General features: G+C 49.7%; 3 protein-coding genes and 1 pseudogene across 4 annotated transcripts in view; 2 read left to right on the plus strand and 2 right to left on the minus strand.

Annotated features, from left to right (window-relative positions):
• The window catches only part of Mospd3 (motile sperm domain containing 3), a 3,588-nt gene extending 391 nt beyond the window's left edge, over nt 1-3,197 (plus strand). The window contains exons 1-5 of the mRNA XM_032887085.1: nt 1-465; nt 684-759; nt 927-1,156; nt 2,716-2,877; nt 2,973-3,197. The exon at nt 1-465 is cut by the window's left edge and continues 391 nt beyond it. Coding sequence (XP_032742976.1) covers nt 261-465; nt 684-759; nt 927-1,156; nt 2,716-2,877; nt 2,973-3,106 — 807 coding nt within the window. The 5' untranslated portion in view covers nt 1-260 and the 3' untranslated portion in view covers nt 3,107-3,197. The remainder of the gene's footprint in view (nt 466-683; nt 760-926; nt 1,157-2,715; nt 2,878-2,972) is intronic.
• An 8,161-nt stretch (nt 3,198-11,358) lies between these two features.
• Nucleotides 11,359-27,711, minus strand: Tfr2 (transferrin receptor 2). Its single transcript, XM_032886832.1, has 18 exons — nt 27,193-27,711; nt 26,686-26,932; nt 26,418-26,595; nt 23,542-23,682; nt 23,350-23,461; nt 23,133-23,255; nt 21,566-21,682; nt 21,322-21,461; nt 20,235-20,398; nt 18,924-19,043; nt 16,694-16,776; nt 16,542-16,605; nt 16,376-16,443; nt 16,213-16,289; nt 16,049-16,133; nt 15,732-15,959; nt 15,278-15,418; nt 11,359-11,993 (listed from the first exon to the last, which is right to left on the minus strand). The coding sequence occupies exons 1-18, from the start codon at nt 27,343-27,345 to the stop codon at nt 11,718-11,720; spliced, it is 2,517 nt and encodes an 838-aa protein (XP_032742723.1). The 5' UTR covers nt 27,346-27,711; the 3' UTR covers nt 11,359-11,717.
• An 899-nt stretch (nt 27,712-28,610) lies between these two features.
• Actl6b (actin like 6B) lies at nt 28,611-44,802 on the minus strand. Of its 2 annotated transcripts, none has more exons than XM_032886831.1 (14): nt 44,691-44,802; nt 44,210-44,286; nt 43,665-43,830; nt 43,246-43,346; nt 35,271-35,368; nt 33,620-33,714; nt 33,447-33,553; nt 32,797-32,886; nt 32,554-32,615; nt 31,855-31,969; nt 31,628-31,708; nt 31,434-31,529; nt 31,158-31,244; nt 28,611-28,898 (listed from the first exon to the last, which is right to left on the minus strand). In XM_032886831.1, the coding sequence occupies exons 1-14, from the start codon at nt 44,713-44,715 to the stop codon at nt 28,818-28,820; spliced, it is 1,281 nt and encodes a 426-aa protein (XP_032742722.1). In that variant the 5' UTR covers nt 44,716-44,802; the 3' UTR covers nt 28,611-28,817. The 2 variants fall into 2 exon arrangements, with proteins under 2 accessions (XP_032742722.1, XP_032742721.1); XM_032886830.1 differs by having other exon boundaries at nt 44,156-44,286.
• Nucleotides 44,803-51,026: 6,224 nt separating this feature from the next.
• On the plus strand, nt 51,027-51,388 carry LOC116885156 (annotated as a pseudogene).
• Nucleotides 51,389-58,026: the final 6,638 nt, after the last annotated feature.

The following is a 58,026-nucleotide window of genomic DNA, read 5'->3' on the forward strand; positions in this document are numbered from 1 at the left end:
CGTGGCCACTGCGGTGCGGTTTGGGGGCGGGACCTATAGGAACCTGGGGCCCAGCTGGCAGGGGAAAGGTTTGGGAACCGGGGCCTGGGGCTGCAGGATCCACATCTAGCGGGGTTCCAAGGCAGCGGTGACATCAGGCCTCGTTCTGCTCATGATCTCACCCTGCCCTTTTTTCGTCCCTCGCGCCACTAGCCCTAAACTCTAAGACCCTCTTGTCCTCCTGAGCTCTGCCCTCGGATGTCCGACCGTCCAGAGCCTGCATGCGCCGTGGGGCGCCCCAGGACCAGGAGCTGGTGGGTCCGGGGGCCCCTGGGCGGGGGTCCCGGGGCTCCCCTCCTTCCTCGGGACCCGTTGTCCCGGTGTTGGTCTTTCCCCCGGATCTAGTATTCAGGGCGGACCAAAGAAGTGGACCCCGGCAGCTGCTGACCCTTTACAACCCCACGGGAACTGCACTTCGCTTCCGAGGTGAAGAGATGGGCGCTTAGAGCTAGGGCTCTGGGGGTTGGTAGCAGGATATAGGAAGATTGTGTGGGCTGGAGGGATTAGTCAAGTAAGAGGCAAGATGCCCAGCTTTGGGTCTGAAAAAAAATCATGGCCATCTCTGGGGTGGCTGACAGAAGTCCCGGGTGAAGCACTATGAGTAAAACTTGCCTAAGATCTCTTCGTGTATCTTTATCCGACAGTTCTGTGTACAGCACCTGCCAAATATACGGTATTCGATGCAGAAGGATATGTGAAGCCTCAGTCCTGCATTGACATGTGAGTGGGGAGGTTGGGGAAGCTGCCAGGCATCACGACTACCTGTTGCCTTTGGCCTGAGAATCTTTTCATCTGCTGACTGCAGTCACTCTGGCAAAAGTTTCTGGGGAGGAGATCTGGATGCACTTGGTTGGTTGCCTCTCACTTCCTTCCTCCCAATGGGTCAGTGTGATACGGCACGTGGCCCCCATCCCCAGCCACTATGATGTCCAGGACCGATTCCGCATTGAGCTATCTGAGGAGGGGGCCGAGGGACGAGTGGTTGGAAGAAAAGACGTCACCTCTGTTCTTCGGGCCCCAGCGTACCCCCTGGAGCTTCAGGGACATTCTGAGCCAACCCCCAACCCAGGGCCTCCTGCGTGGACAGGACCAACTCCAGCCAGACATCTTCAGGAGAGTGAGTTGAACAGATTCTTTGTGTGTCTTTGTGGTGTTGTATATGTGTATTATATGAGTATATATGCATATGAGTATATATGCATGTGAGTTCATGTTTGTAGAGGCTAGAGGCTGATTTCCCTCAGTCTTTCCTCACCATTATCTTTTGAGACAGGCTCTCTCACTGAACCTAATATACATTTTTTTTGGCTAGGCTGGATGCCCGGCGCAAAGTCCACCTGTCTTCACCACCCAAAGACAGGGATTATAGGCACACGCTTCCATGCCAGGTTTTAAGTATGTTCTGGAGATCTGAACTCAGGTCTCCATGCATGCATGGTCAGCCCTTCACTGAGTCATCTCTCCAAAGGTCTTGTTTTTCTGCAGGGCTAAGCGTTGGTCTTTTACCTAAGGCCTACCAAGCAAGCACTGTACCGCCAAGCAAGAACCCCAGTCCTGCAGTAGTGGGGACCCCTGAATTCTGTAGGGAGAGAAGAAGCAGTAGGATTACTGTAGAAACAAATTGTGTGTGTGTGTGTGTGTGTGTGTGTGTTGTGTCTGTGTCTGTGTTTGTGTCTGTGTGTGTCTATCTGTGTGTGTGTGTTTGTGTGTCTGTTTGTGTGTGTCTGTGTGTGTAGATGATCCTGGTTGAGGTTTTCTGTCAGGTGAGAGGAAGAAGACTTTGCAGATGTCCTGCTTTCTAGCTTCTAATCAGAGGGACAAGCTCTTCTCCAGCTCCAACTACAGTGGCTCTTATCAGGTGCCAGCTACGTTCAGTTCAATAAAAAAGCTGGACTGAGCAGTCAGCTCTTGTGAGCTGGGTGGGAGAGATACAGAGGTCCCTGCCTGTCAGCCCAGGACACTGAGAACACAGTATGGAAGGCGGGAAGGAGTGGGGACCAGAGGACAGGGTTTCTTGTGGCTTCAGGACAGAGGTGCCAAGGAGAAGAGGACACAATAGAGTGTAAACACAAAGACACAATGGCACGGACCTGGGTACTACCATGTGGGGGGTTACAAGCAAGGAAGGAGGATTGCAGGTTGGAAGCCAGCCTGGGCTACATAGCAACACTTAGAAAAACAGCCTGGTAAGAGTGTTGAGATAGCCCAGTTGGTAAAGTATTCGCTACATAAGAACACAGACCCAAGTTCAATCCCTCCGGCCCTCATGACATAGCAGCAATGTGTTTGTAATCCCAGCTCTAAGAATGCAGAGACGGGCAGATCCTTGGTGTTGGCTAACCAGTCAGCCATTCTAACAGAGGAGACAAGCCACTGAGAGACCCTGTTCCTCGAACACAAGTTAGCTGGCACCCAAGGTGGATTTCTGGCCTCTGTACATAGCACACACTTGTACATGTACTCCCCACCCCACTCATCCACTCAAAAAAGATAACCAAAGCCGGATATGGCGTTGCACATCTGTAATCCCAGCCCTGGGGGCGGGGGTGGGGGAGGCAGGAGGGTCAGACGTTCGAGACCCATTCTTGGATACGTAATGAGTTTGCGGCCATCCTAGACTGCATGCATGTGAATCTTCCCGAGAGACCTTGGGGTGCTCATCTCCCTCTTTTGCAGACGCCCCCAGCAGCTGGCCACCAGCTCCTTCCTGCTCTTCTTGCTGGCAGGCATCATCTCCGTGGCCTTCCCTACTGCCGCTGCAGGATTTAACTTGGCAGCCAGCTGCCCCACGTCCTGCATGTGTCCCTGGGACAGAAGCTGGTCATGCCTATGTCTTAGGTGAGCCCAGTAGAGGGGCCCGGGGCCCACTTCCGGAGAAAGGACAGGAAGAGGAAGGCTCCAACATGGAATCTCTTTCTTTTTTCCACCTTCAGGTCTCCTCACCATGGTGTTCCTCCGACCTGAGCTCTTTCGCACGAACCCACCCTCCCTTCGCAGGCAGGGACCTAAGGCAGCCACTGTGATGTTTGCACCTTTGCTCCTTTTCTCCCTTCCACCCTTCCACTGATTGTCATCCTCCCCACAACAAACACCCAGGGATTTGTACTCATTTTCCAAGTTGAATAAAATACATTTTAAAAATCAAAGCGAGAAATGTAGGATGCTTATCCCACGGTTCTTTCTACTGTGTGTGTGTGTGTGTGTGTGTGTGTGTGTGTGTGTGTGTGTAAGGTGCACCCATTTACACATAAGAGTGCACACCAGAGGTCAGACAGCGTTCAGAGTTGCTTCTCTCCTTCTCTCTTGTGGATTCCAGGTACTGAGCTCAGGTTATCAGACTTGGTGACCAGTGTGAGCCCCAGCATCTTAGTTTTTGAGGCCAGAGCCCTCAGTGATTGGTTAGGATCACGTGACCCAGGTATCTGCTTGTCACCACCTCTCAGGCACCGAGGCTTCACATCCAGGCAGCTGCACTGTTGCATGGACTTGACGGATTTCAGGATCAGCGGGGAGATGGGTTGCTGGGCATCCAGAGGAGGAAGATACTGATTGGGTGAATTGGGATGGACAGCCCACCCTGTATGTTAGCTGCATCATTTCATGGGAAAGAATGGAAGGGAGGGCGGGAACTGAGCGCCCCCACTTGTTACTCCCTCCTGACTACAGACGTCATGTGACCAACTGGCAGGAAAGCTGCTGCTGCTGCTTTGACGCCCATGATGGACGGCACCTTGAACTGTGAGCTAGAAGGAACCTATTTCCCCTCTGGTTGCTTTTGGTTGGGTATTTTTGGTTGTCATAGCAACAGGAAAGAAACTAAGCATGGACTGGGGACCTGAACTCATCCTCACACGTGCAGGGCAGTCGAAGGGTGACTGAACCATCTCCCTGGCCTCTTTACCTTTTAAAATCATTTTTTATTTCTTTAAAAAGGATTTCTTTTGATGTGTGTGAGTGTTTTGCTTGCACGTATGTATGCGTTCTACATACATGCCTGGTGTCTTGCAGAGGTCAGAAGAGGGTATTGGATTCCCTGGAACCGGATTGCAGGTAGTTGAGAACTACCATATTGTTGCTGGGAACTAAACCTGGACGTCTGTAAGAGCAACTGGCGTTCTTAACTAACCACTGAGCTATCTCTCCAGCGCCACTGCCCCACCCCTATCCTGATTCCCAGACTGCCTCTTGTTCCTCCCACTCCCAACCCCAGGAATCCAGGGAAAGTTAAAGGTCAGCTTGGGCAAATGAGTTAGACCCTGTCTCAAGACAAAAAGCAAAAGGAGAGGTAGGCCCAGTGGGGTGGCACAGGCAGAGGCAGGTGGAGCTCAATTTGGGGCCAACCTGGTCTACGTGAGTTTCAGACCAGCCAAGGCTATGTAATGAGACCTCACCTCCAAGAATACAAAGACTAACTAAACAAAAAAGAAACCCGAAAAGGGTTAGGGATGTAACTCAACAGTAGAATAGTGGCCCAGTGCGGGTGAGTTCCTAGGTTCAGTCCCTGTTACTGAGGAAAAAAAGACCCCATGCAGACACACACCACCACTACCACCTCCACCATCACCACCACTACCACCTCCACCATCACTACCACTACCACCTCCACCATCACCACCACTACCACCACCACCTCACCACCTCCACCATCCACCATCACCACCTCCACCACCACCACCACCACCACCTCCACCTCCACCACCATCACCACCACCTCCACCACCTCCACCACCATCACCACCACCTCCACCACTACCACCATCACCACCTCCACCACCACCACCACCACCATTAGAACTAGGCCTGTGGCTCAGTAGTTGGGCAATTTTCGGTGTGCCTAAGACCTTGGGTTCTAATCAAAGCACCACAAAGGATTTTTAAAAAACATCACCTTTACTCGAACAACAGAAATCTGCCCCTCGGCCAATAGAGAACATCGAATCAAGTCTGCTGTAGTCGTAGTTGTCACTGTGACTGTATCTGAAATCAACTAAAACCCAAACACCTGGGCCTGTCTGTAAGGGTTTTCCTGATTGGATCAGCGGAGGCCAGAAGGCCCGTCCTAATCTGGGCCACACCGTCTGGTGAGGAGCCCACATGAAAGGACACGGGGGAAGGAAGCTTTTGCTCCTTGCCTGCTCACCCTCATGCTCTCTCTGACAAGTTCATGTATCCTGTTGCTGAGACCTTCCTTCCCTGGGCTAGAACCTGCTTCTGTGGCGTTCCAGTGTGGACTGAAGGCCCGCAGCTCTCTAGGAATCCTCAGCACCGAATGGGCTGCCGAGGCCTCCGGCCTGGGCCATCTGAAGAACCATCGGATCCTTGGTCATTCCTCCACGAGACAGTCATTGTTGGACTACCCAGACACAGCCTGTGGTCCACACTACCTGGCCCTCCCCACTTTTTTCACAGATGCTCCGTAGAGAACCCTGATCTACACACTGTGACAACCCAGTTTGAGGCAGACAGAGCCGCTGTGCAAGGCTGCACACATGCCATTCCCAGGGTACTTTGCTGACTTTGGGACACCCCCCTCCCTTTTTGACACAAGCCCCCTTCCACACTTACCCTTCTAGCTTAGGCTGGTCTTGAACTTCTCACCTTCCTGCCTTACTCCTTTAAGTAGGCTTTTGAAATGCCTATTTTGTTGTCGTCGTTTTTAACATTTATTTGTTTTGGGGGGGAGGGAGCTGGCACAAGCAGGCTGTGGCCTTCAAGTTGAGGTCAGAGGATGGTTTGTGGGACTCCACCCACTACTACCAATTCCAGAGATCAGACTCAGGTCATCAGGCCTGGTGGCAAGCACTTTATTCACTGAATCATCTTGACAGCTCCAGACCCATTTTGTCTGTTTATTCCGTTTTGTTTTGTGAGAGAATCTCATGTAGCCCAGGCTAGCCTCTACTTGTTATATAGCTGAGAGTAACCTGGAATCCCTAACCCTCCTGCTTCCAGCTCCTGAGTGCTGGGATTAGAAGCACGTGTCACCACATATCTTATTTATGTGGTGCTAGGGAAACATAAAATCCTGTTCACAGTGGGCGAGCAACAAGCAACTGGGCTGTGTACTCAGCCCTCTTCATTGTTTAAACAAAGTAATTATAAAAAACGTATGTGCATTGTGTTGGTCTGAGTACGCATGTGCATGTACCCTGTACAAGCAGACACTCACCCAAGCCAAAGGATGATGTTGGATCTCCTGGAACTGGAGTCACGGGCGGTTTGAGCTTCCTGATGTGGGTGCTGGGAACTGAACCCTGCTACCCTGAAAGAACAGTAAAGCTCTTTACCTGCCGAAGCCATCGCTCCAGCCCCAGGCTGGCTCTTCTTTATGACCTCAGCTTCCACGGTTCAGGAACCCCAAGGCCCCGTAGGGAGAGGGGCAATGGAAGGGCCTGACATGATCTCCTTCTAACTGTGCGGTAGAGGCTGAAACCGAAAGAAAACGGATCTTCAGAAGGTGTCATCTGTCTGTCTGCCCTCCTTCAGAGGCAGGGAAGGGGTTGAGGGGTAGCAGGGGGACACCGGTGGTTGATTTCCAACCAAGAATCAGCAAAATGACAGAACAGCTTCGGTCTGTTGCACTGATGAACGTTATCAGTTTCCCCAGCTTGGCCGTGGGGCTTTGGGACTTTCACACTACCCTGGCAACCTGTGCGTGTCTGCACTTGTGTGTGGAGGTGTGCAGATTCAGTGTGTGTGTGTGTATGTGTATGTGTGTATGTGTGTGTGTGTGCACTTGTGTGTGTGTGTAGTGTGTGTGTGTGTATGTGTATGTGTGTATGTGTGTGTGTGTGCATGTGTGTGTGGAGTGTGTGCACTGTGTGTGTGTGTGTGTGTGTGTCTACACTTGTGTGTGGAGGTGCAGATCCAGTGTGTATGTGTGTGGTGTGGTGTGTATGTGTGTGTGTCTGTGTGTGTGTGTGTGTGTGTGTGTGTGTGTGTGCGTGTGTATGTGTGTGTGTCTGCACTTGTGTGCGGAGGTGCAGATCCAGTGTGTGTGTGTGTGTGTGTGTGTGTGTGTGTGTGTGTGTGTGTGTGTGTGTGTCTGCACTTGTGTGTGGAGGTGCGAATTCAGTGTGTGTGTGTGTGTGTGTGTGTGTGTGTCTACACTTGTGTGTGGAGGTGTGGATCCAGTGTGTGTGTGTGTGTGTGTGTGTGTTTGTGTGTGTGTGTGTGTGTCTGCACTTGTTCGTGGAGGTGCAGATTCAGTGTGTGTGTGTGTGTGTGTGTGTGTGTGTGTGTGTCTGCACTTGTGTGTGGAGGTACAGATTCAGTGTGTGTGTGTGTGTGCGTGTCTGCACTTGTGCATGCGTGGAGAGGTCAGAGGTCAGCCTCAGGTATCTTCTCAGCTGTTTTCACCTCACTTTTTATTTTATTTAAAATTACATTTATGGGGTTGGGGATTTAGCTCAGTGGTTGGGCGCTTGCCTAGCAAGCGCAAGGCCCTGGGTTCAGTCCCCAGCTCCGGAAAAAAAATTACATTTATTTATTTATTTAGATATTTACATACTCATTTGTTTATGGAACGGAACACACATGAGTACCACAGTGTATGAGTGGACCTCAGAGGGTGACTTGTAGTAGTTTCTCTCTCCTTCCACCATGTGCATCCCAGGGATTGAACTCAGGTCCTTGGGCTTGGCAGCAATCGCCTTTACCCACTGAGCCATCTCGCTGGCTCCGCCATCCTATTTTTGAGAGGGAGTCTCTCCCTCCAGTGTATCTGGAGCTCGCTGATTTGGTTAGGCTGGCTGTGCAGGAAGCTCGGGAGATCCCCCACCCCGCCCCTCACCTCCCCAGTGAAGGAGCCACAGACATAAGTCACTAAAACCAGTTTGTCCTCTGGCTGCTGGTGTAAAAGCCAGGTCTTCATGCTTGCATGGGAGCGAGCACTTTACTGCCTACGCCATCGCTCTGGCTTCCACACTAGAATTCTTGTGTCTCCCGTGCGTGTCCCCCAGTGCACTGCTCTAGGTCATGGCCTCATAAAGTACATAGAAGGAGTCCAAAGTCTGTGCCAGGAGATGGGGGCGGGGAGCTCTTGCCAAACCCTCTCTCCAAGTTACCTGTGGTGTTGAGATCCTCTGCATGAAGACAGTGACAGTGTACTCACATACATTAAATAAATAAATAAATCTCTTTTGAAAAGATGTGTAACACCATGACTGACTATTTATAAATAACTTTTTTTTTAAAAAAAATTTACTTATTTATTATATACAAGTACACTGTAGCTGTCTTCAGACACACCAGAAGAGGGCATCGGATCTCATTACAGATGGTTGTGAGCCACATTGTGGTTGCTGGGATTTGAACTCGGGACCTCTGGAAGAGCAGTCAGTGCTCTTAACCACTGAGCCATCTCTCCAGCCCTATAAATAACTTTTTTTTTTTTTTTTGGTTCTTTTTTTCGGAGCTGGGGACCGAACCCAGGGCCTTGCGCTTGCTAGGCAAGCGCTCTACCACTGAGCTAAATCCCCAACCCCTCCATCTTTTCTATTGCTGCAATAAAACACCACAGCCAAGTCAACGATAGAACAAAGCGTTTGTTTTGAGCTTCTGCTTTTAGAGGGTCAGAACTCATGACAGCAGGGCAGAGCAGGTAATGACGGGGCTGGAGCAGCAGCTGAGAGCTCGCATCTTGAACCACAGCATGAAGCAGAGAGCACACTAGGAATGGCATCAGTCCTTTGACACCTCGGATCCCACCCCGGTGACACACCTCTGTGGCAAACAGCCATCAACTAGAGACCAAGTGTTTAAACACCCGAGACTTGTGGGGGACAGCTCATTCAATCCACCGCGCTCCACCAGCAGGCCGTGGCGAACCACCAGATGTGGGTACTGGGAATCTAATTCACACTTTCTGAAAGGGAACAGTAGGTGTTCTTAACCACTGAAAGCCTCTCAGTGGTGCTTTTCTTTTTTTTTCTTTTTTTTCTTTTTCTTTTTTCTTTTTTTCGGAGCTGGGGACCGAACCCAGGGCCTTGCGCTTGCTAGGCAAGCGCTCTACCACTGAGCTAAATCCCCAACCCCTCAGTGGTGCTTTTCAAAATAGGGCCCTGCTATGGAGTCTTGGCTGGTTTGGAAGTTAGAGCAGGCTGACCTTGAACTCACAGAGATCTGCCTGCCTCTGCCTAGAATCAAAGATGTGCAGTCATGTCTGGTGATAAACCTTTTATTTTTCTTTTCTTTTCCTTTTCTTTTGGGGCCACACAGATGACTTCATGGTTAAGAGCACTTGGTGCTCTTGCAGAAGACCAAGGTCTGGTCCCCAGCATCCTCATGGTGGCTCACAACCGTCTATAGCTCCAGGTCCAGGGAATCTGTCACCTTCTCCTGCATCCCTGGGCATGTAGTGGGTGCACCTATATACATGCACTCATATAAATAAAATAAAAACACATACATCTTTTTAAAAATGTATAGATAACATGAAGATGCCATTCTGCCCCCGGCAGGTGCCAGCTTGCTTGGCCAGTTCTTCATTTTAACTTAACAGCGAAGGTCCTCTACCTAACAATGTACTCTGTGACCCTGTCACACAGGAGGTTGGACCAGTAGGATCTTGAGTTCAAGGGCAGCTTGGGCTATACAGTGAACCCTTCCCTGTCTTCAGAGGAAAAGAAAGAAAAGAAAAAGAAAAAGGCCAGGTGTGACGGCACTTGCCTTTAATCCCAGTGCTCAGGAGGCAGAAGCAGGTAGATTTCTGAGTTTGAGGCCAGCCTGGTCTACAGACTGAGCTCCAGGACAGCTGGGGCTACCTAGTGAGAACCTGTCTCAAAACAGATGAGAGAGAGATGGGGAGAGGGAGAGGGGGGGGGGGAAGGGGAGGGGGAGGGAGAGGGAGATGGCTTAGCAGGTCAAGACACTTGCCACCAAGCCTAGTGACCTGACTTCTATTCTGGAGACCCACATGATGAAAGAGAAAACTGCCTCCTACAAGTTATCCTCCACACATGGGCCGTGGCATATGTATACACATGTGAAATAACTAAAATACAGTTAATTGGGGTAGTAAGGGGGATGGATGGGGGAATACCTGCATGGAGGAGGAGGGGGGGATGGGTGGGGGCTTATGGACAGGAAACCGGGACAGGGAAGAACATTTGAAATGTAATAAAGAAATATATCTAATTAAAAAAAGAAATTACTAAATACATGAAAAATACGGTAAATTAAAAACTTCAAATACAAAGAGAAAAAACGACCAAGACTTAAAAATCTCCTAATCTGTAGTCCACACACTGAGGTCTCCGTCCTCATTGGACAAAGCTTGGCCATAGGGGGATCCCAGATACCACAGGGTCAACCTAAGAGATATATGACCAGTTTTATAGGGCCCACACTGTGTGTGCGTACATGTGTATGCACGTGCACGTGTAGGGCAGAGGTCAAGCTTGGGCACTGTTCCTCAGCAGTGGGCCCCACCTTACATTTGTTTATTTAGTGTGTGTACACTTGCTTACCCACGCATAAGCGTGCGACCTGCAGGAGTTATAGCTTTCCTCTCACCATGTGGTGGTCAGATCATCAGAGGTGTGTATGTGTGAGGGAGAGAGAGGGGAGGGGGTCTCACTACATAGTACTGGTTACCCTGGAACTCAGTCTGACCTCCAATTCCTAGAAATCCCTTTGCATTTATCCCACCTCGACTCCCCAAACTCAGGGCTGGGATTACAGGCATGTTCCTTTAATTTTTTATTTGTTCTTTAAATTAATTTATAATTTTAACTAATCTTTTAAAATTTGTTTTTATTTTACATCTATGGGTATTTTGTCTGCTTGTGTGTACACTACATACATGCAGTACCTAATGATACCAGAAGAGGGCATCTGATCTCCAGTAACTAGAGTTACAGACAGTTTTAAGTGGCCACGTAGGTGTTGGGAATCGAACCAGTGTCCTCTGGCACGGCATGCTCTTAACCACAGTCATTTCTCTAGCCACCTAATTACCTTTTGTAAAATAAAATTTTTTTAAACATTTATCTATTTGTACATTTATGGGTAAGCATTCGGACGCTGTAGGATAACCTGTGGGAGCTGGTTCTCTCTTTGCACCACGTGGGTCCTTGAACTCTACTCCCCAGATTTGGCGTCTATTCCTGATGAGTTATCCCCACTGCCCCGACCTGCTATCCAGTATATCTGTAGGCAGTTTTCTTAGACACTAGGATAGTTATTTTCCCCATGTGGATAGTATCTTATAAGGATGCTGTCAGGTGCCTTTTGTGCCTCCTTTGCTAGGTCTCAAGGCCGGTTTGAGGAGTGGGTATGGCATGAAGAGGAAGCTAAATTGCTTATGGACAACAGAGGTTACCAAATAAATGGTTTATTGACATCTAATCCCCCTTGGGCCACCCACATACCACTTGTGTGTCATAAGAAAATGACACTATCCATCTCACCCGCTAAGAGAGCTGGATCCCAGTGTCTAGATGGTTTCTAGATATGGGGAACTATGCTCCTGAAGGCAGAGGGGCCAGTGATGGGAAGAAAACCGCTTTCTGGATAAACAGTGGTATAACAGTCACACTGAGAAAATATGGCTCACTGGCGTTGCAGGACCAAGGTCGTTAATGAGGATAGGTTGCAATCTCAGACACCTCCGTTGCCTGCACCACTCAAATCGGGAGAAAGGAGAATCACGTGGGGCCCATGGAGGACTTCTGGCCTCAAAAGTTATTGTCGATGTTCCAAACGTCGCCACTGAGTGCGTTGGCTGCCCCCTGTAGCGTCCACGTGAGCAGCGCCAGCTGTCGCCGGAAGCGACTCTCCTGGAAGCCCAGACCTGGGGTCAACCCAGAAGAGGCAGCTCCTGAGCCATCGGAGCGCAGCATCCGTAGGTGTTCCACCAGGGCACCCAAAGTGTGGTCGCCTTGGCCTAGGAAAATGTGGCGGAATGGGGAGTCGGCCGGCGACACGTACTGGGACAGGAAGTAGAACTCCACCTGCACGAAAAAGTGAAAGCAGGTCTAGATGCCAGAGTATCTGTAGCTGAAGGCTTCAGTCACTCTTCCCTCCAACCGATCCTAATCCACCCTGAGCCCTAGGACCTGCTTCGTAAACAGGATTCCACAACTTCGTCCAGGCCCACCTCCCTTAGGCTGCCCAATTAGGAAGACCCATTGTGTGACGTCACCAGTAGCCAGGAAGATCTGTGTGGGTTCTAATACCTTCCTCCCTGCCTTCCTTTTTCCTTTTAGATTTATTATTTTGTGTACGGCGAGTGTCTTGAGTGTATGTGTGTGCCTCACATATGTGCCTGGTGCCAGCAGAGGTCAAAAGAAGGTGTCAGATCCCCTGGGACTAGAGTGACAGCGGATGTGCCTTGCATGAAAGCCCATCTCTTGTGGGTGTGCATGCACGTGTGTGTCCATAGCTGGGTAGGTCTTCCTCAATCACTTTCCACATTATTTTTGGGACAGGGTCTCTCACGGAACCTGGAACTTACCAATTTGGCTAAACTAGTTAGCCAGTGAGCTCTGGAGGCTTCTCTGCGTCCCTAGACTGGGATCTGGGCATCCACCACTGAGCCTGGCTTTTTACATGGGAACTGGTGTTTTAAATTCAAGACCTCATGCTTATATGGCAGAATCTTTACTAATCAAGCCTGCTAGTCTATCTCTGTTCGTTTGTTTTTCTTTGACGCAAAGACTCACTACAGTAGCCCAGGCTGTGCACACCAGACTAGCCTCAAGCTCACGATTCTCTTCCTTCAGCCTCAGGAGATCTGAGATGGTGGATTTACAGGTGTGCACTTCCACACGAGCAGCACTAACACCTTTTAAAATGTCTGTTCAACAGCCCGCGTGTGCTCATGGCTTCAAACAGAACCTCGGAGGGCACAGCTTCCAAATCACTTTGCCAAATCGTTCATAAGATCCTTCCCTACAGAATTAGGGGATATCTGAACACAGCCTCACTCGCTTGCATGCCAGCATCACCTTCTTTTTTTTTTTTTTTTTGGAGCTGGGGACCGAACCCAGGGCCTTGCGTTTGCTAGGCAAGCGCTCTACCGCTGAGCTAAATCCCCAACCCGCCAGCATCGCCTTCTTAAACATGAGATCCGGAGGCTGGGGTTGTGACTTAGTGGTAGGGCATAATGCTGGGTTGGGTTCCTTGGTACCTCTCTCTCTCTCTCTCTCTCTCTCTCTCTCTCTCTCTCTCTCTCTGGTAGAGCATAATGCTGGGTTGGGTTCCTTGTCCCCACCTCTCTCTCTCTCTCTCTCTCTCTCTCCCTCCCTGTCTGTCTCTGCCTCTCTCTGTCTCTCTGTCTGTCTCTGCCTCTGTCTCTCTCTCCTTCCTCCATCCCCTCCCTCCCCCTCCTCTCTCCTTTCTCTCTCTCCCCCCTCCCTGTCTCTCTGTCTCTCTCTGTCTCTCTCTCCCCTCCTCCCCTCCCCCTCCTCTCTCCCCCCTCCCTGTCTGTCTCCCTCTCTCTGTCTCTCTGTCTGTCTCTCCCTCTGTCTCTCTCCCTGTCTCTCTGTCTCTCTCTCTCTCTCTCTGTCTCTCTCTCTCTCTGTCTCTCTCTCTCTCTCTCTGTCTCTCTCTCTCTCTCTCTTCCTCTGTCTCTCTCTGCCTCTCTGTCTCTCTCTGTGTCTCTCTGTGTCTCTGTCTCTCTCTCTGTCTCTGTCTCTCTCTCTCTCTCTGACAGGGTCTCATTATGTAGCAAGGCTAGTTGTCTTAACCTCCTAAGAAATGGGAGTTTTATTTGGTCCTGGAGGTAGAGGCCAGGGTTTCATGCATACCAGAAAGCACACCATCAACAGAACTTCAGCCTCGGTCCATTTTCTTTTTTTCCCATTTCTTTCTTTTTCCTTCCCTCCTTCCTTTCCCTACCCCATCTCTCTCTTTGGTGCTATTGAGCAGAGGCTATGGGGGCAGAGTCCCTCATCTTTAATTTTGGTTCCATCACTTACTTCCTGTGTGATACTGAGCCTACACCACTGCCGACCTCACAGCACTGCAGGAGGTCCTGCTGTTGAACAAAATGAAGTGAAGTCGTTGGCCCCTGGTAGCTCTCTGCAAAAGTCCGCTGCTATTATCACTGTCGAACTCCTCTTTCTGCATCCTGCCTGTGCACTTTTCCTACTCCCGTTTTAGGGAGTGGTGCATTTTCGACTACCATCTATCCCGGTATCCCCTACAGGCATTTGTTGACACTTGCAGTTGATATCCAGCACCACAGAAGTCTGTATCCTCTTCAGGCCATTGGTATGCTCTCCAGAATCCTTTCTACACATTCTCTTCTGCCACCTCACCTCCTTAGAAGAAATTTTCATGATGCCCACACACTCACAATCCAAACTCCTGAGCCTGGCCTGTAATACCAGTTACTTGGAGAGATGAGACAGGAGGAAATTCAAAAGGTCAAGGTCAACCTAGACTACAAAGTGAGTTCAAGGCTATTCTGGGCAACCTAGCAAGACTTTCTCTCAAAATGTGAATGAAAGGTGGGTTGGAGGAGTGGCTCAGTGGTAGAGCCCCTGCCTAGAATTCCCCAGTGAGGGGCTGGGGGTGTGGCTCAGTGGTAGAACCCCTGCCTAGAATCCCCCAGTGAGGGGCTGGGGGCGTGGCTCAGTGATAGAGCCCTGCCTAGAATCCCCCAGTGAGGGGCTGCGGGTTGGGGGGACAGAGGGGGCTCAGTGGTAAGGTACTTGTTTAACATGCACAATATTCTGATTTTATCCCAGCCCCAACCCCCAAGCACACAAAATCCCAATTTTCTTCAATTAAAGGCTCCCCCAAACTGGTTTCTGACCAGTCCTCCACAGGATCTCTGTTCTGGCTTTGATGATCCACACACAGCTCCTGAGAAAGGCCAGGTCCATTTCCCTGCCTTACCCTCCACCCTGAAATGACCTCTTTTCCTTGCATCAACCTGTGTTTTGCCTGTCCAAGACCCAAGCCACACAGTTTAAAGCAGTTGTCCAGAACATTTTCTCTGCGAAAAGCCATGGAGTAAATATTTTAGGCTTTGCAAGTTAAACAGCAGACAACAGACTCAGGCCCTTATTATTCATTTCATTCCCTGGCGGAGTCTGTGAAAGTGACAGGTCAGGTTTTCTAGCCTGGCTGGTTTATGAACCCTGTATATCCGGTATTGTACCCTCAGAACACAGGGACAGAGCAAAGGAGGGAAAGCGTAGGGAGCGAGCGGAATGCTTTACAAATGCCAGGTCCTGGGAAAAGGGACCACCAGGCCAGAAGGGGGCGGGCGGGGGCGGGGTCTCACCCTCATGATGCGCACGTTGTACATGCGCATCAGACGCTCATCGCTCTGCTCCGAGCTGTAAATCTCCTTCCGCAGCTTCTCCGCCGCCCGGATATAGTCCCCCCTTGCAGAGTACACCCACTGCAGGGTCAGCCCGCGCGCCTGTGGGCGAGGAACAGTCTAAGATTGACAGATTGGTGCCAGCACCGATACGGGTGGGGTCAAAGCACTAAAGAGAAAGGGAAAGGGAAACGGAGGTCACCAGGCCTATGAGGATAGGGAGGGCAGATCCCAGGGATGTGGGGTCGAACTGGATGAATCCTTGAGGATTAGGTGTCTGGAGGTACAACTAACTAAAAGGGGCCCGATTGGAGGGCAGGACCTAGATCTCAGGGCTGGGGAGAGGAGAAGCCAGACAGACACCCATAGTGATGAAGCGCCCCTGCAGGCTGGGAGCGCGACTGGCATCTTGGACCTTGAGGTCCCCAGAGAACTCATTAAGGTTGCCGATGTGCCTGAGGACTACGTCTCCGTAGCGGCCGAAGTCCAGCGGCAGTAGGTGATCGTGGCTCAGTCGGATGAGGAGCTGACCAGCGAGCTGAGCCACTGCTAGGACCACGGCGGGCAGGCGACCTCGCAGCATCTTGTGCAGATTCTCATACGTGTCCTCCTTCGTGTGCAGGAATGGGTACACCCGATCGTCCTGCAGGGACATGGAGGGGCTGGGCGCAGGAACGTGGTGCTGGCAGGATGAGGGTCTGATGTCCTGGGGCAAGGGCCGGGGAGTCTCACCTCTACGAAGGAGAACTCCACAGCTGGGACGCCCGCAAAAGCTGTGAAAGAATATGCGCTGCTGTCCATGGGCAGGGGCTGGATCCTGAGGACAGGCAGATTGGAGGCCTCTGAGGACTCAGTTTCTCCTGAGCCTCCACCCCGCGGTCTTCATTTCCACTTACACTTCAGCATCCCAGCTTGGGTGGGTGGATGCCACTTGATCGTAGAGTGTCTGTCCACTGTGGTTAGGGGAATCCACCTGGATGAGCGTACACATGAGCCTTTTCCCCCTTTGCGCTGCAGTCCCGCGAGATCCTCTCACCCCCAGCCCCGGGCCCCTCTTGCCTGCTTCAGGATATTCTCAATGAGGCTGACGAGAAGGGGGCTGGTCTTAGCATGGAATTTGCCGTCTCCTGAAGAGAAGGAAGGGGAGGAATGCTGGGCTCAGGGATAGATTCCTTTGCATAGACCTCGCCTGAGAGGGCCAGGAGGTAGCTTGACCCTAGCTCACCCAACACGGAGTTGTCCAGGCTCACATACACGACAGCTTTGAGGTGTAGCACGCTGAGGTAGCCCTGTGGGGTCGGGGAAACGTATGGAGAGGAAGGTTGCCCCCTCCGCCCCTCCCCATTACCTGGCTACATACCCAGAACCCCAGATCACCTCCAACCACTCCGTGGCTCCCACGCTGCCAAAGTCACCTCCGTCCCAGCTGATGAACAAAAGACTTCTTCGAGGTCTAAACCCTATGGGCAGAGCGATGAAATGGAGGGTCAAGATCCCCCCTTCAGCCTTCTCCGTCCAGGTCTCCAGAGGGGGTCCACTCTCTGTAGGAACCCAGCATCCCAAGTCGCCCCACCTTGGATCCTCCCTGACTCAATAATGATACACTGGAGTGGGTTCTAAACGATGCCGTTTCTTGCTTAATTGTCACTCAGGGGCTGGAGAGATGGCTCAGTGGTTAAGAGCACCGACTGCTCTTCCAGAGGTCCTGAGTTCAAATCCCGGCAACCACATGGTGGCTCACAACCATCTGTAATGGGATCCAATGACCTCTTCTGGTGTGTCAGAAGACAGTGACAGTGTACTTATATGTAATAAATAAATAAATCTTTAATTGTCACTCAGGCCATGAACGCCACGTCTCTGTTTAGTTTTTAGTTTTTAAATTTTATTTGTATGCGTATGGGCACCCACCTGCCACAGTGGGGGGACGCAGAGATCAGAGGACAACCTGCAGGACAATCTGCTACCACCATGTGGGTTCTGGGGCTTCAACCCCTGCTCCTGCCTGATCCCGCTGCCCTTATTGTTGTTTTAAGACACGGTCACGTGTAGCCCAGGCTAGCCTCAAACCCCCTTAAACGGTAAAAGATGACCTACAACTGGTCAGTAGTGGCGTACATCTTTAATCCTAGCACTCAGGAGGCAGAGGCAGGCTGATCTCTGTGAGTTCAAGGCCAGCCTGGTCTACAGAACGAGTTCCAGGACAGCCAGAGGTACACAGAGAAACCCTATCTCGAAAACAAGACAAAACAAAAAGATGACCTGCTTTCACCTCCAAGGGCTGTAACGACAGGCGTGGGCCACCATGTCGCCTAGTTAATGTCAGAAGTCAGCATACAAATGGGCTTTGCTATGGCCTCCTCACACATGTGGCCCATTATTCTGTTCCAGTTAGTCCCCTCCCCCTTGTGCTCTCACCCCCTCAGCCTGGCCCTGACCTCATCTTCCCTCCTCCCTTCCGTGGTTTGCAGGACTGGAGATCACTCTCGCGAGTTCGCCACCACTCAGCTGTATGTGCACCTCCTCTTGTTTTGAAACAGGGTCTTGCTACGTAGCCCTGACTGACTAGATACTTGCTGTGGGAGCCCAGCCAGCTCTTGAAGTTACAGCAATCCCTCTGCCTCTCCCTTTGAGCGCTGGGATGACAGATGTGTGCCCTGATGCCTGGCCAGGTTCTTTTTGAGGGCGTGGGTTCCCTTATGTAGTCAAAGATGACCCTGAACTTCTGATCCTCCTGCTTTCCCTTCTGGGGTGCCAAGACTACATCTGTGCAGCACATGCTCATTTTTTTTTTCAATTTTTTTTATTTCTCTGTGTAGCCCTGGCTGTCCTAGCACTCGGTGTAGACCTTGAATTCAGACATCTGCTTGCCTCTGCCTCCCAAGTGTTGGGATTAAAGGCATGCACCACCCCTGCCCAGTATCATTTTTTTTTTTATTAAATTAAGTTTTGCTTTCTGTTTGTGACAGGGTCTCATTTCATAGATCAGGCTGGCCTCAAGGTCAAGAGACCGGCTGCCTCTGCTTACAGAGTACTGGGATTAAAAGCATGTGCCACCATGCCTGGCTTTGGTGGCGGGAGTCAGGGGAGTTCTTTTTTTTTTTTTTGTGTTTTTTTTTTTTTTAATGAAGCAGAGACTCACGTAGCCTAGGCTAGCCTAGAGCTTGTTATATAGTTAAGCATAACCTTGAAATGTTCATTTTTTTTCCTGCCTTCCGCTCCTGGAGGCTGGTATTATAGGGCATGCCTGCCCAAAATTAAAAATATTTTTGTGTGTATGCGTGCATGCATATGGTGGCCTATATGTGGAAATCAGGGGACCATTTTTGGGAAATTCTCTCCTTCTACCACGTGGCTTCTGAGGATCAAACTCAGGTCATCGGACTTGGTAGCAAGTGTCCTAACCCATTGAGGCATCTCGTCTGCCCCGGGCTAACACATTGATGAGGAAATACTGTATCGATGAAGTGACTTGCCTAGAACTGGACACTCCAATCAGGACTCAGATCCAATTGGCCTCTCTCCAGTCTACGCTGCCAGCTACCTTTGACCTAGTCCTAGCCCGGGACACAGCCCCAGCTCACACAGGTCTTGGCTCTGAGCTTACCACTGCTGACCATGGAGGAAAAGGTCCGAACCAGCTCCAGGAGGATGGCAGTCCCCACTGCAGACTTGGCTGCTCCTGGGCCCCAGGCATCCCTCTGGGCCCCGATAACGACATAGTGATCTGAAGGAAGATATGTGTAGAGCCCACATCTTAAACTGTCCAGGACCCCTCCATGCAGCTTTGGAGGGTGGGTGCCCCCAGTCCTTCCTCTCCAACGTCCCCAGTCGGCTTCCTTGCCACAGCTCTTCCCCTCTCTACAACCGTAGCTCTGTAATCTCGGCTGTATCGAGGGACCATGCCTAGCTCTCTCGGCTCTGCCCACATGGCCGGATCCATTAATAGGCATTTGGGGATTCAAACACACACTGTCAAACACCCCGCATTCTTCTGGAGACAGGATTTCATGTAACCAAGGCTGGCCTACGACTCCTGATTTTCCTACCTCCACTTCCTCTCAAGTTCCAGGGTAGGCATGTGTCACCATGTCGGGTGCTGGGATCAAACCCAGTGTTTTCCATGCTAGGCAAACATGCTACCACTGGGGACATTCTGCTTGCTAGAGGGTTTTGGGATTTGTTTTGATTTATTTATATTTTATTTCGTTTTGCTTTGTGTTCCACACTGGCCTTGAATTTCTGAGTTTGTGCCACCATCCCTGGTCCCCTTTACCTCTGCTTCATATAGGGTCTTGGGGCCCAGGCTATGTAGCCTAGGCTAGCCTTGAACTTATAATCTCCTGCTTCAGATGCTTGAATGCTGGGATGACAGATGTGAGCTACTATGCCTGGCTCAACCCTATGGACGTTCCGGGCTCCATTCTGGTCAGGCATGTTCTACATCATCTTTAACCTGCTCTTCTCTCTCCTTTAACCTGCTGTTCTTTTTCCAGCTCTTCTGCGCCCCTCCTCTCACTTCCAGCATCCCCCTCTGTGTGTCACCCCAGGTCTCTGTTTCTCCCTTGACACCTGGCCATTCAAGGGTTTCCCAGGTCTGCAGGTCTGCCCCGCCCACCAAATCCGCTCAGCAACCTTCGATTCCTCACCACCAGCGTCACTCCCCCAACCTGGCCTTTGTCTGATGCTTAGATCTCTAATATAACATCATCCAACATATGCTTGCTCACAACGCACAAAGGACTCACTACTGAGCAATACTGCCCATTTGGAGAGCTCCGCACTGCCACCCCTCATCAGCCTCCAATCCCTGGACACCACTCCCGGCCCTTCTCCAGGGCCTCCTGCATCAGTCCTCATTGGTCGGCGTCAGGACCAGAGTCTCTCCTAAGCCATGGGAGATGCTGGGCAGACACACCTGGCTCTGCGAAGCCCTCGATGCACGCAAAGATGTTACTGATGGGAGTAGAGGTTCTGTGGTTGTTGACCACAAGGCGTAAGCCTGGCCCAGGTCCCAGGCGATACGGAGAGTCTGAGAGGCGACCCTTCCATTCCTGAGGAGCCACGGGACCTGTGAGTTTCCTGGAAAGAAACGGGGCAGAAAAAACCCTGCTTCATTCTTCCTCCTTTTCTAACTTTGGCTCTAGATCTTTGCCTCTGTACCCTGCTCAGTAGGACAGTGCAGCCTGGGGCTGCCACGGACCGTGGTATAAGCTGTGTCCTTTGTAAAGGTCCTCAGCATCTGTGGATGTACCAGATGGTGGGGCCTAGTAGGTGTGCCCACCTAGAAGGTCACCTCTTTCTTTTGCATGTATACACATGTACATGTGTATAGGAGTGTGTGTGTGTGCATGTGTGTGCACGTGTGTGCACATGTGCATGTGTGTGTGTATGTGTGTGTGTGTGTGTGTGTGTGTGTGTGTGTGTGTGTGTGTGTGCGCGCGCACGTGTGCATAGAGGCCAACAGTCAACCTTGCATCTTGACCTCAGGTGCGAATCACTTTTTTTAAAAAGTTTATAATACATTTTACTTTTTGTGTGTGAGTGTGCATGTGTGGGGGTCAGAGGATGACTCCGTGGGAGTATGTCCTCTCTTGAGTATGTGAGACTTAGGGACAACCTTCATTCAGGCTTGGTGGCACGTGCCTTTACTCACTGAGGCATCTGGCTAGGACACCTTGGTTTTTGTTTGACAGGATCTGCACTTGGCCTGGAGCTCGCTAATTTAGCTAAGCTGGATGCCCAAGCTTCAGGGAATCCATCTGTCTCTTCCTCTCCAGGGCTGGAATTACACGCATGCACTTAGGTTGCCTTTGTTTTTAACATGGCTTCTGGGGATGTAAATCAGGTCTTCATGCTTGAACAGCCAGCGCTTTACTGACAGGACTATCTCCCCAGGCTCAGGTCACCTTCTTAGTCACCGAAGGAACCCTGCAGCTAACTCCAGCTCCTACCCCCTACTCCCTGCCTCTGCTCCCCGTATCCCGTCTCCCCCGCCCTCTTACCTGAGCAAGCGATCAGCAACGTCGGCACTGATGGGCTGGGCAGGGATGTTGGGAAGCCCCGATGATTCTACTGGAGGGAACTGGGTTTGATTGAAGGACGGGAAGCCAGGCGTGTAAGGGTCCCCAGTTCCCAGGTGCACCTAAAGAGGAAGGGGTACCCACTCTGAAACTGTGGGCTGAACAAGCCCCATTTGTGTATTCCTGGGCTCCAAGAAGGGAGCTCTGGCTTCCCCCCAAGACTCACATGTCCATACACAGCCCTGTGACTAGACAGGCCTGGCTTGTGGGGGTCTTGGGAGAAGTCCGCTGGGTCAGGGTATATCAGCACTCCGTGGGCCCCAAAGTCCTGGGCAATGGCTACCTGAGGGAGGATAGACAAGTAAGAAAAGGTTTCAAAACGAAGGCTCTGTTCACGTGCAGCTGTCATCCTTAAGGGCCCACCGGGTGTAGTGGATACCACCTGGCACTTAAATGTCGCAGCTCTCCCTTGGTGCCTCTGGAGCACTGCAAAACCTCTCTGCCCAGGGCTGGAGAGATGGCTCAGTGGTTAAGAGCACTGGCTGCTCTTCCAGAGGTCCTGGGTGTCATTCCCAGCACCTAAATGGCAGCTCACATCTGTAGCTCCAGTTGCAGGGGCTCTGACGTGCCCTCTGGCCTCCACGAGCATCATACACACATGTGGTACACAGGTTTTCAGTTATGGGAAGTCAAACCCAAGGTTCTGCGCATGCTAGGCAGGCATTCACCAACTGTGCCCCATCACAAGCCCATGTTATTTTATTTAGAAAAAACGTAGGTGTATTATTTATCTGCGTGTCCGGGGACAGCTTGAGGGAACAGGTTCTCTTCCGGGATTCACAGGTCCCAGAGGTTGAACTCAAGCTTGGTAGTAAGTGCCTTTATCCACTGAGCTATCTCCCTGTCCCTGTAGTTCGGTTTCTAAGATGGCCTCTCCTGTAATCCAGGTAGCTTCAAATTCTTAATGTGTCAGAAAATGACAGAATCTTAATCCTCCTGCCTTTCCTATCAGGTGCACTGAGGAGACAGACCTGAGCCCGCTGTCCGCTCTTGCTTTAGTATTTAAATTTTTAAAAGATTTATTTCTTCATTTATTTTAGGTATGTGAGTACACTGAAGCTCATCTTCGGACTGCAGCTGTCTTCAAACACAACAGAAGAGGGACACTGGGTCCCATTACAAAGATGTCATGCAGTTGCTGGGAATTGAACTTAGAACCTATGGAATAGCAGTTGGTGCTCTTAACAACTGAGCCATCTCTCATTTAATTAAATGAAAATAAAATTTATTATTTAATTAAAAAAGAGAGAGAGAATGGTCTTGTTGTGTAGCCCACGGAGGTCTTGAATTTACAATCCTCCTGCCTCTCAGCTTCCTAAGTAGCTGGGGTTACAATTTATATCATGTTAGTATTCCGCTATTCCCTTCCTCCCTTTCTTTCTTTCTTTCTTTCTTTCTTCCTTCCTTCCTTCTTTTCTTTTCTCCCTCCCTCCCTTCCTCCCTCCTTCCTTCCTTCGTTTCATTTTGAGCTAGGGTTCTTCTGTGTAGTCCTGGTTGTCCTGGAACTAGTTCTCTAGACCGGGCAGGTCTGGAACTCAAGAGACCTGCCTGCCTCTGCCTCCTGAATGCTGGGAATAAAAGCCGGGCTGCCAATAGTTTCTTAAAATGTGCCTGATTTTTTTTCTCTCTCTCTCTCTCCGGGTGACAGCCTCCTAGATCCTTCCCATGAGGCACGCCTGTTTCCCAGACCACTTGCAACGCACTTCACACCCTGTTCTATTTGGGACCCTCACCTTCTGGGCGAAGCTAGTAATCCCAGCACGCACTAGCAGGAGGCTGCCGGCCAGCTCCACGTCCTTGGCTTTCAGGTCCTGCAGGTCCTCCCGCCGCCCGTAGTGGGCGTACACAAGCTTGCCCTGGGAACGCGGAGATTGGTGAGGCCTCGCTGCCAGTATTCCAACTGGGCTACCCAATGAGGTCGTGATGGGCTCCCCATCCCGGGAACCTCACCGTGGCGTTGCCCGTGGCGCTGTAGGGACAGTAGACTTCCGGATCCTCCAGCGGTAGCTGCTCTTGGACGCTCCCGTCTGCATCCACCCAGTGCAGGGTGTTAGGGTGAGCCCTGAGGATGGCTGAAGGTGAGCACTCCTGGCTGTGCAACCCCATGCATAGTATGACCCCTTGTCGCATCCCCAGACTTACGGGTCCGGGAACTGAAGTCCCACATAGTGCGTGTCAGTCCACACGTGGTCCAGCTTCTGGCGCGAGAGCTTATCGAGGATGTCTTGGACCAGGGTAGCCATCTTGGCTGAGCCCGCCACGCGTTCCCGGAGGCTGGTCAGCCTGAGCAGAGAGATCAAACTAGAGGCCAGGAAAGGGACTCCTACATCCCCGCACAAGTGGTCAAACGAAAAGACCGAGATGGTAAACGCAGGCCTGGAACGGCATCTCGTGTATAGGAGGCTAGCCTCAAATTCAGGTGAAAGACCTTGGGAGGTGGAGGCTGGAGGATTGTGCTTCTGGACAGGAGTTCACCTGGTCTGCTTGCATTGTCATGGCCTAGCAAGAGTCTGTCACCTAAACTAGCCTTCTCACCTCGGCTATGCACTGCCCTTTTGTGGGCTGTTACCTTTGCAGGGGAAACAATCTGTCCCCCATTTGTCACAGAAGTATGGCCTTGGCCCAGACCTGGCCTTTCTCCGGTGGCCACATCTCCCATGGGACTTAGGTTTCCTGACCTCCAGTCTTGGAGTGGAGAAGCCCCTGGCTCTTTAACTCCTCTCCTCCCTCCCTCCCTCCTTCTCTTCTGCCCAATTCTAGGAAATCACTGTACCCCAAACCAACTTTTTTTTCTTCTGTCCTATTTTTAAGACCAGGCTATGCTGCATTGCCAAGGCTAGCCACAAACTCACTTGAAATCCAGGTAGGAACAGGCACAGAACAACTCTGCTTTAGCTTCCCAAAGAACTAGGATTACAGGCCTCTGCCACTAGGCCCAGCCAAAGTATTAAGTCCTACAGTAAGACCAAGGCTGACAGGAGAAAGTTTATCTGCACGTCCTTCAATGTTCTGAATCCTACCTTACTTTATTTTATTTATATTTAGTGTGTGTGTGTGTGTGTGTGTGTGTGTGTGTGTGTGTGTGTATTCTGATCTATATGTTCACACATGCCAAAAATGGCACTTTGAGCATGCGGAGGTGACAGGACAAATTAGAACCAGGTTCTTTCCTCCCACCCTGGAATTTGATCCTGGGGATTGAACTCAGGTTGTCAAGCTTAGCAGCAATCCCCTTTACCCACTGAGCCATCTCGCTAGCTCTGAGTCCCACTTTCCGACTAGACCTTTTGAGGTTCTGGCTTTCCCCACTTTGTCCTCCCTGTATTCGCAGGTCTGTCTGTCTTTCTTGGGCTGAAACGTATACAGTGGCCCACATTTCCTGAGCTTTCAACGCATTGCCTTTCTAAAATTCCTTACTGTGCTGTAGAGGATGTGAATTTAGGAAAAGTCAGCTGTGTGGTTCTACCCATTTCCTGGCTTTCATAGGTTTGGGGCGGAGGGGCAGACAAGGTCTCACTTGCCCTGGAAGACACTGTGCAGTCATGGATGGCCTGATCCTCCTGCTCCCACTTCCCAGATGCTGGGATCATGGACATAAGCCACCACACTTACCTCATGCCATGTGGGGGATCATGTGAGGTGAGTTCTCTGTCTCCCCAGCTATAGCCCCAGCCTCAGATTGGAGGTCTTTTTTTTTTTTTTAAAGATGTATTCATTTATTATATATAAGCACACTGTAGCTGTCTTCAGATACCAGAAGAGGGCATTGGATCTCTTTACAGATGGTTGTGAGCCACCATGTGGTTGCTGGGAATTGAACTCAGGACCTCTGGAAGAGTAGTTGGGTGCTCTTAACCGCTGAGCCATCTCTCCAGCCCAGATTGGAGGTCTTTTAGCAATATAAAGCCATCTATTTTGATCGAGCTCCCAGCAGTGTATTAAAAGATACACTATGATTCAAATCACTAAACAAACATTAAAGACTGCAATAGCTCCAATCCTAAGTGCAGAGGAAGAAGAAGAGGAGGAGGAGGAGGAGGAGGAAGAGGAGGAAGAAGAGGAAGAGGAGGAAAACCCAGGTATACACCTATAATCCTAGCACTTGGGAGGCAGAAGCAAGAGGACCTCAAGTCTGAGGCCAGCCTGGGCTACATCATAGGACCTTGTCTCAGTCAAGAGGACTTCAAGCTTGAGGGCTAACCTGGGCTACATCACAAGACCTCATCTCAAAAAACAAAGGTAAAACCAAAACAAATTAAACCAAACGAAACAGTCAAAGGGCTCGAGATGTAGCTCATCGATCAGTAGAGTACTAGCACACAAGGCCCTAGGTTCAAACCCCAGAACTACAAGCATTTTAGAGGGGCCGGTGGGATGCTTGTTGTTAAGACTGAGGGCCTGGGTTCAATCCCAGGGGTCCACACGGTCGAAGGAGAGAACCAACCACACTGCAAGCTTTCCTCTGACCACCGCACATGCTCAGCGCCACCCACGCACCACATTCCAATAAATACTAAAAAAAATCTGTAAAAAAAGAAAACCCAAAGAGGAAAAAAAAATCATGTGGTCATCTCAGTACATGCTGGAAAATATTAACATTTTCCTCACACCCATTCTTCATTACCTGTTCATTACATAAAATTAAAATGTCATTTAACGTCACAAATTATGCTTTTGAGATGGGGACCCATACATCCTAGGCTAACCTCCAATTCATTACGTAGTCGAGGATGACCTCGCTCCCCAATCCTCCTGCATCTACCTCCTGAGTGCTGGGATTAAAGACCCAAGCCACCATGCCCTGGTCCCGTGTCGTCGTCTTCATCCACCCAGCTTTCTATCCCCTAAATAAACCATCCTCGAAGTCTCAGGTCCTTGGATACTGAGCTCCTGGTGTCTGCCATGTTTCCAAGGACCTCTGAGCAGGGAGACCAGAGAGGAAGGTCCGAGAAAGGACTTTGGGTAGCATGAGAACGGAGTTGACACTGGACCACGCAGGATCCAGGCTGTGTCCTTACCTGATGGTGTCCTCCATGCGCCCCTCCCCAAGGAACCGGAGAAACATGTCCTGGAGGTCACTCCAGTACAACGTGCCCCGGCTGGAGTCCTCAGAGTTGACATCTTCACCAACCACCAACACAGAGTCCCCACATGCCTGGCAGGACCCTCGAAAGGCCACGTAGCCCAGGAGGAAGGCTGGCAGGTGGGAAGATGGGGTTTTCTTGTGCACTCTTCTACTAGACCCCAGAAATGCCCCCAGCCCAGGAGGAGGGAGGGAAGACTCACCCCCAGTGAAGATTAGCAGGGTGGTCAGGACCAGATAGGGAGCAGCCTTTCGACCTGCTGCAGCCCAGGGGATGGGAATGGACCTCCCAGGACAGGAGCCTAAGCGCTCAGGGCCTTTGAGTTCCATGGGGCAGAACTGGGCAGGAAGCTCCTCCCCTTCCTCCCTATCTTCCTCCTCTAGGTTCTCTAGTTGAGGGCCTTCCACACGTCTGTAGATGGTCTGAGAGGGTCTTGGGGACCACTGTTGCTGAGTGGAGGGGGGAAGTAGGCATAAGATTAGGGGAGGGGGCCTAAGGGTTGGCAGAGGGTTAGGCAAGAATGATGTCACCGACTTCAGCCGGGAGGGAGGGAGGGAGGGAGCTCTGGAGGCTGGAGAGGAGGGACCCACCACCGAGGGTCCCAAGGGGGACGGGTGGGGTCAACCTTATGCATTAGGGAGGGCCTGAGGGACACGAAGGAAAACCGAATGTGTGTAACCACAACTCCACCCTCCCCCATTGATCTTACCACTCTCCGAAGTAGACCCCAACGTTGTTCCATGCTTGTGCCCCCTCCTGAACCCTGCAAGTAGTCCCCACCAAAGCGATAAACCGTTTGCGGGAGCCCCAGAGGGCCCCTTATCAGCCCTGTCAGGCAGCCTGAACCTAGGCCGTTTCTCATCCCCCTTAAGGGTGGGGGCACAGTCTGGCCTCAGTCCAGCCTTCTAGACATTCTCCCTAGTTCATGCCAGACAGCAAGGGGCAGTGCCTTCTACCAATCATTCCACAAACCCCACTGTTGCGGGCTGACTGCAAAACAATCAATTCTTTTTAACCTCAGGGCAGACTTTGGCCACTTTAGTTCCCGACACAGGTTGGGGGATGGGGGCTTAACGTGAGGGGGAAAGGGAGATGTGGGTAAGTCCCTCCTTTTCCCTGATTCCACTCTCTCTCTCTCTCTTCGTGTCCTTGGGGGAAAATCCCCAACCCACTTGGAAGCTTCTTTCTAAATTGTCTGTCCCTTCCCACCTCTTGTATCTGGTTGCTAGGTTTCCCCAACACACAGCCTGCCCCGACCCCTGCCTCAAGTCGATTCCAAATCAGCGGCATCTTAGTGGGGTCACTTGGTATTTAATCTGATCACAGAGTTGTCTGTCTAGAATCTGCTCGGTATCTGGGGAGGAAGTGTTACGATTGAGGTAAAGGGGTCAAAAGGAATCTACGAGTGGGTCCTGGAGTCAGCAAACTGTGGGTTTCCACCTCGCCATTAGGGGAGGCAGAAAAAGTCTTGGCCAAACTACAGTCCTCCTAGCACCCCTTGGGTCATTACAGGACTTAATTGTTTCTTTCTCTTTTGGGGTCTACAACTCTAAAATTTTGATGAAAGGCCATAACTGCAGTTTTACCCTCCAGTTTCAAATCCAAGCCGCGCTGAAGATCCCAGGACCTGCAGCTGTAGATGGGAAAGGTCAGGGTCCGCCTCACCCTACTCCTGGTCCGGGTCTCCCCTGGGAAACTGCAGGTCCTACCCAGGTCCAGAAAGATCTGAGAGGTAGGGGCTCACCCCAGTCCCTGCCTCGTGCCTGTCAAAGCCGAGTCCTGAGTGGGAAGACACAGCAGCCAAGTTCAACTCAGCAACAGGTCTCTGGATTTCTTGGACCATGCTCCCAGAAGACTCAAAGCCCTGCTGAGGCCACACCCACTAGAGCACGCCCTGGCCCCGCCCTCCCACGGCTCCGCCCCCGCACGGCCTTTTCTGGAGCAGCCCTGAACCAACAACCGGCTCAAACCAGACTCTTCCCTTCCTGTTCCTTCCAGAGTCGTGACCCCACTAAAACCTAAGAAATTCGTGCTCCAGAGTAGCATGAATGTAGGTGTGACTCTCTCTGGCATCTCACCAGACCCCCGCGCCCCATTCCCCACCCCCATGGAAGTCAAAACACTTTATTTTCATAAAAGTTTTTTTTTTTCTTTTTTTACTTCTTTCAACTCAGGATCGTCACAGTCTAAGAAGATGTGGGTAAGAGAGAAGAGGGCAGTGGGATATGACAGAGGGCTCAGCGCTTTTGGATTTCTGGCTGGTAGAACGCCCCTCTGGCGGTTCCCTACAACGCTGTGGATGGGGTGGGCGAGCATTTGGGGGAGGAGGCAACTTCAGGGGCACTTCCGCTCCACGCACTGCTTCCCTCCCTCCTCATATTCCTGCTTGGAGATCCACATCTGCTGGAACGTGCCCTGAGAGAAGGGCAACATCAGCTGTCAGGTGTCACCCCACACTTCTCTACACCACCACACCCCTTTTTCCTCCTTGCCTTCACACATTTCTCGCCTGTAAAATCTCGCCCGTAAAATCTCACCCGGGAGATTTTAGGCTGCTCTAATACAGAGCTGCCTTCCTAGCCCCTCATTGGGGGATTCTAGACAGATGCTCTACCATTGAGCCACACCCTCAGCCCCTTACTTAGGGATTAAAAGTGTTTTGTGCATGCGTGTGTATTTGTGCCTGTGTTTGCATGGGAGAATTGAACTAACATGTACATACGGAGGACAAAGGGCAGGATTTACCAAACCATACAGGTTTGCCACTCTGTATAGAGACTAGCTGGAGCGTCTATCTCCTCCCGTTTTGTGATGAGCGCTGAGATTTTTAGACACATGTTCTCTTTACAAGTTTTATGTGGGTTCTGGGGATCCGAACTCAGAGCCTCATGCCTTGTGCAGCAAGTGCTTCTTTACCCACTGAGCCATCTTCTTGACCCTTGTATTTATTTGCCTTTTACTTTGACAAAGGGTCTCACCAGGTGGCCCAAGCTGACCTTGACCTTGCAATCTTCCTGCCCCCACATCCAGAGTGGCTGGGATTATACCTCTGACCACAGCCAGCTCCACCATTACCGTTCGTTCGACATTACCGCCTCACTGCTGCCCACCCCCGCAGCTCTTGAGGAGTCCTGCCCGGGCTGTTCCACGCTGTCTCTTTTCATGGATGGCTGCTCGGCCTCCATGTGAAGGTTGGCGTCTCTGGCTCCCAGAGCAGCCTTCCTGGGTGACCTCATTTGTCCCTGCCACTCTCCAGTCTCCTGTTCCAGACTCAGATACCCAGCTGTGTCTTGGTTACTTCCTCCTGAATACCCTTGACTTTAAATTCCCTATGATCCCATAACTGAGATCAGCAGCTCCCTGAAGGCTTTGCCCAGCCTGTTCTCCTTTAGCTCCTGCCCTCCCTTCTCTTCCCCTCCCCTTCTCTCCTCCCCTTCCATTTTCCCCTCCCCCCTCCTCTCCCGCTCCTCCCCTCCATTCTCTCCTTCCCCATCTTCTCCTCTCCTCTCCCTCCCCTCCCCTTCCTCTCCTCCCCTTCCATTTTCCCCTCCCCTCCCCCCCCTCCTCCCCTCCCCTTCCATTCTCTCCTTCCCCATCTTCTCCTCTCCTCTCCCCCCTCCCCTTCCCTCTCCTCCCCTTCCATTTTCCCCTCCCCCTCCTCTCCCCCTCCTCCCCTCCCCTCCATTCTCTCCTTCCCCATCTTCTCCTCTCTCCGTCCTCTCCCCTCCTCCCCCCCCCTTCCATTCTCTCCTTCCCCATCTTCTCCTCTCCTCTCCCCCCTTCCTCTCCTCCCCTTCCATTTCCCCTCCCCTCCTCTCCTCTCCCCCCCTCCCCTTCCTCTCCCTACCTTCTTCCCTCCCTCCCTCTTCCCTTTTCCTTCTGTTCCCCTTCTGTTTCCTTCCCCAGCTTCTCTCTCTCTCACCAGGCTCTCATGTAACACAGGTTGGCCATGAACTCTGTAGCTGAGAACATGGATTCTCCCCCCCAAATCCACATCAAAACTCTGGGCATGATGGTATGCACTTTGGACCCCAGCACTGGAGAGATAAGCTCGTCCCTGGGGCTCACAGTCTCCATTTTAGCCTCCTCTGCACAATCCCCTTGATCCCAGGTCATGGCACAGGAAGAATCATGACACACCCATTGGACCACTCATTGGACTCTTCTATCTCAAATTCCAGGATGTCCCCTCTACTCATCAGTGACCATGGCTGCCTTACCGTCACCGCACCCTCACCAACCTTTCTCCTGAGGGAGGGCCCAGTCTCGGAGAGCACCCATTGCCTACACTTGCCCCCAACACTGTTTTTGAAGGGCTGGGGTTATGTCTCAGTCAGTAAAGTGCTTGCTTTAGGACCTTAGTTCAGTCTCCAGAACCCATGTAAAACAGCCCAGTGGGAGGGATGCTGAGACAGGAGGATTGGAGTTTGCAGAATGACCAGGTGACTCTGTGACGTCCAGGACAGTGAGAGACCCTGTCTCAAACAACAAAGGGGAAGGTGCCTGTGGAGTGACAGCTCAGTTCGTTCTCTGGGGAGCCTTGAACTCGAGATCTCATGCCTCAGCCTCTCTCATGCCGGGACTACAGGCATGCCTAGGTACTTGTCGAATAAAAATGTGCAACTGTCAGAGTCTGTTCTCCTAATACCCAGTGCCATGCCTCTTCCTTCTCACCAGTGAGGCCAAGATGGAGCCCCCAATCCAGGGGCTGAACTTGCGTTCCATGGTGCTGTTGCTGGCGATAAGCTTGAGCCGCATGCTCTGGGGAAGAAAGAAGGGGCTGGGGGAAATGGACATCTGATTCTGGGGAGGGACAAGGCTTGGTAGACAGGAGGAAGCCACAGAGGCATGAATATTTCTGTTAGGAGAAGCAGGAGGCATTCGAGGTTCAAAGAGCTAAGCCGGGACTGGAATCTGGGTGCCCTGAGTGCCTGTATCTTGGGTTCTTACCGGTGGGGTCTTCTGGGAAAGCTCCCGATTAAGTCTGTCTGTGAACCCCTGAAGCAGAGTGTTGCCGCCAGTGACAATGACACTGCCATAGAGACCCTGAGAGCAGGGGGAAGGGTCAGCCTGCAGGACAGAACCCTTTTCTTTCTCCCTGTTAGCCCGAAGTCCCTTTGCCAAGCCTTAGGATCTGGCCTCACCGGGCGAATGTCGATGTCGCACATGCCGATGCTGGTGGTGACCACGTGACCCACTCCTAGCATGGTGTTCCCAGACAGGCCCTGTGGACGGAGGCGATAGGGACTTGGGGCCTCTGCCTCCCTTTTCCCCCAGACCCCTATCATCCTTCCCAGACTCCTCCACTCCACCTCTGGATCCAAGACTCCAGCCAGCCCCACCCCAGCCAGTCCCCAGCATCCAGCCAAACCTTGACATTAGAGGGATCAAACAGGCCCTCAGGGATGCGAAGTCTCTCAGCACCATAGTCTGTGTTGTAGCCATTGGGCATTTCATAATGCACTGTGGGCATTTGTGCAGCTACCCTGCCCAAGAAAGGAACAAGATCCTGTGTTGCCAGGAGGGGCGCTCTGGAGGTCCCCATGAACCCCAGGTCTGTGCCCCCATCTTTGTTTTTTGAAATGGGGGGGGCGGGTCTCGTATAGCCCAAGTATGCCACCAACTCAATAGGTAGCAGAAGTTGGCCTTGAACTCTTGAACCTCTCATCTCCAACTCTCAAGTGCTGATTTTCAGGCTTGTATCACTGGGCCCCATAAATATGAGACTGAAGACAGAACCCAGAGCTTTATATACACAGGCAAGCTGAGCTATATTCCCAGTGTTGTTACACGCACGTACACACACACACACACACATGCACACATGCACACGCATGCACACATGCATGCACACATGCATGCGTGCACACATACACACACACACACACACACACACACACACTTTTTGAAAGACGGTCCTGCTATGTAGGCCAGGCTGACTCTCCATCCTTCTGCCTCAGCCTTTCTGACTACTGACATTACAGGAGCTGTAGCATTCCCAGTGCCGATCAATCAATCAATCGATCAATCCTTCCCTCCTTCCCACCGGGCAGTGCTCAGTCCAACTCACTGTTCATCGTAAGGGGAATCAGACACCTGCAGTACAGAGGCCTGGAAGTCTTGGATCACCTCCTGAGAAGCAGTGAGGGGTGAGGTCTGGCTGTCCTCTGTCTCCATCAAGAGCCCCAACCCCCAGCCCCAACTCATCCACAGCGGTCCCTTCCCCTCCCTTCCCCTCCCCGGGTTTTTGCAAGGGGCCAGGGCCTGGCAGGGTGGGAAGAGGGTGGGGGTAACTTTTCAACTACAGCCTCACGTTACACATGTAGTTATGCCAGGACTTGGAGACTTGGGGTAGCTTCTCCTTCTTCTTCCAGTTTGGGGGTGCTCCCTCCCGTACAGGCTCCTGTGAGGACACAGCCATTGGTACACCTGCCTCCCCAGCGCTCAGCCAGCTCTGCTGCTGACTGGCCCTGAGACTCTGTTCTGTGTCCCAGGAGATAGAGTGGCTTGTCACCCTTTCCTGACAGGGAAGGGAAGACAGGGAGAGGCTGTCCCATATGTGGTCAGAAGGGCTTGAACTGGAGCCTGGGGATGGATCTCAGCGCGTAGAGCATGTACTTAGCATTCGGGAAGTGTTTGGGGGTGTTTGTTTGTTTTAAAAGAGAATGGCTTGTGTAGCTCAGGCTGGCCTCCAGCTCACTGTCCCCAAGTCTGACCTTGAACTCCTGACCCTCGTCCTCACACCTCTCAAGTGCTTAGATTACAGATGTGCCTCACCACATCTGGTCCTCACACATCTGCTCTCAGCCATGTTGTGAAGCCTGTCCCCATGTTTGGAAAATGAGAACCAGGATCCATTATCCATCGGGAGATTTGCTCCGTTATCTCATGGGCTGGGGACTGACGGGTATAAAGCAAATGCCAGGACTCTGAGGGCATGTCTGGGGACACCACAGGTCCTACCTTGGCAGCAATCATGTAAGGAGGGATGATATCAATAGCCATTTCCTGGAAGAGCTCCCGGCACTGCATGGATATGAAGTCGCCGGCCAGGGGTGACTTGACGATGCCTAGAAGAAGAAGCAGTCTCAGGACCAGGCACCCCAAGGCACCCCAGACCCCTGATAAGGCCCTACCTTGCTGTAGGACATAGCCATCATGGACTGGGATGGCTGTAGTGTGGGTGGCCCCGCTGTCCAGCACCAGGCCTGTGGAGCGTCCATTTGCAAAGCTGGCATGGGATGGGTCCGTCAAAGAAACAGTAGCAGCTAGAGACGCAGTTGGGGCCTGGGTCGGGCCTTAGCCATTCTCATCCCAGTTTTCAGACAGAACCTTTGGATTTTTTTTTCCTTTTTGCATATATTCGGGCTTTGTGTGTGTGTGTGTGTGTGTGTGTGTGTGTGAGAGTGTGTATTGTGTGTGTGTGAGCGTGTGTATATAAGAGTGTGAGTATTTGTGTGTATGAGTGTGAGAATGTGTATATGTGAGTAGTGTGTGTATATGAAAATGTGTGTGTATTTGTGTGTATGTATTTGTGTGTGTGACTGTGTATATATGAGAGTGTGTGTGTCTGTGTATGTGTGTATTTGCTTGTGTGTGTATGAGAGTGTATGTGTGTGAGAAAGTTTGTGTGTGTGTATTTGTGTGTGTGTGTGTATGAGAGTGTGTATTTGTGTGTGTGTATGAGAGTGTTTGCATGTGTGTATATGAGTGTGTAGTGTATTTGTGTGTGTATTTGTGTGTTTGTGTGTGTTTGAGTGTGTGTGTATTTGTATGTTGGTCTGTGTGTATGAGAGTGTTTGTATGTATGTGAGAAAGTTTGTGTGTGTGTGTATATGAGAGTGTATTTGTTTGTGTGTATTTTTGTGTGTGTGTCTGTGTCTGTGTGTGTGTGTCTGTGTGTGTGTGCAGAGGCCCAAGGTTGATAACAAGACTCATCCCTAATCACTCTTCCAACTTCTTCATTCACGAGACTGCTCTCAATTAAATGAGAGCTCTTTAGTATGAATTGCTGGCCTCCCGAGCCTGCACTTGCAAATAGGTGGCCCTGCCCACTGGGCATGAATATGGATTCCTAAGGATCCAAACTCGCTCCTCCTATCTGTGTGACAGTTGCTCTCACTTCTGACTGTCCCGCATGGGTGCTGGGAATCAAACCTGATTCCTCTCCAAGAGCAGCCAGCACTCGTAACTGCTAAGCGTTTGCTCCAGCCCTTAACATTTAATATATAATGTTCGTTATATATGATATCCACTACATCATACTCATTATATAATTCTATATATATAATATATCTATAATATTTATATATCTCTCTATGTAAATAAAATCAACTCCATCTCCTTAACCCCTTTGAGTGCTGGTGTTTCAGGGGCAGTGGTCCTGTGTCCTGTGGACTCCTTGAATTGGAGTTCCTTCTCATACCTAGCATAGACTTCAGTGTATCGCCGATTCTGACAGAAAGACAATGGCCAAATGGACCATTTAGGAAGAAACTTGTCACATGTCCCTTCCTCTTGGGGACCAGACCCAGCCAGTCCCTAATGTTTACGTGGCACAACTCTGCCTGCTGAGACTGACCCATAAACTAGGTGACATGGGGAAGGGCCATGGATCTGCAAACCCCCAGCCCCAAGCCTATGGGGCCCTCTGCACTAGTGAGACGCTAGGAGAAATCATCCCACCCAAGATACGGATCTGCAGGGAAATGGGCCCAGCCCCACCCAGCTCAACACACACCCCACCCCAGCCCTCCACCCAGCAGAACTGCCCAAGTCGTAGGATACGCTGTGAGCACGGCCGTCTTGCATAAGAAGAAGGCAGGAATGTTGTACTGCTCGAACATCAGCTCTGTCAGCTTCTCCCGCTTGGCCCGAGTGTTCCACTGTGAGGAGGGCACAGGAGAGGAGTCCAGATGGAGGCCCCGCCAGTGCGACGGTTAGCATGTATGTGTGTGCGCACACAGGTTTGTGCATGCTCAGCAACAAATACACTCTTAGGAACAAACACATATGGAGACATTCTTATATGCACACTTCACATGCATGTATGTAAACAGATACACGGTTTCACAGACACAAATGTGTACGCAGATGCAAACATTCCCACACACACATTCACATACATTTTACATACATGTATGCAAGCATTTTCACACACATGCATGTACATACATAACTTAGACTAGAAACAGTTCAAGGCCCTTGGTCCACATACACCTTTACAATGTCAGAACTATAAGTAACTTTACTTGATTTTATTTTGTCACACTGGGGATAAAACCTGCGGTCTGGTGAATGCAAGACAAGCAATCTACCATTGTCCTATATCCTCAGCCCAATTTTGTTTTATACTTTATTTTGACACCAGAGCAGCCCGAACGTGCCTCAAATTGGTGATCTTCCTGCCACAGTCTGTCTGTCTGTCTTTCTAAATACAGTCTTTTCCTTTTTTAAAGATATATGTAAGTACACTGTAGCCGTCTTCAGACACACCAGAAGAGGGCATCAGATCTCAATTCAGACAGTTTGTGAGCCACCATGTCACCATGTGGTTGCTGGGATTTGAACTCAGGACCTCTGGAAGAGCAGTCAGTGCTTTTTTTTTTTTTTTTTTTTTTTTTTTTTCAGAGCTAGGACCGAACCCAGGGCCTTGCGCTTGCTAGGCAAGCGCTCTACCGCTGAGCTAAATCCCCAACCCCTCAGTTAGTGCTCTTAACCATTGAGCTATCTCTCCAGCGCTGCCGTAGTCTTTCAATGGGCACACACCGTCCTGCCTGATTAAGAACGTCATTTTCCCATTTATTTCTTTGGTTATTTAGCATGTGAGGGGAGGCGTGTGTCAGTCACCCAGCCTGTCTGTCAGTCTGTCAGCCTGTCTGTCTGTGCATACACATGGGGAAGTCAGAAGTTGGAGACAAAGCGTCTTCTTGTTTTTTTTGTTTTTTTTTTTTCCCCCGGTGCTCGGACCGAACCCAGGGCCTTGCGCTCGCTAGGCAAGCGCTCTACCGCTGAGCTAAATCCCCAACCCCGACAAAGTGTCTTCTTAAACTGCTTCCCACCTTATTTTTGAGACAAGGTCTCTCGATGAACTTGGAGCTCAGCAAGCCCCAGGGAATCTCTTGTCCCAGTGCTCAGGTTCTCAAGCCTGAGTGACCAACTGAGCCACCGCCCTGGCCCCTGGTTTGTTTGTTTGTTTGTTTTGTTTTGAGAAAGGATCCCTTGTAACCCAGGGTAGCCTTGAACTTGATACTTAGTTGAGGGTGTTCTTGAACTTCCGGTCCGTTTGCCTCCGTCTCTGGAATACTGGGATTACAGACATGCCAGAAGTGGAAGCCGTCGCCTCCTGCATGCTGAGCAAGGGCTCTAGCAGCTGAGCTACAACCCTGGTGCTGCACGGTTCTTGGCAGAGCTGCATCTGGAGTCAGCATCCTCCCATGCCTGGCGAGGTGTTCTTTCCTGTGCCCTATCCATCTCAGTCTCTCCTGGGGTGCCAGCTCACCCTTCATCCTCATTCTTCCTAGTTACCTCAGATGCCAGAATGCCAGGGAAGATGCTTTCTGGGTAACAGCGAGAGACTGAATACAAATATCTATTTTGCCCCTCTCAAGGTCCCAGCAAAAACAGAGACATTTTTAAAAGACAGAAATCTACAAAAGCCAGCAAGCGCAGGAAAAAGATGTGCCACCGGGGAAATGCAAATCTAGCATCATTAGTCACTGGAGAAATGCAAATCAAAAGCATAATGAGGGCCTACTTCACACCTCCGTAGACAATGTTGATCATTAAAAACCAGGAAGGTGGGGCTGGTGAGACAGCTCAGTTTGTAAAGACGCCTGCTGCCAAGCCAGAGGGCCTGGGTTCAAGCCCCAGGATCCACACAGTGGAAGGAGAGAACCGACTCCTGCAAGCTGTCCTCTGACCTCCACACGTGTGCCGTGGCATGCAGGTGTCCACGCAGATACACAGTAAGCAAATAAATGTCCCTCATATAAAAACTGGAAAGCAATGTGCTGATGAGAACTTGGGACCCTCTCATCTCTCCTAGGATTGTAAAAGGGGTCAACCACTGCAGAATATAGTTGTTGGCTTCTCAGAATATATAATAGAGAGGTTCTACAGGACTCAGCAGTCCAGTCCTGGCTATGTACCCAAAAGAAGCGAGAACAGGGGCTGGAGAGAGGGCTCAGAGGTTAAGAGCATTTGCCGTTCTCGCAGAGGACACAGGCTTGGTCCCCAGCACACACGTGGCAGTTCACAATGATCTGTCCTATGTTCTCATCTGGCATCCACAGGCATCAAGCACACACAGTGCACAAACATACACGCATGCTCAATGCTCATACACATACGATGAATAATCTTTTATAAAAATGAGAACAAGTACTAGAGGAAATCTTGGTCCATAACTGTGCACAGCAACCTTTCGTAATGGCTGGTGGATGGATACATGAATGGATGACTGGGTACAGAAGCTATGCTGTCTTTGAAGGGCGATATTATTGAGCCATGACAGAAAATGAGGTGCCGGATAAGTTTACGGTGTAGAGAACATAAAAATATGCCAAGCGAATGGACACGGGTGTAAGAAAGACATCAGACAACTCCCTGTCTTGGCTTCTGTCTCCAATGCCCACAGAACACCGACACAAAGTGTCAGATCGTGTGGTGATTGCTTCTTTATGAAACAGCCTGAGCAGATATCTGTACAGGGACTGAGTAGTGGTGCAGACTTGTAATCCCATCCCTGAGGAAGCTGAGGCAGGAGGATAGTGACTGAGTTCCAGATCACGCAGTAAACGATCTAAGTAATAGGTCCCTGAACTGTCCATCAGACCACATGTCCTTGGGCTCCGGTCCACTCAAGCTCCCCAACTTGATCTGAGGGTCCTTGAACTGGTAGACCCTTGACACAGGTGGAAATGACACATGATACCGAGAACTGAGCGACACCATGGGTTTCTGAAGACTTCCTGCCCGTGTCCTCACTGTGCTCCAAAAACAGGGACAATCAGAAAAAATCTCCAGGGTGGAAACACGGGAAGTCATGTTAAAAAATAGAGAACTTGGATTGGGGATTTAGCTCAGTGGTAGAGCGCTTGCCTAGCAAGCGCAAGGCCCTGGGTTCAGTCCTCAGCTCCGGAAAAAGAAAAAAAAAAAAATAGAGAACTTCCTGCTCTTGCAGATAACCCAGGTTTGGTTCTCAGCACCCATGTGAGACAGTTCAGAACCAGCTATAACTCCAGCTCCAGGGGATCTGACATCTTCTGGCCTGCACGGGAACTTGCATAGAGGCACACTTGCATACACGGAAGTTAAAAATAATATCGATAAATCTTATAAAAGAAATATTTAAAAATTGAAGTAATTCAATTAAAATGTAATTTGGAGAGTTAGCGCAACACCTAGAGCACCTGTTGCTCTTGCAGAGGGTGGGGGTTGCAGAGGGTGGGGGTTGCAGAGGGTGGGGGTTGCAGAGGGTGGGGGTGGCAGAGGATGGGGGTTGCAGAGGGTGGGGGTTGCAGAGGGTGGGGGTTGCAGAGGGTGGGGGTTGCAGAAGGTGGGCGTTTGATTCCTAACACTCTCGAGGCAGCTCACAAGCACCTGTAACTCCACTCCCAGGGGATCTGACACCCTCTGACCTCTGCGGGCACCAGGCATGCATGTGGTGCACATACATCCATGCGAGCAAAGCACTCATACACATAAAATAGTTTTTAAAAATCTAAAAATTTCAATTTACTTAAGTATTTTCCTAAAGATGCCCAAGCAGAGATTTCCCTCAAGACCTCCTCCTCAAATAATCCCGAAGCAGAGGACATGGTCATCAAGCCCCATGCGCCTCACGTGGGACTTCTTATCGACCTTTCGAAAATGTACCACTTTGAAATAAAAGCAGGCAGGAGTCTTCTAAAAGTCTCTAAAATAAGATAGATGCTTTCAAGATATGGCAGGAGAAACAGTGTGGGAGAAGGAAGATTCCTAACAACAAACTAGTGGATATCTTTAGTAAAGGAATGTGGTATTGGACCCAAGAAACAAGAACAAGACGCTCAAAAAAAGAACATTTGTGGGGACGTGTCTCAGTGATAGAGCTTCTGCCGAGAATTCTTGTGGCTCTCATTTCAGGCTCCCAGCATCCCCCAGGAAAATAAAAATAGCCTTCACACGTTTTCAAGCTCCAGTCATTTAAAAAGAAGGGAGAGCCAGGAAGTGGTGGGGGCACCCCTTTAATCCCAGCACTTGGTAGGCAGAGGAAGGAGGATCTCTGTAAGTTTGAGGCTAGCCCGGTCTACAGAATGAGTTCCGGGACAGCCAGGGCTACACAGAAAAAAACAAACAGATCTCAGGGGCTGCTATGATGAACTCGGTACAATGGCTGGACTACAGAGTGAAGGCAACAGCTTGGAAGTTGGAAGAAACAATGGAAAACAGAAGGGAAAAATGTAAGAAAATTGTGGGACGGCTTCGGGGGGCACACAGTATAAGTAACGAGGTCTCCCTAAAGTGGGAGCAGAGGAAATGGGGGACTAAGTAGCGTAATTTAATTTGTTTTTACTCAGCGGGTCAATGCGTGCTTGTGTTCCAGACCCTAGATGGGGAAAGAAGAGGACCAAGTTCTGTAAGCTGTCCTCTGACGTCCACATGGCCCTGGAACACAGACACACACTGAAGTAGGAGACACAGACACATGCAGAAATAAAAAAGAGAGAGAGAGAGAGAGAGAGAGAGAGAGAGAGAGAGAGAGAGAGAGAGAGAGAGAGAGAGAGAACGCACAACACACAGAGAGAAGTAGGAAACACAGTCACAACAGAAATAAGACACATACACACAGGGAAATAAGAAACACACAGAGAAAAGTAAGAAACTCTAGACAGACACAGAAATAAGGAACATAGACACACACAGAAATAAGAAACACACACAGGGAAATAAGAAACAGAGAGAGAGAGAGAGAGAGAGAGAGAGGAGAGAGAGAGAGAGAGAGAGAGAGAGAGAGAGAGAGAGAGAGAGAGAGAAAGAGAGAGAGAAAGAGAGAGAGAGAGAGAGGGAGAGGGAGAGAGGTAAGAAACACACAGACACAGAAATAAGAAACAGATACACATAGGTAAGAAAATTATATAAATTTTTTCACTTAATTGAAAGACAAAGGTTTCCAGAACAACTAATGGGATGTACCAACAGCAGAACGTATCATGGAGAAGTTTTATAACACTTAGGACGGAGGGAAAATTCTAAATACTTTCAGTGAAAAGAGCCAGTAGGATGGTTCTAGACTCCTTAATATCAACATTAATTGATATTGGACATCAATAGATGTTCAAGGGCAATGGAAGGAAATGCTTACAAGATCGAAGAAAAATGTTTTGCAACCTGGAGTATGATACCTAGCTAAGTTATCGACTCGACGGCTCAGAAGAAATACTTCCTGTGACCAAAAGTGATTACTGAAGGCTTTGCTCCATGAAAACAAAGAAGTGAATCAAGAAAAGGAGTCAGGGGCTGGAGAGAAGGCTCAAAGGTTAATCGTCCTGGCTGGTCTTCCGGAGGACCTGAGTTCAATTCCCAGTAATCACATGGTGGCTCACAACCATCTGTAATGAGATCTGGTGCCCTCTCTGGCCTGCAGGCAGAACCCTGTATACATAACAAATAAGTAAGTAAATAAACAAATAAATAAATCTTTAAAAAAAAGAAAAGAAAAGGAATCAAGTAACTGAGACACTTTTCTCAGAAGAAAAGCAAAGAGATTCTCCTAAGTGGTGCTGGAGGAAGATGTTAGCATAACAGCTATTTCCTAAATTTAAACCAAAGTGGACCGTGTCAGTGGGCTCCAAGAGAGATTTCTTCAATAAGACTAAATTAGTAGATAGATCGGGGATTAGTGTTCTGAGAAAATACATAGATATCTGATGGGTAATTTAGGGTTACATTGCTTAATAGAAAATGAGGTAAGACTGAAAACTACCACAATTCTTAGATCTGGGGAAGGCAAAAGTTGCAAAGCATGAAAAAGTAACCACAATTTATGGCCTGACTCAGCTCTTATTAGCCTGCGAATAAAAGAGTATAAAACTCAGAATCTTTCGCTCTTTGTAAAATAATACGACTGTACTTAAAGGTGGGAAATGAGAAACACTAATGACATTGCTGGTCGGGAGGAAGAAGAGCTCAATATTCATCTTCCACAGTAGAAAACTCCTGCATACTGTGAAATAAACCAAACACGAGAGCCAACAAGATGGTTCAGCCTGCCAACCTGAGTTCCGGCCTCGGGACCTGCACGTTGGAAGGAGAGTGCGGACTCTTGCAAGCTGTGCTATAACCTCCACCTTGGTACTGTGATATACACACCTCTCCCCATCCCTACACACACACACACACACACATGCACACACACATACACACACGCACCAAAATAATAAAATGTAATTTTTAAAATGCAGAGAGCTGGGTGATGGTGGCACATGCCTTTGATCCCAGCACTCAGGAGGCAGAGGCAGGCAGATCTCTGTGAGTTCAAGGCCAGCCTGGTCTACAAAGTTTATCTCAGGACAGCCAGGGCTATACAAAGAAACCCAGTCTCAAAAAAAAAAAAATCAAAAACAAAACGAAACCATAGAAAGGGGCTGGAGAGAAGGCTCTGTAGTTTAGAGCACTCTTGCTCTTGGCAGGGACCTGGGTTCAGCTTCCAGCACCCATAACAGGTGGCTTACAACTACCTCTAACTCTAGTTCCAAGGGATCGGGTGTCCTCTTCTGGTCTCCATGGGCACTGCACACATGTGATACATACACAGACAAGTTGGCACACACACATACACACAATACAATGCAAAAAAAAAATACATTTTAAGATCCATGCTGTGATTCAAGTGTGGTGTTTAGAGATATGGAAGGGGTGGGTCCTGGAGGTGTCCCTCAGTCAGCACAGCACTCAGGTGGATCTCAAGTCTGAGGCCAGCATGAGATGCACGGGGAGATCTCATCTCAAAAACAGACACATGGGCTGGCAAGAGAACTCAGTAGGTGAGGACACTTGCCACCAAGCCTGACCACCTGAGTTTAATCGCAGAACTCACAGGGTGGAAGGAGAGGACTGACTCTTGCAATTTGTCCTTTGATTAACATATGTGCATAATAACACAAAAACAAATAAATAATAAGACAGAAAACAAAACATATATGAAAAAACAAACAAACTGGAATCCTAGCATGAAGTGACCCGTCTAAGTCCCACCCGTAGCTGAGGTCCTATTGTTAACTGGTGGCTGCTGGGAGCGGAAGAGTCATCTTCCTTCAGAGATGTGGTCTCTCTATGTAGTCCTGGAACTCATTACATAGCTGAAGATTGATCTGAGTCGCTGATCCTTCTGCTTCTACCTCCCGAGTGCTAGCATGACAGGCTCAACTCCCCGCTCCGTCCCTCAGTACTGAGGCTTGAACCCAGCGCCTTTTGCATGCCAGGCCAGTGCTCTCCCAGCTTAGCCACATTGGGAATATGCATATGTACAACATGGACTGAAACTTGAAGTGTGTGTGAACAACGCAGGGCAATGGAGTGGATGGAGCTGGAAGAGAGAAGGTGGGATGCAGGGTAAGCCAGGGAGGAATGATGTGGTGGAGGATGACAGTGTGAGCAGGACAAATCTGGGAAGGGAGGTGAAGTGACAGATAGCGGTGACTCCACATTAGAGTTGATGGTGGGAAGGAGGTGTCTCCAGGGACCCGGGGCTGGATGTAGGTCTGGATGAGGCACTCACCGGAGCCTCCGACATGAGTACTGGGTGCAGGTTTGGTTCGGACTTGACATGTTTGCTGTAGGTATGATCCAGGATGGCTCGGAAGCACTCCCAGTCCTCAACTAGGGACCGAGGACCAGCGTGGAGAGATAGATGGGAAGGTGGGAAGGAAGGCAAGGATCAGAGACAGGAAGTAAAGGAGGGAGGGAGGCCAAGTCTAGAGGTAGGGTGAGTCCAACGTCTGCGTACAAGCAACCCCTCCCTTAAGTTCCAGAATTCTAGGGGTCCGGCTCTGAAATCCCTGCAGTTGTAGGGAGCAGTAAGAACCTTGGGACTTGCAGGTTCTGTGAGTGTGGAGATCTGCATCCACACGTTGGGGGTAAGGGGGTGGAGGCGCTCCCAGTCTGTTTCAGGTTTTAGTGGGTGGGGGGGTCCCTTACTCATGCCATTCTTGAGGGGCGACATGACCTCTGCTCCATCCCGAGGCACGTGCAGGGCATTGGTGTCGATGTGGAAAATCTTCCCTTTCTTCTCTTTCTCCCCCTCCAGCTCCAGCCCGCCCCCCTCTTCTGCGGCCAGCAGCCCCACAGTGGTGGGGAAGTCAGCCTGGTTACAAGGAACACGAGTGGGGAGCTAGATTATTCCCTCCTTTTTTTGCAGACAGGCACACACTATGAAGCTCTGGCTGGCCTGGAATTGTCTTCGTAGACCAGACTGGACTTGAACTTACAGAGCTCTGCATGTCTCTGCCTCTGGAATGATGGGATTAAAGGAATGTGCTACCATGCCCAGCTGGATCACCCCTTCTAGTCCCTTGTCCAATTGCACTCAAGGCCCTCAGCCAACCCCCCCCCCCGGGATTCTTCCCCTGTCTCCACTCAGGTGAGCTACTTGGATCGACCTGTGTGCGTTTGTTCGTTGGCCGACCCACCTGGCAGAGGGTGTCCGAGCCCCTGGGATATGGGGAGGGGACTGGAAGGCTCACCTTGGGGCAGTCCTCCCCAGCGTACCCAGCTCGGACTGAGAAGGAGCCAATGTCAAAGACGAGCGCCCCCACCTCATCTGTGCAAGGAGACAGGCGTGTGAGGAGACCTCTCCCAAACTGTCCCCCTAAATAGCTTGGAGAGGAGTCTGTGGCTATAACCACAGTTTGAACTTCATCCGGGAGTGGGTGGGAAATCCACCTGGACTTCAGGGCGTTCTGGAAGTGGAGGGTCAAAGCCACCAGAGTTCCCTTTTGCCTAGTGGCCTGGCAGGGAAAAGAAAGGTCCAGGGGCCGGGAGGAAGTGCACGCTTGGGAACCCCAAGAGAATGGAAAGCAGAAGTAGTGGGAGACCCAAACCTCAGATTAGACCTGATGCAGTACGGAGGTGACAGGCCCAGGGATGCTCAGGGCTTGGGACGCGCGGGTTCGGGATGCAGGGCTGTAGGCCAGGCCGAGAGCCCGGTGCCCCAGGCCGGCTCACCTCCGCCGTAGACGCCCCCGCTCATAGTGCCCTCTCTACGCTGCTCGCGGCCCGTGGGCGGCGGCGGGATCAGCACCGAGGCGGCCGGACAGCTCCCGGGATCCCGGGCGGGGCGGGGCGCGGCAGGGGCCAATCAGAACACTGGATCCCCCGCCCCCAACGGCGCGGCCGATTGGTTACGAAGCGAGACAATAACCCGGCTGGGGGCCGCTGCTTTAAAGGGACAGCCGCTTCTTCATTCTGAGGTTGGGAGGAGGCAAGGTTCCAATTGCAAGGACTCTGGAGACTGGAGACTTAAAGAAAAGAGGAAAGAGATGGCGATGAGGAGTCCACAGAGGAACGGAGGGACTAAGACCTCCTGATGGCATGGGACCCTCGTTTCTTGGTGTGTTTTTTAAATTTTTATTTATTTTTATTTTTTACACAAGTATAGTCCTCTCTCAACCAGAGCTGTCCATCCTTAGACTTCAGAACCAGTCAACCGCATTCAGTCTAAATGCGATCTCAGAGAGATGGGGAGACAGGAAGACAGAGGGACCAGAGGAGTATGTCCATCTCTTCCTCTGTCTTTTGATCTTTGTCTCTGGGCTTGCTTATTTGTTTGTTTGTTTGTTTATTTAACCAGACTGGTCTCAAACTCAGAGAGAACTCCCTGCCCATCCAGTACCACCACATGACTGGCTTCTTTTCTTTTACTTAAGGTAGGGTCTCATGTGACCCAGACTAGGCTCAAACTCAGTATATACATGAGGATGACTTTAAACTTGTGGTCTCTCTACCTCCACTTCCTGAGTACTAAGATTACAAAGCCTATGCCAACACCCCAGTTTATGAGGGTCAGGGGATGGAACCCGGGCCTTCAGCCTGTTAGACATGAACCACATCTCCAGTCCCTTCCCCTTCAACTTTCTGATGGCCATTTTTCCTTCTACCACTCCCCAGGTTCTTGACTGTGTCCATAACATATAATATACATGTGTGTGCATGTGGTTATATGTAGGCACCTGGCTAACCCAGAAAGCTTTTTTATTATCTATTTAGAGATTATAATATGTATATATACATATAAATATATGTAATTTATTTTATATATGTGAATATACTATTGCTGTCTTTAGACATACTATAAGAGAGCATCACGCGCTTGTCTAGCAAGCGCAAGGCCCTGGGTTCGGTCCTCAGCTCTGAAAAAAAGAAAAAAGAAAAAAAAAAGAGAGAGAGAGAGAGGGCATCAGATCCCATTACAGATGGTTGTGAGCCACTATGTGGTTGCTGGGAATTAAACTCAGGACCTCTGGAAGAGCGGCCAGTGCTCTTAACCGCTGAGCCATCTCTCCAGCCCTGAGATTATAATATATTACATCATTTCCTCCTTTTTTCCCTCCCTCTAAATTCTCCCATAAACTTCTCCTTGCTCTCTTTCAAATTCATGACCATTTTTCTGCATGAATATGCATATATATATTCTTAAATAAAACTTGTTGGGTCTTTATGTTTTCAGGGGCGACCATTTGGTACTGAATAACTGGTTTGTTCTTCCCTGGGGAAGACTATTTCTCCTGCTCTCGGCATTCTAGTGAGCCTCTTGATCCGTGTCTCCTCACAGATACCCGTTGTCTAAAGTCGATCACCAGGAAGTCCTGCTCCTTGCTGAGTGGAGTGGCGAATACCATCTACCCAGCATTTTGAAGGCTATGGCAGGATAGTAAGCAGGAGTGATCTGTGCTACGTAGGACTTAGAGAGACCTTGTCTCAAAAACTGAAGTAGAGAAGAGAAAAAAGATGTGGAGGAGATGACCCAATTGGTAAAGTACAAAGACCTGAATCTGGATCCCCACTCTCAGGTAAATGTCCAAGTATGACAGCTCGTAACCGCAGGGTGGGGAGGTAGAGATAGGATGACCTCTGGGATTTGCAGGCTTGCTGGTCGCACAATCTGTGTGATCCAGATTCAGTGACCAACCCTGTCTCAAAAAACAAGGTAAAGGGTGGGGAGGGGAAAAAAAAAAAAAAAAAAAGAAAAAAAAACAAGGTAAAGAATGACTGGGAACAACACTTGATATTGAGCTCTGTCCTTGATACACACATACACATACATGCACATGCAACTGAACACTTGCATGCATACATACAGAACATCACACATGCACACATGGTTCATTTTCTGAAAGGTCCCTAGGCTCTTGTGGGTTCCTGGCACCACTGACATATGAATTTTGACAGTTAAGGTTAAGGAATGGCTTTGATAGCCTGGAGTGGTCAAGAGACTCTAGGTGACTCAAGTGTCCATGCATGTGTGTTTAAGTGTGCTAGTATATGTGTATTATGTGTGCATAGGTACGCCGAATGCATGTGCACACTGGAGACACTTCCATCTACTGCCAGAGGGGACACAAGAAGAGAGAGGGGACTGTGACAGTCACAGGTCTGAAAATTTCTCTACTTACCAGATTCTCACTGTGGAGTGTTGAATGGTATGTCTGCCACAAGATTCGTGCGTTCGAATCCATGCTCCGCAGTTAATGGCTGTTTGTCGAGGATTAGGAGGTGTGGCTCAGGAGGAAGCCTGTTGCTGGGAGGAGGGCTTTGAGGTTTGCAGATGTGAGCTCTCAGATGTTCCTGATGCCTGGCCTCAGCTCAGTCATCATGGCCTCTAACCCCATGGAACAAAAGCCTAATGTGAGCCTTCTCAAAGCTGCCTTGGTTCCTTACCGCTTTACCACAGCAAAAGGGTAACCAATACAGCTGGACACTGGGAGAGCCTGCCTTTGATCACAACACCCAGGAGGCAAAGGCATGAGGATCTCTGTGATTTCAAGGTCTGCCTGATCTACAGAACGAGTTCCAGGGCAGCCAAGGCTACACAGCGAAATCTTGTCTGCAAAAACACACCCCCTCCCAAAAGAAAAGCAAAGAAAGAAATACACACTTCCTCTAAAGGAATTTGATGTAGTGGGGAGCTGACCTGTGTGTGAAAGTGAGGTGAGATGGTTCAGTGGTAACTGCCTGCTTGCCAGGTCTGATGAGCATGAGTTCAATCCCCAAGACTCACAGGGAGGAAGAGGCAGACCAACTCATGCAAGGCGTCCTGTGACTTCCACATGCACACTGTATCGTGTGTGTGCACGTATGCACACACAAGCACACACATAGCGATAAATATAACTTTTTAAAAAATTCAAAAAGGGGACTCTGAAGAGATGGCTCAGTGGTTAGAGCACTGGATGCACTTGCAGTGGTCCTGAGTTCAATTCCCAGCAACCACACAGTGGCTCACACCCATCTGTAATGGAGTCTGATTCTCTCCTGGTGTGCATGAAGACAGAGCACTTATTTACATAAAACAAATAAAATTACAAACAGGAAGTGAGGCGTGGTGGCGTCTGGGGATCCAGGCCGACCTCTGTGAGTAAAGTTCCTGTGAGTTGTTAATAGGCAGAGGGGCTCACAGGTGAATGGCTCTCCCACACAGAACAGCATGAGGAAATGTTGACAGACGTGAAAACAGCTGGGATCTGTGGAAAGAGGAGCTTAGCCCGGAAGAAGGGCCATGAACTGATGGCCGTGCCAAGGGCAGGTGAGGCTACAAAAGTATCCAGAGATCACTCTGTGATTTTTTTTAAAGATTTATTTATTTATTTTATGTATATATGAGTGAACTGTCACTGTCTTCATGCACACCAGAAGAGGGCATCGGACCCCATTTCAGATGGTTGTGAGCCACCATGTGGTTGCTGGGAATTGAACTCAGGACCTCTGAAAGAGCAGTCAGTGCTCTTAACCTCTGAACCATCTCTCCAGCCCCTCCTTTCCGCAATTTTTATCGTTCTTGTTCTTGTTAATTTGTCCGAGACAGGGACTCACGCAGCCCCATGTTGCCTGCAGTTCACTCTGTAGATGTCGCTGACTTGAGGCTTGAGGCTGGCCTTGAACTCTTAACCCTCTTGTCTCTCATTCCCAACTACTAGGATTATAGTGGTGTGCATCACCATATCGGGCTAGGAACTTGGTTTCTTTTCCTTCTGTTGTTATTCTCATCGGTGTGCTTGTGCACGCATGCGCTATGGGTGTATGATTTTGTGTGTGCGCGAGTGTTTGTATGTGTGTGTGTGTGCTGTGCATGTTGAGTGCAGGTGTGCGCATGCCACGGCTTACATGTGGAGGTCAGGGAACAACTTTCAGTAGCCCATTCTCCCCTTCCACCTGTTGACACGGGATCGATTTTGTTTCTGTTGCTACGCTGTGGGCTGGGTGGTCTGTGAGCTTCTGAGTGAGTCTCCTGTCTCACCACAGAACGGCTGAGATCACACATGCACACTGTGGCATCCGGCTTCTGTGTAGTTTCTCAGCACTGAGTTGAGGCCATTAGGTTTTCTCTATGACGCTTGTCGCCACCACTGGGCCAGCTCGCCAGTCCTCAGAACTCGATTTCTCAACAAAGTGAATAAAAATGTCTACGGCACGCCCAGCATTTCAATAAGTGCTTTACAAATAGAAATTCATTTAGTGCTCAAAACAAACTAATTATGAACATAATTGTGTGACAACACCAGAGGCGACGCAGGCTTACTGATGAATTGAGAATGGTAGCGCGTATCTAAAATGACGAAGCCCAGGAGCACTGTGTGGAAGTTCAAGGTCAGCCTGAGCTATATAGCAGCATCTTGTGTCAAGACACAAAGCAAGCAGACTGGAGAGATGGCTCAGCGTTTCAGAGCTCTTGCGGCTCTTGCAGAGGACGTGGGTTCAATTCCCAGCACCCACATGTGGTTCACAACCATTCATAATTGGAGCTCCAGGGGATCTGACCCCTTCTTTTGACCTCCCTGGGCACCAGAAGTGCATCTATACACATACACACTCATACACATCTCACACACATGCACTCAACATGCACAGCACACACTCAACACGCCCATAGCTCATGAGCACATGCACACATACACACAAACATGTGTACACACACAAATTCATACACCCATAGTGCATGCATGCACACACACACTGATGATAAAGAAACCTTTTAAAAACAAGCCAAGTGGGGGTTGGGGATTTAGCTCAGTGGTAGAGCGCTTGCCTAGCAAGCGCAGGGCCTGGGTTCGGTCCCCAGCTCCGAAAAAAAGAAAAAAAACAAAACAAAAACAAAACAAAACAAGCCAAGTGAAAGAAAAGATAAAGTTAATGAAGTTACCCGCAATTGCTGGGCCTGCCATTGGCAGCTGATATTTGAATCCAATTCAAATATATAAAAGTGCCAATTTTATTCATACTTTAATCTTTTGTGTTCCGAAGTATTTTTATTTTGTTTTGTGTGTGTTGGTATTTTGTCTGCATGGATATCTGTGCACCGTTTGTATGCCTGGCACCTGCAGTGGCCAAAAGAAGAATCCGCTGGAACTGGAGTTACAGACAGATGTGAGCTGTCATTTGGTGCTGAGATTTGAACCCAGATCCTCTGGGAGATCAGCCAGTGCTCTTAACCACTGGGCCATTCCAGCCACTACCCCACCCCCTTGATTTTTTAAATTACATTGACTGGTTGATTTTGTGTGTGTGTGTGCTCATACATGAATGCAACTATATGCACATGCACACACACACACACAGAAACACACACTCATGTGCCGTAGTATGCCTGTGTAGGTCACAGGACTTGTAGGAGTCAATTTTCTCCTTCTACAATCTAAGTCCTGGGGACTGAACTCAGGTTATCGAGACTTGGCAGCAAATGCCTTTACCAAGCTGATGCTGATTCTGCAGGTGTCTAAGGGGCACTGGGAATAAAATGGCTTACAGATGTCGATGAGACTGTCAGACTTTAATGTCCATTCAGGAAGACAGATGGTTAACTCATTAATTCAACCAAGCTACCACAGCCCCCCACATTCCATATCCACATTCAGGCTAATTCAAACATGGTATCGATAGCCAAAGGTCGGGCCCAGGCCTTCCGACCATTACCTTGGAAATGACTTGGTGTTGTGAGCATTTCTTCCCCGGGGAGACTTAAGCGAAATCTACCTGCCTCCTCATTTGGTCCCCGTAAACCAAAACACGATTCCACCAAAGATCCCCCTGGAACGAATGAGCCTAGATGGAATCCTTTTTATACTGCCTCCAGGTATTCTCGTGTCCTTCTCGGGTTTTGTCTCGCCCTGTGTCTGTCTCAGCTGGCATCGCTCTGACAATCAGCACGAGTCTGAGGGAGTGGCAAGAAACCTCAGCGTGTCCGCCGGCCTCCTCGCGCTCTTCCGGCCATTCATACCCCTAGTCTGTGGGTCTTTAGAGCCTGAATTCCGTGAGCAGTCAGACTAGAGGGGAGACTGCGCCGCTAGGATGAAGCTCGTGAGATTTTGTGATGAAATTGTGATGAAATTGAGTCATGAAACTGTAACCATTGAATTGAAGAATGGAACACAAGTCCACGGGACAGTCACAGGTATAGATGTCAGCATGAATACACACCTCAAAGCTGTGACAATGACCCTGAAGAATAGAGAACCTGTACAGTTGGAAACATCAGGTATTCGAGGCAATAACATTCGGTATTTTATTCTATCAGTTTACCTCTAGATACACTACTTGTGGATGTTGGGCCTAAAGTGAGATCTAAGAAAAGAGAAACTGTTGCAGGAAGAGGCCGAGGCCGGGGTAGAGGAAGAGGACGTGGTCGTGGCAGAGGATGAGGGGGGTCATAGGCGATAATGCCTCTCAAGATTACTGTTTCAAATTGACAAGGAGGGTTGGGGATTTAGCTCAGTGGTAGGCGCTTGCCTAGGGAAGCGCAAGGCCCTGGGTTGGTCCCCAGCTCAAAAAAAAAAAAAAAAAAAAGAATCAAATTGATAAGGAATTTGGGGTATTTTTTGTACAGGTTTTGTTTGTCAGTTTTTAATAAACATAAGCGTAGGGAGAAAAAAAAAAAAGAAAAACCTCAGCACACCACCAGAAGTTTTGTGGTGCGTCTCTGTGGAGTCCCCACAAATGGAGCTCAGCTACACAGTGTAAGGCAGACCAATACATGTGTGTTGTTAGCGAAGAATCCTTCATCACGTGGCCTCTGACGTGCTTGTTTTAGCAGAGCATCCTTTCACCTGCGTCTGCTTCAACACAATGTTCCTTCGTGAGTCTGCCTTAGACTTCCATCCATGTCTACTTCAGCGAAAGTTCCTTCAGGTGTCGACTTTAACGAAACTTCTGTTTACTTGTGGCCACTTCAGCAAAAAACGTGTTTGCCCCGGCAAAACACCATCCGACATAACTGTCTTTCCAAAGAACCCTTATGTTTCTACTTCTCTATTTAACTTATCTACAGACAGAACTGCATACATGCAGCTGGGAAAAGGGGTTGGAACCCAAGGTTCCAATGACCTTCCCCGTTCCCTCTCTCATGAAGGAATGTCAACAGCCCACAGGCCCAATTGTGATGAATTTGCACACGGGCACTGCTGATCTGGTCAAGATAGCCGCTGTTTTGCTGAGTGGATCGTATTCTATCTACACTTGGCATCGTGTGAGTGTCTTTGCTGGCCCAGGTCTCGTCCACCCTTCTGCCAGATTAAACCAAATGCTTTGGCTACACAGGAAGTCCTTGGCCCACTACAGGCGGCAGCAATCCAAAAGTCCTCAGTCTGGTAAAAGCTGCACTGGAGACGGGACCGGCTTTAAAAGGAGCCCCAGAAAATGACCTGAAAAAAAATATTTTTTTTTTTTGCGTGTATGATAGAGTGTGGGTGGAAGGCATCTGGATGGAGGGGGTGTGACACAGCTGGGTGTCCTACAGCTAAGTCTGGGCCTTCAGAAGGAAGCCATGAGAAATGACCACATCAGTGTTTATTTTACAGGATGGCGATTGAGCCTAGGACAGTGTGCACGTCATGCAGGCTCTCTACCACTGTGCCAGGAACCCAGCTCCTCGGTGGGGGACCCTAGGCAGCTATTCCACCCCTCAGCTGTGCTCCAGGCCCAGCTGCATGATTTGGAGCAGAGCAGTTAAATGATCCAATTTGCATGTGAGAAAGATACCTGGCAGCTAATTAGTAGTTGGTTAGAGGAGGGCCACCCTAGAGCCAGAAAATAAATAGGAAAATAACTGCTCAGGAAACAGCAGTTGGCGTCAAGTGGAGTGGTGGACTTACGCGGTATTTAGGAGATGGCGATGCAAACTGCTAGCCTGTCACTGAAATCTATCCTTCCTGGCCCGGACAGACTCTGGTTTGTAGTACAAGCTGCCCTTCAGCTCCTGCAGGCTGAGTTTACAGTCACATGACACCATGCCCACCGATCCTTTGTGTTTCCAATAATGTTCTGATTAATACATGATCAGCAACAGCATATCCCAGCCCTCCTTGTATCTGATCAGCTTCTAAGCAGAAGAGAAGGACCTGCGGTCCCACTGTATCAGAATGTTTCTTTGGACCTGTTTCTTAGGTCGCTGCGCTCTCGCTCTCGCTCTCGCTCTCGCTCTCGCTCTCGCTCTCGCTCTCGCTCTCGCTCTCTCGCTCTCGCTCTCGCTCTCGCTCTCCGCCCAGGGCGGTGGCTTCAAAGCATCCATCTTCCTGCTTCCTCCTCTCCAGCATCTCCTACGAGGGTTACTGCTCCAATCAGCACTCGTTTTGCTTTGCTTTGCTCTCAGAGTCAGGAGTTCCCGGCACAGCACAGACTGGCCTTGAACTCAAGGTAGCGCTTGTGTTTTTGATCTCCCAATACTGTGATTAAAGGCACGAGCATCCATGCCCAGCTGCTCTCTTTGTTACCGTTGGGTCTGAGAGAATGAGGCGCTCCTGGGGCGGTTAATCCAAGGCTGACAGCAGAAACTGCTGGGGAAGATGGATATGAGGCACACCTAGTCTCTCTCTCTCTCTCTCTCTCTCTCTCTCTCTCTCTCTCTCTCTCTCTCTCTCTCTCTCTCTCTCTCTCTCTCCCTCCCTCCCTCCCTCCCTCCCTCCCTCCTCTCTCTCTCTCTCTCTCTCTCTCTCTCTCTCCCCCCCACCCCCCCCCCGGGATTTCTCTGTGTAGCCCTGGTTGTCCTGGAACTCACTCTGTAGACCAGGCAGGCTTCAAACTTAGAGATCCACCTGCCTCTTCTCCCGAGTGCGGAATTAAAGGTGCGCACCACCTCTGCTTGGCAAGTTTTTCTCTTCTTAAGATTTACTTTGGGGGTTGGGGATTTAGCTCAGTGGTAGAGCACTTGCCTAGCAAGCACAAGGCCCTGGGTTCGGTCCCCAGCTCCGAAAAAAAAAAAAAAAAGATTTACTTTGATTATTTATGTGCATTGCCTGTGCACTTGAGTTTGAATGCCCGAGAAGCCAGGGTGTTGTATCTCTTGGAGCTGGAGTTACAGGAGGTTGTGAGTCACTCAACATGGGTGTTAACAGTGATCTCCTGTCTCTGAAAGAACAGCAAATAATGCTTCTTTTTTCTTTCTTTTTTTTTTTGGAGCTGGGGACTGAACCCAGAGCCTTGCACTTGCTAGGCAAGCGCTCTACCACTGAGCTAAATCCCCAACCCCACAAGTAATGCTTCTCAACTGCCGAGACAACTCTCTAGCATTGTGGATGACACATTTGAAGCCAGTGTAGATCACATAGTTGAGGCCCTGTCAACTTTGTAAAAGAAAAAGATCAAGGTATGAAAAGTGGCCCAGTTGACAGAACTCTCGCCTGGTACTTAACAGAACCCTCAGCTCTGTCCCTGGCAACCACACAGAACTGAGTCTGGTGATGCACGCCTGCCACCCCAGGATCTATAATGCAGACACAGGAAGAGCAGACGTTCAAGGTCACCCTGACCTGCCCTGTTTCAATGAAACAATGAAAAAATTTTCTATTTGTTGAGAAGATGTTGAGGTGTCTGTGAACAACAGTGTGCAATCAGTGTGTGTGTGTGTGTGTGTGTGTGTGTGTGTGTGTGTGACTCGAACGCACGCACATATGCTGGCTTATTTCAGGGCCTGAAGTCCACAAAGGGTGGCTTCCTCTAATGACGTCCACCTTATCTTTTGAGACAGAGTTTCTCATTCCACTTGGAGCTCGCTGCTTCAGTCCTTAGGACCGGTCTGCCTCTGTTGCTCAGGGCTGGGGTTATAGGTGTTATATACTGTTGTGTAGGTGTTATATATATACTGCCTTATTTCACTTCAAAAGAAAAACAAAACACGAGTTTAATCATTCAAACTTAAGTCCTGCTGCTTGCACAGCCAGCATTGACGCCTGGAGCCATCTTGCCAGCCCCTGGAGTGAGTGTCTCTTCAGATGTGGGGGGTGGGGAGGATTGACTAGAAGCATTTGTTGATTTCCGTGATGTAGATGCTCTCGCGGAGGCTGGTTTCAAGTTCCTACAGTCCACATAGATTCACTGGATAAGCAGTTAGGGAGTGAGGTGGACAATGGGTTCTCCCGAGCTGGTATGAGCTGGCACAAGCTGACGCCAACACGCCACTGTTCGTGAGTATCCGAATGCGGATATTCAGCCTTCTGTTGGACAGAGGCCAGTTCTGCACACTGGGAAGATTCAGCTGGGCTTTGAGAGCTACTAGAGAGCTAAGTGGGTAAGGGGCCCGAGAAGATGGTGCGGTCTGGAACATGCCTGATACACAAGCGCAGGGACTGGAGCTCCGATCTCTGGCATCCACGGCAAGGTGCCAGGTGTGTTGGTCTGGCACCCACGGCAAGGTGCCAGGTGTGCCGGCACAGGGTCTGGACTCAGCACTAGGAGAGGGAATGGCAAGGAGAGACAGCAGGTGTCTAAAGTCACTGGCCAGTCAGCCTACCCAATTAGCAGGTTCATGGAGAGAACCCCATCTCAACAAATAGGGTAGACAGGAATAGAAGAAGACACGTGACTTTGAGCTGTTACCTCTGTCTACATGTATGTGAACCTATACCCATATGTACATACACACAGAGACACATTCTTATCTGTCTGTCTGTCTTCCTGTCTCTATTTCTGTCTGTCTGTCTGTCTTCCTGTCTCTATTTCTGTCTGTCTCTATCTTTCTGTCTCTGTCTATCTCTGTCTCTTTGTCTTTATTTCTGTCTGTCTGCCCCCTTCACACGCATGCACACGCACTTGACAAAAATAAATAAATATTCCAATAAGTCACACTGATTGTACTCAGTGGGGTACAGAAAAAAAAGGAAAGAGAATGAAGGGAGAGCGTTGAGGGTTGAGGAAGGGGGAAGGCAGGAGTTGGGGTGAATATGATCACAATATTTAGTGCTTTACTAAAAATAATGAATAAAGTAAAATTTAAAAGTAGGGTTCAGCTGGCAAGCTGACCCAGTGGGCTTAAGGGGCTTACGGGCACTTCAGACAACTCGAGCTCCATCCTGGGGACCTACCTGGTAGGAGAGAGCTGATTCCGCAAGTGTCCTCTGACTTCCACACGTGCACATGGCACATATGCCTGTGCTCACACCCTGCACATCAGAAACACACATGAGAGTAAGAATAAACAAAATGGAATAGTAACTGAAGTGTGTGTGTGTGTGGGGGGGGGTTGTTAGTAGTGGAAACAGAAACAGACCATGAGAGAAGAGAGATTGTGTGTGTGTGTTCATGTGTGTATGTATGTGGTGTGTGCATATGTGTGCATGTGTGTATGTGTATGTATATGTGTTCATGTATGTATGTGTGTGGTGTGTGTATGTGTGTGTGTATGTATTTGTGTGTATGTCTGTGCATGTGTGTGCTTGCATATGTGCGTTTGTGTATGTGTGTGTATTTGTGTGTATGTGTATGTGCATGTGTGTATGTCTGTATTTGTGTGTTTATGTGTGTGTATGTGTATGTTTGTGTGTGTATTTGTGTGTATGCGTGTGCATGTGTGTATGTCTGTATTTGTGTGTGTATGTGTGTGTTGTGTTTATGTGTATGTTTGTGTATGTGTATATTGTATATTTGTATGTGTATGTGTTTATATGTGTGTTTATGTGTGTGTATGTTTGTGTATGTGTGTACTGTATATTTGTGTGTGTATGTGTGTATGTGTGTGCATGTGTTTATGTCTGTATTTGTGTGTATGTCTGTGCATGTGTGTGAGTATGTGTGTTTGTGTATGTGTGTGTGTGTGTATGTGTGTATTTGTGTGTATGGGTGTGTTTGTGTGTGTATGTGTGTGTATGTGTGTATGTGTGTATGTGTATGTGTGTGTATGTGTGTGTGTTTGTGTGTGTGTGTGTATGTGTGTGAGTGTGTATGTATATGTGTGTGTATGTGTTTGTATGTGTGCATATGTTTGTGTGCTTGTGTGTGTGCGTGCTTGTGTGTATGCATGTGTGCATGTGTTTGTGTGCCTGTGTGTGCATGTGTTTATGTGTGTGTATGTGTATGTTTGTGTGTGTATTTGTGTGTATGTGTGTGTATGTGTGTATGTCTGTATTTGTGTGTGTATGTATGTTTTTGTGTGTGTACGTCTCTGTATGTGTGTACTGTATATTTGTGTGTGTATGTGTGTTTATGTGTGTGTGTCTGTGTATGTGTGTACTGTATATTTGTGTGTGTATGTGTGTGTTTGTATGTGTGTGTATGTTTGTGTATGTGTGTATTGTATATTTGTGTGTGTATGTGTGTTTATGTGTGTGTATGTCTGTGTATGTGTGTACTGTATATTTGTGTGTATGTGTGTGTATACAGGTATCATAGCATGTGTGTGAAGACCAGAGGACATCTTGCAAGACTTGGCTCTCTCCTTCTACCGTGTGGGTGCCAGGCATCAGAAGAAGGCTTGGCACTAAGTGTCTTTATCCCCTGAGCCATCTTGACATCCCCAAAGGAGGAAGAGATCTTAATGGAGGGAGTCAGGGGAGGAAGAGGGTAGCGGAATTCATGTGACATGAAGCGGAAAGGAGAATCGTTTGAGGGAAGGAAGGGAACTAGCAAAAGGGGAGGAGAGAGGATGCGCAAGGGCGGCAGGGGAGGGCGATGGGCAGAGTGCAGTGACGGCGTGTGTACACGTCAGAACAACACCCGTCACTTCGTAGGTTGGCTTTAAGAATTAACTTAAAACCTGTTAAAGGAAAGAAAAAGCAAATCATTTCAAGCATGGTAGCATATGTCTGTAATGCCAACGTTCAGGAGGCTGAGGCAGGAGGATCAAGAGTTCAAGGCCAGCCTGGGCTACATAGCGAATAAATCTCAGCCTGGGATATTAACCAGTGGTAGGGCACATGAAGCCCTGTGTGTTTGATCTCCATTCCCTTGGCCAACCACCACCACCACCACCAAAAACAAACAAATAAACCAGTAGAGATGCTTGGATCTGCAGGATCGTCCTATGCTGCCCTGCCCATCGCTCCTTCCCTGAGCCTCGGATTCCAAAGCCTTGGTCCTTTAGGTT

This window comes from Rattus rattus, chromosome 16 (genome assembly GCF_011064425.1).
Source record: "Rattus rattus isolate New Zealand chromosome 16, Rrattus_CSIRO_v1, whole genome shotgun sequence".
NCBI classification, from domain to species: domain Eukaryota; kingdom Metazoa; phylum Chordata; class Mammalia; order Rodentia; family Muridae; genus Rattus; species Rattus rattus.

Excerpts from the sequence above, each read along its gene's own strand:
- Tfr2 (XM_032886832.1), bottom strand. The coding sequence starts at position 27,345 with ATGAGAAACGGCCTAGGTTCAGGCTGCCTGACAGGGCTGATAAGGGGC. Across the intron at positions 16,444-16,541 it reads CCTGGACAACTCCGTGTTGG|GAGACGGCAAATTCCATGCT; the intron begins GTGAGCTAGGGT and ends CCTTCTCTTCAG. Across the intron at positions 16,290-16,375 it reads TTGAGAATATCCTGAAGCAG|GTGGATTCCCCTAACCACAG; the intron begins GCAAGAGGGGCC and ends ACGCTCATCCAG.
- Actl6b (XM_032886830.1), bottom strand. The coding sequence starts at position 44,715 with ATGAGCGGGGGCGTCTACGGCGGAG. Across the intron at positions 43,831-44,155 it reads GCTCGGACACCCTCTGCCAG|GCTGACTTCCCCACCACTGT; the intron begins GTGGGTCGGCCA and ends CCTTGTAACCAG. Across the intron at positions 31,970-32,553 it reads GATTCCCCTTACGATGAACA|GGTAGCTGCACAAATGCCCA; the intron begins GTGAGTTGGACT and ends TTTCTTGGGCAG.